Consider the following 72,089-nt stretch of genomic DNA (forward strand, 5'->3'; position numbering starts at 1 on the left):
AGATGGAATAAAAGGGGCTGGTATTGTTCAACCAATATAGTTGGCATGAGATCAAACTTGTCTCTAATATCATGAACAAAATAGTTTGAAAGTGACTAAAGTCATTACACAGTATAAAGACAGTGTACCTTTCATATATTCATATCTAAAAAACGATGTCCTTAAGATATAGAAGATGTATTCTAGCCCGTGCTGAAGTCTCAGGGAATCTACACCTATTTTCCTATTTTTTGTACAAAAATATAAAGAAATGAGGGGTGTAAGACTTTTGCACAGTACTGTATATTTGGCATCCCCTAACCAAAACTGAGACAGATAAAAATAAGAAAATCTTCAGTGCTAAATTTTTGGTGGCCTGAACTACTTAACAATGGTCAATGATTGTTCTAATTAATAAGAAATATGTTCTCACTTAATTCTGACAGGCTGTGTCAGGAATACTGAAATATGACTAAAATCCAAATCTACATTTGTTTTCTTTTGTCTATATAAATGTCTGAATGTGTGTATTACTGTGTTTGTGTGATTTTAGTGGGGTATGTTTGTGAGTCTGTTGTCATGATGGTCCCCTGATTGAACAGCTGTCACTACTGGCTGAGTATGTGTACCAGCCAGATGGGGAACACAGGGGTCAGTGGCACTGACACATTGCCACAAGATGAGCTCATTATAAGATCTATACACACACACACACACACACACACACAAACACAGACACCAATCCACTGCGTTATAATTATAAATAATTATAATGAATGTATAATTATTATTATAAATAATAATTTATATTTAATTGTGTTGTGGTTTGCAGTGTTTTGTGTTGTTTCACTTTAAATTTGTTTAAAAGGAAAAAGCTAAAAATGTAAATAGTTAAAAGTTGAAATGTAAATAGTTGGTTTTTGTATTTTATCATTTATTTATTATATTTTATATGGAGTGAATAAATAAAAGTATTGTGGCGTGTTGGGGGAGCAGCTAGTTCTCTCCCATCATGCCTTGGGACATGTGCTGCTGTTTAGATGTTCTTGTTTTATTCTTTATGATTACGTTACTTTTAACTGTCATCTTCAATGTTGTGTTTATACTACGGTACAAAGTCACTGACAGTTATTGTTTAATAGAAAGAATGCAGTACCATAAGTGAGTTCTGTTATGCTGTTATTGACACTTGGAGCACATTGTTGCATCAGTAAATGTTTAACAAAGAGCTCCCCCTATCAGCTTGGATTTGAACAGCAAATTCCAACTTTATGTAGAGCTTCTTTGCTAAGATTTCTCCCCATGCCACAGTATATTTATGGTGGCCCCTAGAGACAAACCATGTAAAAACTCCATAGTACGTACAAACTCTGAAGCATGTACAAACTCTAAAACGTGCAAAAACTCCATAACACATACAAACTACAAAACACGTACAAAACACAACGGAAGTGCTCCAGGATGCTAGGAGCAGTGTTGAGCTTTGTTACCTAGTGGCTACACAAGCCAGGAAGTACCAACGACCGGATTTGATGTGCGGTACTAACAGGTAAATGAAATTTGTTTATTAATTATTTGAATATATATGAGTGCTTGTGTATAAATACACAAACAGTACACATAAGCTTTCAATTGTGTAATTTAAGTGATCTAGGTAGCTCTGTTTTGGAAGTTCAGTTAACGCTAGAAATGTGTTTTGGAGTTTGTATGTGCTTTGGAATTTGTACGTGCTTTTTGGAGTTTGTACGTGTTTTTTGGAGTTTGTATGTGCTTTGTTTCTAGGGGCCACCGTATATATTTATATATAAACATATATAAATAAAACCACGTTTTTTTTTTTTTTACATTAGTAATTTCTTTTGTGCGTTATTTTATATTGTTGTTAATAATAAATTAATTAAAGTAACAACACAACCTGAAAATCCGGTTGGAAGCCGAAAGAGCCGGTTGGAAGCCGAAAGATCCGGCTCTTTTTAGTGAGCCGAGCCGAAAGAGCCGGTTCTCTAAAAAGAACTGGAATTCCCATCACTACATTCTACACATTTAACTCCAGGTCTTGTATGAGGTACTTTAGCCTGTTGTAGTAGCTGTACATCTGCAAGCTGCACTCTAGCAAAGAACCTCTTTTCGTCTGACTTAATGTCATGTCTGCTGTCAATGGTTGCTTCTGGTCTGGCTGCTGCTCTTTCTGTGTTGGGCATAGAAAGTCTGCAAGCTCCAAACTTTGAGTATGCTGTTTAACAACCTGCTACCAGCATATGTCAAAAATCTGTCCTGCCAGATTCAAAGGAGATATTCAAAATGCGTTCTCCCGTGTATATGTACATGTATCTGAATGACTGCCTGAGCATATGTACACATCCATGTAAAGACTGTTTGTTTAGTATTTGAATGTGCTTTTTGAGTTTATTTTTACTCCTATTTTTTGCTTACTTGTGTGCATCCATTTCTGCGTGAATGTGTTCACTGTTTGAGTATGAGCATTCATGATTCCATGGAAGATCTAACATGTGAAGTCTCTCATGTCCAGAGATGGGCAGTAATGCGTTACTGTAATCCGAATACTTTTTTCAAGTAACGAGTAAAGTAAGGGATTACCTTTGCAAAAACGGTAATTAGATTACCGTTACTTTCCCGTAGGAACGCTGCGTTACTAAAACCGTGATTTTTTGCAAGAATGTCTCATGACAGTGACGTAAGCGAGTGCGATGTTCGTGACAACAGCTGTGTGCAGATCAACAGTGGATCATATATCGAGTGCGGGAGAGAGTATGAGCGTGCAGCGTTTAAAGCGTGGAAGTACTGACCTTACTTTAAGTTTGATTCCATAAAAAGTTACAAAAACATTAGTGCCCATTGTGCGTGGGAAGAAAACTTCTTTTTACAGCGAAAAAAAACCCCCCTAAACTTCCAAGCAAGCACCGAGTGCGCTACAATGTAATGGGAAACTCACAGAGAAACTCGCGGATTCTTCCACTGACCGCTGCGGCACACCTGCACCAGGGTAAACCTCCACCTACCCTACTCCTGTTTTACAGGTGAAAATAGAGCAAAAGGACCACTAGTCTTTGACTTTATTTATTTTCTGCTGTGTTTTACTTGCATCTATTTGAAAGAGTGAGTGTTAACACACACAAAAAAAATTATTTTATGTGCTGGAATGTGCAGAAAATAAGTTTAAATGTTAAACAAATTTCTTCCAGTCAGAGAATGTTGCATATAATTAAATTTTTGCTTGATGCATGAAGTTAAAAGGTTAAAACTAATAAAACAAGTTTTAAAAAGAGACTTTTCCATTTGATTACTTTTTGTATGATGGATTATGTACAAAAAGTAGAATTGGGCTGAAAGATCTATCGCTTTATCACCTATTCAGGTTGTAAATCGTGTTTTTAAAAAGTAACTAAGTAACTAAGTAATTAATTACTTTTGAAAATAAGTAATCAGTAAAGTAACGGGATTACTTTTTGGGGGAAGTAATCAGTAATTAGTTACTGATTACTTTTTTCAAGTAACGTGACCAACACTGCTCATGTCAGCCATCAGACAGGATGTAGACCGGAATTCATAATCAACTATTAAATTAACTATTAAAAACTACTTAATTAAAAATAAAACTTTCCATGTTCATTAATTATAAATTAGCATGCTAGAAACATTTTAATCACATTCTGTCCAGAATGTACCCATTTTTTTCATTTCATTTTTAATTTATTTGCTAAAGGTGATTTTTCTTGCTTATTATTATTATTAAGGCAACATGGACACTTTTTCCTGTGGCAACAAATTTTACAAGTCTGTTGTGTTTATATATAACACTGGAGACGATGGCTCATTTTTAGGAACAATTTTAACGTTAGTGAAAACTGCTCACATTGCAAATTCACAACTCTGTTTAACTCTGGCCTGAAGGAGTAATCGCAACCATAGAAGCACATACATTCAGATTCAGTCTATATAAGTTTGTAAACACAGCATCTCCCCTTTTAAACGAAAAGCAATTCTCAGCTAACGTAAAGTGCAGATATTAATCAAACATTAAACAACATTTTCTTTTCTTTTAAGGGTGCCTACGCAACACATCCATTCATTTTTAGTTTTCTGGCAACTTAAGGAATGGTAATTGCAAAAATAAAGCATGGTGTCTGTGATGAACCACATGGATCAAAAGGCCAAGCATCTGTCTTTAATTTATCTTATCCAACTTTTAGTCTGGACCCCTATTTCAATAACTAAATCAGGTTTACCTTTGTTTTTGTTTATTTTTTTCTTTTGAAAATACCAAACACTTTGGCAGAAGTCATGACTGAAATTAAGCATAACTACTTTAAATCAAATTCACATTTTTGTTTCACAAACACATCCTTTGTCAGATTAGCATAACAGTGTCTGCTGCATTTGGAAGTTTACCTTCATCACCGACCTATTTCATGACATCGTCCGTGGTGGGGTTGCCTATCCCTTTGCAGAGTTGAACGTTTCTGTGTTAGGCTGATGTTTTCCTTTGCTGTATCAGCTCATGGTGCTTCTTTTGAGCTGTCTGGGCAGAGTGAAAGATGTGCTGCATTCCATCTCTTTCCATCACTGAGAAGGAAAGAACTCTGACCCATTTGCTGCCGTACCAACAATGGATTGTGCCTGAAGCACCTATAGTCACTTTAGTAGGTTTAGCACCTCTCCTGTTGTTTGTGTACAATGCACTTTTGTCCTGCATCTGTACCACTTCAGCTCTGATGCGGTCATACTGTCCATCTGTCGATGGAGGCAGGTTATCCAATTTAGTCTGCGTTGGGCTCCCTTGGAGGTGCTGGAAAGGGGACCCACCAGTTGTTGCATGGGGGGAAGCCTGATAGCCGTGAAGCAGTTCTGTAAGCTAACTACAGTTTTCCAGGGTTGCTGAGTAGCTTGTGCTGTCTGAATAGAGTCTCTCAGTACTTTGTTAATGTTCCACACCTCCGTTTCCCTGAGGATGGTACACACTTGTCCTGATGTGATTAATCTCACTTTCAGTCAGAAAATCAGCAAAGGGAGTGGATGTGAACTGTGGCCAACTATCGGTGGTAATGGTGCAGAGGTTTCCTTCATGGGCAAAAACAGAAGTCAGGAATGCAATCACACTTGCAGTTGTGGCATTTGGGGTGAATGTAACTTCAGGCCACTTACTAAAAAAGTCAGTAAGGGTGATAGCAAATCTGCAGTCATAGGTCCCATGTTCAAATGGACCAACAATGTCGACTGCATCATGTTGAAATGGACCTTCTGGAAAGGTTTGCATCGGGGGAGGTGAAACAGCAGCTGTTTTATCACAAGCCTGGCAGGTCATGCAGGCTGACAGGATTGAGTGGACAAGTTCATCCATGTGTGGCTACCAGTACAGTTTTCTAAGGCATTGTTTAGTGTGAACTATGCCTTGATGTCCTTGGTGTGCCAGGTGAACAACTTTTCCTCGCAGAAATTTAGGAAATATGAGCCGAGTGCCTCTAAATATCAGAGTTGACTCTGCTGCCAGTTCATTTTGCATGAGGAAGTAAGGTTTGACTTCATCTGGAAGGGACTTTTTCACTTTCACCCAGCCTGAAAGAATGGTCAGTCTCAAGTTTAGTTAGTTTGGGCAAATCCTCACATTCTGCTTTAAAATCAACAAGTGGGATTGCTGTTAAGAGAGGAAAGATTTCAGCTATCTCTGTGATTAAATGCTGTTCAGCATCTTCAGCTGTGTTAATGGTATGCAAGGGGAACACATGACAGGCAGTCTGCCATGACGTTCTGGCTTTTTGGACGATACTCCATGTCATGTTGTAAACACATCAATCTAGCTGAACAAGGTGCAATCCTCATGCCGGCTCTGTTCATCCCTTTAGTACTTAGCAGAGTGGTGAGAGCTTGATGATCTGTTCTGCGGGTAAACTGGTGTCCCCATACAAATATCCTCAATCTTTCAACCGCCCATACGCAGCCGAGGGCCCCTTTCTATATTGTCGAATGTTTCGTCTCAGACAGGGTGCGAGAACCAAAAGCAATGATTTGTAACCCATTGCCTGAATGTAGCTGTGTCAGAACAGCCATGTCCTTTGGTGCAGGAGCTTCAGAGATAGCAGTCAGGTGGGCTGGGCTAGGGTGCAAGCCCTCCTTTGACATGTCCCATGAACGGAATATGCATCTGCCCGAATGAATTTTTACTGGAATTGATCTGCAGACCAACATCCTTCAGATGCTGGAGAACAGCCTGTACGCATTCATTGTGTTCTTCTTTGGAATTCCCATACAGAGGATTCCCAGAGGATATATGGTGGAAACCACAAGAATTTAGAGCTGGAGCAGTAACCTTCATGGGGAAGAGGAGTAGAGGACAAGATCAAGGTAGCATAGATAGATGTAAGCCAAAAATCAGACCTGCAAAAGAAGAGACAGCTTTCCTAGCAGCCTCTTTGTGGTTTCCATTTGCCTGTGGGATTCCCAGGTATGTGTAGCTGTCCTTGATGTCTGCAATTTTGCCTTCTGGTAGTGTGATCCCCTCAGTTCTGACTACCTTGCATCTCTTTGTTATCATGCGACTACACTCTTCTCCAGTCCGAATGACATTACAGTGTCATTGCTGTATATCCTGGTGGTGTGGATCAGTGAATCGATGTCTCGTTCACTCTTGGCATACAGCTTGATGTCATCCATGTAGAGGAGGTGGCTGACAACTGCTCTATTCCATAGCCAGTCTTGTTAATGATCTTGTTAATGATCTATCTCTCTCTCTCTCTCTCTCTCTCTCTCTCTCTCTCTCCATATATATATATATATATATATATATATATATATATATATATATATATCCCATCCCAAAGACAAAACTCCCAAACACAAACTTAACAACATAGTATATGCAGTGCGTGGAATCCTCAGAACTATACATTGGAGAAACCAAACAGCCACTTCATAAATGCATGGCACAACATAGACAAGACGGGACTCAGCTGTCCATCTGCATCAATAGGACAAAGGTCACTCTTTCGAGGGTGCCAATGTTCACATTTTGGACAGAGAAGACAGATGGTTTGAAAGAGGAGTGAAAGAAGCCATCTATGCCTACTGTGAATGACATCTTTGAACAGAGGGTGTGGCTTATGACACCAACTGTCTGTCATCTATAATCCAGTTTTGAGATCCCTTCCTAGATGCCTTAACACCCATTCGCATCTTGGGTTATTTGATCTCAGTAAGTCACATGTTTGGGTGGGGCAAGGACTCAAAATGGGTTCACCTGAAACCTTGGCTGATTGTAACCCATATTCATTTTCACACCTTAGCTTGTGTGATTAGGCATAGGATCTATAGGGGGTCCACGAGGGACGCTCCCAGTGAGGCTTAAAAATCTCTCTACCAATTGCTCTTAGAAGTGAAGAAGCTTCTCACGTGAGAGATTAAACATCTTCAAGAAATTTAAAAAAGTCCAGACGCTTTTCTTTCCAAGCTCTTTAGACAAGCATAAGACTCACATCTTGAATTTATTGCTGCTGATGACTCGTAAGCAGACCACTAAGTGCTGTTAATGCTTTTAATAGGTGAAAATTAGGACAGGCAAGAACAAGTTATCTTTTAAGTAATATCAGTAAGATGTTTGCCACAAAAGCCTTATCCCGTGGGTACAGGTAATCCATTGCCAATGGCATTACCATTTTTTGCAGAGGAATGGTAGGGACATTGCTAAGATTTAAGTTGAGCCCTTATTTCCCTTGAGGTTATGCAAAGCATCCCAGTTATATTCACATCACACCCTTTAGCTGGAAGTAAATGCATAAGAATGTATAATTGAAAGGTGTTGATATGGAAACCAGTGAAGATGTACAAAAAAGCCATTGTGTTTGAGGAGTTCAAAAGAATATGTTAAAGAGCGATTACCAGATTAGATCGCTCATTAAGATGGGAATGTTTTACTGTGTGTGTGTGCTTTTAATGTCAAGTCAAGTCACTCAGCTTTTATATGATTTCACAGTAGCATTGCACCATGCTGGGATAATCTTATAAGAACATGAAGCTGCGTTTGTCTCTTCGATGAAGTCTGTATCCCAGTGTCTCCAGAAAATGACAGATTAAATATATTCTGCTTGCATCATGCCAGTGTTTTCATGGTTCTGTTGGGAGACAGCTGAGAGAAGAGGACCAAGGCAGTCAGTGCATGTTCAAATCCCTCTTCATTGAGTGAAAAAGAAAAATCCAGCTCTGGCCTCCAGTCATATACCAAATACACACACTCTCATAAACACACAGACACACACATAAAAGTGCTTTTTTCACAGCTGCTCTCATACACTCTGTGATTTTCTGCTAGTGTCACTGTGACCAGCTTTGTATTGGCAGTATCAGGAAATGAGTCTATTCTGGAGTGAAACACACACATAGATACATGCACATATAAACACAAACCTCTTCACAAGTGCAGAGGCACTAGGCTGTAGAGTTAATGAAGGGTTCAGGCATGCTTTTGCCGAAGCCTTGGCCCAAAGTTGCCCCTTTGGCATGGCATGAATAATGCATAAATGCACAGTGGGTGCCATCAAATAATAACAGACTACTCAGACGCACCCAAGCACACAGCCACCCACCTACCCCCGTACACACACAGATACAAACACACCCAGCCATGAACTCCCACCATGTGGGAGGAGAACCAGGAGTGCAAAATGCCAGAGTTGAATAATTCTGTGTCTGTGGGATTATTAAATCTCAAAGTGGGTGGGTGGGGCAATGCATGAAACCATATGAAGATCTGTCAACACAAACACCTCAGTCCAAGCGTGAACCCATTTCACAGACAAGAAAGATCTAGTAAGGACAGAATACAAACTTTCATATATAAGTACTCATGTTGAGGAAGAGAGAAAATAAAGAGAATGTGAAACAATATTTGATATACAGTAAATCACATTTCATTAGTTTTTTTGTAAACACTATAAAGATTTTTTTCTTAAAAGCGTTCCTTTTTCTCACTTTCTTGTTTTTTCTATTTTCCACCTGGTGCTTCTGGTGCCAGTAAATTTACAAATGCCATGCATCTGATGCATATTATGCATGATGCAGTTTCCCCAGCTTGTCCATTATGCCCATGGAAGAAAGAAGTTGATTGCCCAACGCTCTGATTTGTTGATGCGAAGGAGATGTAGAGTTAATATTTTATTATTGACCGCCATGTTCATTCATGTGTAATGATGTCATAAAGTGAAATGGAGTTTCACTCTTTATGTAGGCCTTCCTATCTCTCATTTTGTCATCATCTGTAAAATTTCACAATATAGCAGAAATGATGTGACTGAGTCTCTGACTGGGTATGTTAGCACTTTTGTTAATAATATCAACCCAACATACAACTCAGGAAGTTCCCCAACCATAATCACTGGATAAACAGTCAGTATGCCGCATGCTGTATACTTGCTCAATGAGGAAATGAGGAAAGCTATCAGTGCAGCGTAGGGGTGGTACAGAGAGAAGCTAGATGGCTTTTATTCTACATCTGACTTCAGGCAGACGTGGCAAGGCCTTCAGGAGATCACAGAATACAGAACTACCAACAGGTTCAAGAAGTCAAGTCTGTTAGGTGATCTCAACACCATCTACACCCAATTTGAGACCTCCAGCTATAGCGCAGAGAGGAGACGCACTTACACAACATAGATAAAGTGCTGAGGAAAATTAACCACTGAAGGGCAGCAGACCAGCAAACATCCTTGGGCGGGCTCTCAGAGTATGTGCTACCAAGCTGACTGATGTTCTCACCTATATCTTCAACCTTATTCTCAGCCAGGGGACCGTTTCATCTTGTTTCAAAAACTACAATCATCGTCTCTAACTGCCCACCAACATGTCTGAATGATTACAAGCCAGTAACACTCACTCCAATCATCATAGACTATTCTGAGAGAGTGGAGGTGGCCCACATTCCGATCAGCATATAAGAAACTCTGGACCCTCTGCTGTATGCCTCCTGATCCAATAGGTCCACCTCAGATGTTATTGCCACCATACTATGTTATTCGCTCTCTCACCCGGAGAATTAAAGATGCCTATGTCAGCATGCTGTTTGTTTACTATAGTTCAGCCTTTAGCATGGTTATTCCCCACAAGTTCATCCATAAACTGTCTACCCTCGGCCTGCACCCCACCCTCTGAGACTGGCTCCTAGACATTGACTACCAGGCCCCAGTTTGCCAAGATTGGTAACAGCTGTACTTTCTGTGCAGGGTGAGATAGTTTGGTATGCCACCTAAGATCCTCAGCAACTTCTACAGCTGCATGGTTGAGAGCATCTTGACCAGCTGCATCACCATGTGATACAGCAACGCTAATGCTACAGTGGTGAAGACTGCCCCCCCCCCCAAAAAAAAAATCATTAGGACTCCAATGTCCTCTTTGCAGAGCATCTACAATGGCAAAGACCAAAGGATAGCTACCTCCATCCTGAAGTGGCCTGCATACCCCCAACATGAACTGTTTACGCATCTATCCTCAATCTGGTGGTAGAGAAGTATATTTCATTCCAAATTGTACGAATATGTACATAATATATTGTAGCTCAGATTCTTTTATTTTATTTTTATAGTTATATTTTTTGCTCATCTTATATTTCATCTGTATTTATAATTTCCTGTTTTCATCCACCTATTTCATTTAGGGTTTTTTTTTTTTCATATGTAGTTGACAGCACTGCATATTTCTTTGCTGTGCATATGACAAAAAAACTTTGCAACTTTGTGAGTTGTTGCAGTATTCAAATGACTAGTATTATGGAATGCATTTTGTCTAAATGTTTTGGCACCATCAGGGCAGAAACTAATTGGCCTGAATTCATTCTACAACTTGTCAGTGACATTACAAATGCAGGCAGGATCATATAACAATCTCCAGCTACAAGAAGAACAAGCAATCCTACAACAGATGGCATGGCCTCCACAGAGCCAGAATCTTAACATCATGGAGTCAGTCTGCGATTACATGAAAAAGGAAGTAACTGAAACAGCCTAAATCCATAAAAATAAGCAGTAAGTTCTCCATGTACACCATAAAATGATCAATTTCAGTGCATACAAGAAACTATCTAGTGATCTTTGTGGAAAAAAAAAATATAGGCAAAAATATACGGTGCTTCTATGGTACAGCAAATGGATATCATATGGAAGTACTATACAAACAATTTAAATTAAGAAATTAATAAAGCTGGTGTTTAAAAAATGAAGAAAAGAGGTATAAACATCGATGAAAAGATAGAAGAAAAATCAAACAAGGGAGCAAAGGAAGAGTACAAAGGAACAAGAAAGCAGTTTGTTGGTCAGAAAGGGTTATCCATGGATGGATGGGCTGATGAAGTGATGGAAAGAATCCTGGTACCAGTAGCCAGAGAACCAGCCGCAGAGCCATGGGTGGGAGCAAGCCAAGCCCAGGAGCGCAAGCCCAGCCCTGGGTCAGTCTGCTCCAAACTCCCCCACTGATCTCCACCCAATTAGCATGGAGTTCCATCTGCTGCCTGGAGTGTCACACAAACACCCACACACACCCACAGACTGAATTCAACACAAAAATACAACTACTCTCCCACACAGACAGAGAAACATGCTGACATACACATATACACACAAAAACACTCCGCTTCCATTACCCATAACAATTGCTCAGTGACAAGATAAGTGATAGCCTCATCCAGCCTCCTGCCAATTATAGCCTAATGTGAAAGAGACTGATTCACTATCATGCTCACACTGTTTGGAGCCTGTTTGCAGCTCTGTGTGTGTGTGTGTGTGCGTGCATCATATGTTTGTGTGACTTTTAGAAAGCTTTCTGTATTTGCAATGGTGCAGTGTTGCAAACATCTGTGGCCAAGTCCAGACAGAAGGCTGCTCCTTTCAGTGCTGGCTGCAGGCTCTCTCTCTCTCTCTCTGGCTCTCTCTCTCTAAGCCCGTCAATCTTGCTTCTCGATCAATATTTAACAATATACCCCATACCGAGACACAAAGATGGGACATTAGGGGGTGGCAGAAAATAGTGGAAATGGTCAAAGTTTTAGGAAGGCGAGAACAACAGTTATATTTGTTACTGTTTATTCCTTCTGTGAAAGGCAGATTTGGGATATTCAGCTTTGACATCAACATACAGCTGAGGGACATCTGAAAAGAGACCCGAGGCCATTTGTCCTTAATTAGAAATTCAACTATGACATCTGCTGTATGCTTTTAGAAATTTGGGGCAAATAGGCACAGCAAAATCATACGACTTCCCTGTGGAACTGAGCCTGTAATTGAGCTGATCAATTCACACTGGATGATCAACATGCTTGGTGATCACCTTTCACTATTGATTTCCCTTCATAGTAATTTTAATCCCTCTTTAATGCAATATAATAGAAATGCATTCTTTAAGAAAAATATTCCAGCCCTTTTCATTGCAACACAAGCAACTGAAAATTCAGGCCTTTATGCAGCTTGGTTTTATTTAATATTACATCTGCAAGGCTATTGCATTGTATTATTGAGCATTGCTTGCAAGGGGAATGTAAGGGCATTTCATTGCAAAACTCACTCTAAACAAAGGATTTTAAACACACTACTCCTATAATTCACAACAAGTGATAACCAGAATACGAAAAGGAGAAGAAATGAGGAAAACTGCCAAATAAATTCTAAAAATGATCATTTGGAATCAGTGTAAAACATGGTGATATTTCCCTGTGAATGAAATGTGATATGCAGAAATTGTTGCTTCTCATTCAATCAAAAAACGATTTTGCTTAAAGCAATAGTTCAACATTTTGCAAAATACATTTGTCTGCTTTCTTGCCAAAAGTTAAATGAGAAGATTAATGCCGCACTCTGAATATTAAGCTACTGCCAGCTGCCAAACAGCTTAGCTTAGCATAAAGAAAGCAAATGGAGATGTAGCTTCCCTGGCTGTGTCCCAAAGAAAAAAATCCACCTAGCACAAATAAAACAACACTTGTTTCTTTTATCAGACAGTTTGGTTGTTTACCTTTTAGGCTATATCATAGCTGGGTTACTGGGAATTACATTCAATTGTTTGTTTCCATTAAAAATATTACAAAATGTTATACTGATTTTGTAAAGAGAAATTACATCTACATTTTTATAATGAGTAATGTACTGGGCAAAGAAGAAGAAGGTAATCAAATCAAAGGTTTCTTGGATAACTACAAAATCAAATAGAGGATACTTACCTACGCATGCACATGCACACACACACACACAAACACAAGAATGGGAATCGATAAGAATTTAGCAAAACCAATTCCTTATTAGTGTCACTTATCGATTTGATTCTCTTATCAATTCTCATTGGCTCTGCTTTGAGAGTCACCACCATCGCTAAGCAGCATTTCGACAACATTACATTTGTGCAAATTAATTGCTCATTGTTGTGTTACTTTTCAAAAAAAGTAATGCATTATGCATATTACACAAATGTTTTCTTAAAAGTAATGCAGTCCATTATTTAATTACTCCTAAGAGAAAGTTACTCATTACACTCCTCATTAGATTACTGTTTTCTTTGTAAAATGACCTGAAACCCATTGTCTCTTAATTACCATTTCACAAGTAAAATCTGTAGGCTACAGCCCCACACATCAACACAAATCCCTATTCTAATAAGGACACACATATATGATTTTTCTCTTTATATTTAGGTATGAACAGAAAGCCAACAGCACAAAGCAAAGATGAAAACCAGCACAAAGAGACTTTAAAGCAGTGATTCTACCTTTGAAACATGAACAGGTAGAAAGAGTTTGCAGCCTGACTGTTGATCACTGCTTTTGTTACTTGTTGAATTTTTGGGTCTGGCTGCTGGGCTATGGTTAACAGTCACTTAGCTTTAACATCGGTGTGGGTTCCTGGCACATAAACTGAAATCAGCTGACTGTAGAGAAAGTGCAGCCAATATGACAATATCCAAGGAATACAGGGAAGCGGCATTTTTTTGTAAGAAATTAAAATGTAATCACTAGTCTTTGAAAATGTAACTATAATCTAAAACTGTAAAAAACTAAATAAGTGAAACGTTCTTTCACTGCATCCTATCAGTGAGTCTTTCATCAGAAATGTAAAAGCATGGCTTGCTCTACTCATGCCATGCATGAAAAAGAGAACGGATACTGCTACACTGCAGCCCCCACTGAAGCAATAATGACCCTCCTGGGATTGAGGAAACTCCACCTGCTGATGCAACAGTCCAAAACATCCACTGGAGAATCTGTGTCAAATCATGTGCTGGTGACAAATTTGTCACATGCACAGGCTTGTGTGACAGGATGACTACATAAATTCTTCACTCAGTTCTGGAGACAGTGTATTAAGATTTTCAAATAGTATTTGAATACAATTTTCCGGCATGTGAACATTAAAAATGTAAAAAATAAATAAATAGGAAGAATTCTCTAAGGCAGATAAATCTCAGTGAGTATGTTTAGCATGGATACTTCAACAGACAAGTACCAAAATCTGTTGCATTCGTTTGAGGGTAAATTTGGCCTTTATACATCCTGTCAAATCACAGGATCATGTAACTGCCTGTAAAATAGGCATTGCAATGCATTTTATTGAACAAATTAAAGCTCTTGAGAAGATTCTTTCTAGACATCAACATCTTTCTTGCATGAGTTTGACAGAAGCTCACAGCAGTAACTCAACTAAGTGGAATGTATATACAAGTAAGAGCACACACTGACTGTGAATCAGAAAATGTTGTTTATTATTACAACAGGAACTTTTCCCGAATAATTTTACTTGTCTGGCTTCTCTAATCTTTCATTTTATGTATATGAAAGTAACCCTCTTGCCCTGAATGTCCTGACAAAGGAAACATTTTCCTCCTTGATCTTAATTGAAATATCTATTTCCATATTGAATAAGTTGAAAATAACCCTTGGCTTCAGGTATTCAGTGTGTCTCTTTCTCACTATGCCCCCAGATTCTGCTCCTACAAATATTTCAGTGTCCCATAAGCCTCAAATGTGATGTGTTATGTTTGCATTCTGCAGTAACCTTAATTAACCATAAACCATTAAAAAAGCAAGTTTATAAAGCTTTGTCAAACGCACTCACAGATAATCTTAATCTTAGTTAATATAATACATTCTTTATAGAGTATAAAATGTTTAATGTTAAAGATGATCTTATTAACTGAGAATACAGAATTTATATCTGGTTTTATAATTACATAGTGATGGGGTTTGTAGTTTCATGATGACCATCCTATAAATGTAATTTGTCCTCCTCTATGTCATATACTTATCTATAAATTTCTGTTTTACCACAGTAATTCTAAATAGAAAATGGATTGCTAAATGTTGTTTCTAAATGTTAATTAACAAATTTCAGAGCTATTCTAAGACAGCAAAACACTTCCCTATCTTAAATAAAATATGGCCTTGTGCAGCACATTCGCGGTATGTTCCTCTGGGGGGGACGTGAATGTCCCACCTTGTTTTTTAAGGTCAACTGCTGACATTTTCAATTTGCGCTGGGAAAGTTAAGCTCATAACAGAGTAATGACATGTTGAGACAACGCAGCAGCTGATGCTTAATGTCTTAATAATTCATGCAAGCTGAGGATTAAATGAAAATGCCTAGTTGCTGTTCTGAGACTGGATGGTTGGATGAGTGAATAGATTGGAGACACAGGACACTGCAACTGTGCTCTTTTTATTTGGTCTTTGTCATGCTATCATAGCTTCCCTTGAAAAAATAGAACATGTTTGTCTGTGGAAAATTGACATTTTGTTTCCATTTCCAACAAATTTGCAGTGGGAAATTGTACTATTGTGTTTATTTCAGTACTGTGCATGTTTCGGTGGAAACTATGCGAGGGATTTAAAGCAAGTTCAGTGCCCAACAGCAGTAAAGTGGTAAAGGCTACTGTCCCTGGAGTCACACGTGTTGCCTCTCCTGGCTTTACATCAGATCCTACTACAGTGTGTTTTCCCTGCCTCTGTTTTCCAGCTTCTCAAATTAATGAAATGCAGAAATACTTCTCTTTATGTGAAGCCCATTCGTTTCTAAAAGTCAATGGTTGGCACTGGCTGGGAATCTGATACAAGTCTGTAGTGTTGTGTGCATTGCTTCCAGCCTCTCACCCAAACTGCAGCTCTTCAAACCACTTCTCTTTTCCATCCCATTCATGACTGCTGCTCATTGCTGACAAAAATACACTGCCAGTGGTTACTAATGTAATATGACCCTAATTCAATCTTGAAAACATACTACACACTGTGTAAGTTTATGTGTAGATCAGTGTGTGTTACAACACACTGAACCTTGAACCTTGGTTTTAAATTTTCCCCTCAGGGGTAGGGATGGGTATCGTTTAGGTTTTATCCAATACCAGTACCAAACCGGTACTTTTGAAACGGTCACGGTGCTTAAATGGTGCTCAAACCGGTGCTTAAAGAAAGGAGAACACAAACTTTGTCCAAAAACCTCTTATGTTTAGCTGTTTTTTTTGTAAAAAGATAGCCAGGGTGAAGGGAGTATCTGCCATCAAACAAGAAGACAGTCGGATGTAACTATGACGGTGTTTGCTAGTTCACCTTACATGCATTAATGTAATAACGTGGTTAGCGTACTCAACGTAAATTACACACAAACAACATTAAGCTACTCACGCAGAGAAGAACGGCTGCTGCTGCTGCCATCATCATCCATCATCATTTTAGCTACATTGGCAGGGCTAGGGGCCAGGACTCTACTCTTCGGGTTCTTGGGGGATGTTGCTAACTCCGGGTCCGATAACAGGCACCACACCCGCAGTAGGTATGGTGCATTTCTCGGCTTTTAAAAAAACGCTATGCGTCGCCAGGTGTTTCATCAGATTCGAGGTGTTACCTCCTTTGCACGGTATCACCTTAAAGCACTTGTTGCAGGCGGCTGAGTTTGCATCTTTTTCTGTGAAGTACAGCCAGACTTTTGACCGTTTCGCCTTGGGCATTTGTAATCTGTAGCTCTGCTCTAAATGAATGTACATACCTGGGCCCGCCTACTATCCTTGCAAAGGTAAAATGATTGGCTAGAATCCAAAGTTTATGACATATCAGGAAAAAAAAAGCACCAAAATAAAGCACTGAAATGTGCGCTGCTTTTCGGTCTGGTTACTACCGTTTATGTAAGAACCGGTGCCATTATAGCACCGGATACCGGTACCCATCCCTACTCGGGCTTAAGTAAACGCAGAGTGTGGGGAAGGTTATCCGTCATAACTTTCTGAAAATGTAGCTCAAGTCAGTTGATGGAGCAAAAATCATTTACAATTGTGTGTTTTCTTACTTTTCCCTACAAAGATGTAATTTGGCTATATTGGCACTTTTTTTTTACATAGGTATCTGTGTTGAGAGGCACATTTTGGGGGTTTTAAGCCTGTATCAAGTTTTCAACTCATTCGTATAACTGCCTTATTATTTTAAAGTTATCTGGATTGGCTTGCTAATGGTAGTGGGATGGGAAGTTTTAATGATGTCTTTCTTATCGATTCTGTTTCGATATCCAATTATACACATACAAATGTTGACAAAGGTCTTTTAGGTACCAGACTTAATCTTAACTTTAATAAGCAGTGTGATCAATTTTGGCAAAATATTTATTTTAAAAAAATAAATAATAATAAAACTCATCATATCATTAAATGAATGAACTAGCATACAAAACTAACAACTCATTCACAAATAAAACACTATTTTTATATGAGCTGGGAAGGAACTGATGGAGTCTTTTTGATTAGCTCTAACCAAGTATTTAATGTTAACTGTGGTCAGGTTTCACATCCTAAAAGTCAGGACACACAAAAAAAAAAGAGTGTTGACTAGGGATGGGTATTGATAAGATTTTCATGATTCCGATTCCATTTTCAATTCTGTTTAACGATTCGATTCTTTATCGATTCTTTTTAAAAAAGGAGAACACTAAGGTCGATTAGCTTAGAACTTTGATTTATATCTTCTCTTTGAACAAGATAGAAATTTAGGAGTAACATCGTCATCGTGTGTTTTGTGAGCAAATGCTTTTGCATATTCGTAGTGTTTCTTCCCTTAAATGAAATATCTACTTTGCAAGTATTGCAAGTTGCCCTGTTGTCATCCGTTCTCGTAAAGTATAATCAAACTTTTGTGCGTTTGAGCCGCCATGTTTCCTGCCAGGTAATTGGTCTGTATTTGTATAGCGCTTTACACTATACACAATCATCCACCCATTCACACACACATTCACACACTGGTGATGGCAAGCTACATTGTAGCCACAGCCACCCTGGGGCGCACTGACAGAGGCGAGGCAGCTGGACACTGGCGCCACCGGGCCCTCTGACCACCACCAGTAGGCAACGGGTGAAGTGTCTTGCCCAAGGACACAACGACCGAGACTGTCTGAGCCGGGGCTCGAACCGGCAACCTTCCGATTACAAGACGAACGCCAGGTAAATGACGCTCTGCAACGTGGTGATGTCATTCGGGGCGACTGGAATTGATAAGGGAATCGTTTGCATAAATGGCAAACGATTCCAAGGAATTGAAACCGTGGGAACCGGTTCTCAACAAGAACCGGGTTTCGATAGCCATCCCTAGTAACTTTGTAACCATCAACTTTGTAACTTTACTGTTTAATTGGGTTACGCTTGGCATCTCCATTTCTATGTCTGCATTAAGATGCAGGATAATTCTAAAAACATAAACAAGACTTGTGTACATTAAAATATCTTAGTTCCTCTGCCAACTTGGAGAAGCAACCTGCAGATTGCCAAAAACAAGCACTGTCCCATGACAAAATGCTGCAGATGACTGAATACATAATTTTAACCAGTGGCAGTTGATGATTATTAATTTTTTTTTAAACATAGAGAGGCACAACCTCTGTTCAAAACTCAATGTTCTTTAATGTTTGATATATAAAACTTATGAGTGGCTAATTTCACAATTTAAATGTTTGTTTTGATTCATCAATTTATCTATATCATTTGTCTAAGCCAGTGTCACAGGAGCACCAGTCCAAGATCTTCCTTTTTAGCCCCACTACTTGTTCAATTTATAAATTTAAATTTTATAAATTATTATTTTTCTAAAGAATAAGAAATGTCTCAAATCCTGAGCCTACAAGGATAATATAACTCGTTAGCTGGCTGAACTAACGGGTTTTCTATTTCTATTTTTATGAATACCGCTCAAGGCACAGAGCACATGGAAGTGTCAGAATTTCAGTTGTGTGTCAACATCATAATTATAATATTTACTAATAAACACGGACAGATTTGGTTTGGCAAAGAAACAGCAGAGACCTTTAGATTCCTACAGATTCCTAGAAATATCCCCAGTGACCAATTAGAAACTTAGCAAACATTGCATGTTGCATTAGCAGAAAAATGAAAACCTGCCTCCTAAGGCAGTGCTGTCCTTTTATTAATAATTTTAGCAATTAATCAAAGGGCAAACAGTAAACAAGGGAGGAGTTAAAGATATTGACAAATTAGATTTAACTTGAACTTGTGGGGCTCCATATTATTTTCACTTAATTTATTTTTAATGTAATAAGCAATACACACACACACACATGTATATATATATATGTATATATATATATATATATATATACACACACACACACACACACACACATACATATATATATATATATATATATATATATATACACATACACACTTACACATTTTTTTCAGTCATTACCGGTATTAAGCTCAATCCTAACCCTTCCCTCACCTTATATTTTGAAGAAAGGCTGGGAAAAAGAAAAACTAATTTTAATGTGTGATGTTTAGAATTATTTATGTGATACCATGAATCTGATTCAGAAAAGGGTCATTCTACATCAGACCTTCCCAAAGTGTGGGGCCAGAGCCATTGCAGGGGGGGGTGCGGTACGAAAAGGGGGGGGTGAACAAAACGCTTGGACACTGCTAGCACAGGGCGCCCACAGAAACGCAAAGCAGGAGATGAAGCATAGATGAATATGTTTCCAAATCAACTTCATTCTAAGCCAAAGACTAGAAAATATGGTGAAGCATATCTTCCCTTTGGTTTCACCTGCACAAGTGCCAAGGTAGGTCTCCCCTGCAGAATTGGTTTTCCCTGTGTCGGGAGCACGTGCTGGGCTGTTCAAATCACAGACAAACAGTATCCCACGGTTGTTTGTGTTTTAAAACCCATTGTGCACAGAGAGGCATTTTTTGAAAAATGCATTGATAGCAATGTTGAATATTATTACACATGAAAAAAAAAACAACTACAGTAAAATAATTATACGTGAAGCCTCTGCCTTTTCTAAATGGAGGGACAGTAACTGCGTGTGTATATGTAAGCGTGTAAAAACTGAAGATAGTAAGATTAACAGTAACAGTATATATACATTCGTCTCTATCTGCCATTCTGCATTTCATCTCATGTAAACGTGGTGCACAGCGTGACGTGACAAAAGGCACATACCTTTGACGTTGCGTGAGGAACTCTGTATTCCTCGTCCACACGTAAACTGGAAAAAAATTAGTTTTTAAAAATCTCGTTTTCGGTGATAGGAAACGCCGTTTACGTGTGGACGAAACAGCTGCGTTTTCAAAAATACCCGTGTAGGTGTGGACGTAGCATAAAAGAGTTAGTAGTTTATTTTCTTACTACCTGTCTTTTAATGCAGATTTGCTTAATTGTTTACTAAATGCTTGAGGTGTGAAAGAAACCGCAATGGAGCAAAATATGGGTGTGTGTGGTTGGAGGATGTGTGCGTGCGCGCGTGCACGTGCGAGAAGGGGGGGGGGGCGCAAACAAAGGGGGGCCTAGCAAAAAAAGATTGGGAACCACTGTTCTACATAATCCACACTTTTATTTTAAGGATTTTAAGAATACTCTTGTACTATTACTTAAGTCATTTTGACTTTTTGTCATGATTTTGCTGTGTGGCAGGCAGGATTAGGACCCCAATGCAGGACTCAGTACACATGGGGATGAACTCAAAAAGGCAGCTTTATTTGCTGTAAAACACTAGAATACTTCTAAACAAAACCTAAACTGGAAACTAAGACCAGGGAACAGGAAACTAGGAGTTACAAGGGAACTCGGAGCACAGGAAAACCACACAGCTAGGAGGGACAACGAGACAACAAGCAGGGGATGGCAGGGAACTAAAATACACATCGGAGAAATCAGGGACCCAGGACCATGACACTTTTACCTAAAAAAGAAGTTTAATTTCTTGTTTTCCATCCTTTTTTATGCTTAAAAAAAGCTCTTGTGCATATAATAGATGTAATGGTTATCTGTAGTGATTGTCGGGTTTGTCATGAAATTTTGGGTTAACTTTTATGAAATAATCAAATTTCCAGGCAATATTTTAAATGACTGTTGATACTTATTACATGCACTCTCATGCTGCTTATCTTTATTATAATATGATTTAAGGGATAGGATGTTTAAGAAAATGCTCATGGCTTACCACATAGTGTGGTAAGCCAAACTACTTTGAATGCCAACAGCATGAAAGACCATGAGACTACAACAGAAAGCCTAATGTTAATAAAACATTTGTCAGCCTTGATCTGTATCGCTCATTTTGAGAAGAATAGTACCCTTGGTACCAATGTTCCCTCTAATTTTTCATGTGTCTGAGCGAACACACAAATTTACATTTATGTTAGACTACTTTTAATTAACTGCTTAAGGCCACTTACATTGAAAAATTTAAAAAATCTTGTTCATAACCTGTGTAGTATGTTAACACTATTGGAAGTAAAAATAACTTAAAGTCAAATTTTTATTTTTATTTTTATAAAGCTCTGACTTGTATTATGAGTCTGTGGTCTGGCAGAGAGTCCTCTAACTCTCTGTCTGCAAAATACAGTATATAATGACTCCGCTGACCCAGGTGAATAGCCATACATTCACCTGGGGCAGCGAGCTTAAAATAAGAGGAGATGGTTCCAGGAACAACAGTAGAGGTGGGAATCACCATACATCTCACGATACGATATTATCACAATACTTAACGCACGATACAATATTATTGCAATTTTTTAAAAATATTTTGCGATATTCAGATTCTGTACATAAAGGTAAACTTTATCAATATTCATTTTATCTAATATCAAAGTCTCACACTCAGTCTTTCTCTCATTTCAGTTTTATTGTTGACAAACTGAACGGTTTGTATTACAGTCTAGTCCAACTTAACTGAATGCAACCATCTGGTACAATTATAGCTATTCTGAACTATGCAATTTATGAAAACTATGCAGCCCATTCAGCAACTGAAGAATTTGAAAGTAAATTAAAACAAAATATAATTTTACATTAAATAAAAAAGTTTTAAACTTAATTAAAATAAAACATGTCTTAAATTAAAATAAGTAAACTATCATGTTTATTGCTGCCATAAAAAAAGTTAAACACATTTGGACAGTGAAGGAATGTCAGGATTCTTGCTCAGAAAAAGGAGCTGATCAACATGCTCTGAAGTCAGAGTTCCAGTCCACAAAAACTTTGTTTGTAACAAAATATCGATTTCTGCTGTCCCTGTATCGATACATTATTAGCAAACAAAATATCACGATACTACACAGTATCGATTTTTCCCCCCACCCCTAAACAACAGGACACATCGCTTTGTCTTTGTGTCTTTAACTGAAGACCGTTTTTTCCTCTTTTAATTTGTAAGACTGTGAACATACAGTAAAAAAATACGTAAGCATCAGTATTGACATATTTTGTAACCAAAAACAGAAGTTAGCAACATAGCTTTTCTTATGCTTTACATTCAACATAAACATCTTTCCTTGTGCGTTCAAATTACCTTTTAAGTAACAGGAAAGTAACAAATCTTACAGAAAATAAAGCTACACATTGTTTACTTACAGATTATGGCTCAACAAACTCCCCAACGTTGTAAACTGGGCTTAAAGTTGTGCAGCTTGTTTTCTGCTCCATGCATTTTCTCACACTGCCTGCGTGAACTTTGCCTGCTGCTTACAACACATCACCAAAGGGGGCAGTGTAGTGCACACAAAATAACTAAAGAAGAAGCCACAAACTGAAGGAGAAACCTGAAAAATGCGCCAGCCAAAGAAACCCAATAAAGCAACAACAGAGGGGCAGAATAATGACCAATGGTGGGCAATTAATTATATAGTTACTTCTTCAAAAAAGTCACTGAGTTTTGCAAACAACAAAGTTTTTTGCAGCAGTTTACAATACAAAACTATTGACTACACTATACACTAACTACATAAAATTTGCGCTAAACGTCGCAAATCTCTCACATCTCAAAACAGTCCTAAAACTTCCCCCTTCCTAAACAACTGTTGCCATATCATTTTTTGATTGGTCGACATTTTTCTACCAATAGGAAAGGCTGGGGTTTTTTTGGTTTTGGCTTTGCTCACAGGTGGAGAGCGCATTCAAGCGTTTTCCTTATAAAACGCCGTTTTTACCGTTTCTTCGGGCAATAAATATAAACAATGATAGTAAATGGTAAATGGCCTGTATTTGTATAGCGCTTTACTAGTCCCTAAGGACCCCAAAGCGCTTTACACATCCAGTCACCCACCCATTCACGCACACATTCACACACTGGTGAAGTATTCAGGAAGAAAACCAAACATTGCATATATTTTTTATCATAATTCTGGTTTTACGTAGCCTATCAACACAATTTAAAAACTGGTATAAAGTCCACACTTTTTCCGTCAATTGTTCCGTCTGTCCTGCTCACATCTCCAATGGTTGTACACGTTGTCGTTAACGTGGCATCACTCCACATCAGCCACGCCGCTTTGCTAGCTAAAACACCGGTGTTGGCACATAAGGACGCTGTCATAGCCTGTCAACGACATTGATTAGCTGCGTATATACGAATGTGAATCGTGTGATTGGCTGGACTATGGGATAAGGTGGCATCGTTCTAATCCCATACAGGAACAGCCAGGCACTTACTGACTAACACTGCAAAACTGAATTGTTAAAGTTTTAATTTTAATTTCAATTCAGGTTTGATTTTTTGTTTTTGTGCGCAATGCAGATTTTCTGTGCGCAGAGACCGTGCCAGCAATGCGCAATTGCGCACGTGCGCAGCTTAGAGGGACCATTGCTTGGTACCCATCCTTATCCTCAAACTCATAGTGGCATTAGAGGAAAAATCGGAGCCTCAGCAGCCTAGGGTTCAGCCATGAGTCCATCAGTAGTAGTTAAAATATTCCATTCTAAATATAACAAACTGGTGGAGTGACATTCTTATTGCTACAAACATGTCACAAGTATGGATAAAAATGCAATTTTGTCTATTAGTACTCCTAAAAGCGATAATCTCACAGAGCATGCTTAATAATATTTTTTAAAATTTTTAAACAAGGAAATATTTGCAAATTGGCATAAAAGGAAAAAAAATCATAGAGAGTGGGCAGTGAAAGTGTTTCTTTAGTTTGTGTGTGTTTTATTTGTGTGTGTGTGTGTGTGTGTGTGTGTGTGTGTGTGTGTGTGTGTGTGTGTGTGTGTGCAGCAGAGCAGTCATAAAAATCTAATTTGACAGCTGAGCATATAAGCAAAAGATTGTGGAAGGCCTGTAATCCCAGAGAGGAAACCCAACTTTTCAATAATTAACAACATTTAAAAACATGGTTACCAGCCTTCACTTTGATTTCATCAGCTAAAGTAGTTGTGGCTAGTTAGCATATATGTAGAATATATGCATCACTTCCTATGTTTTTTTCTCAATTTCTAGACTTTTTACATTTTCTTCTGCATTGCAATGTGTTTGCATGCATGTGTGGTTTTGCTTTTTTCTATTTTGCCTCAAAACTTGCATAACCTACATCAGGCAGGACAAGGGTGATTAAACTTGTGTAAAAATGATGATGCTACCTATAATGCAGTGGTAACATATGAGCCTTTCCTCCTGGCCAATGTTTGACAAGCTAACATGCACGCTTTGATCTCCAGGGTGATAGAGTGCATCGGTGTGTGTATAACCTGCCGTTGTGTAGCAGATCCATGCCCCTCCAAGTCTGCCTTGAATATGGAATGACTGCTGAATATTTCACATTCTACTTCTGACATGCCCCCCCACATCTCATAAATCATTGTTTATGGATCATTTAGTTACTGCCTGCTCTATGTGCTTCTGCATGTGTAACAAAAGCATTTCATCAGGGAGGAACTTGTGCTGTTTGCTCAGTGGCATCAGATACACAGACGTCTTGCAAGAATGCAAAGCTGATCAAGGACAAAAGCACAGTGATATGATTTGTAACACTTTCTACTTATCATAAAAAATATGTGTCTTTTAAGGATCAATAAACCACCAAGTGTTGCGGCTTTGGAGAACTATTCTAAACTCAAAGGCATCTAATCACAGGCAATACACTCTAGCAAACACCCTTAGATTGCTAAGCAACACATATACTGTTAGTCTGGCAGCCTTATTTGGTGTGTGTGCATGTGTGTGTGTGAGAGAGAGGATGTTTATCTCCATGCGGATCACGAGGCCGTTCTGTTTAGTGAGCTGTCAGACATTTGGCCAGGGTCAGAACCCAAGGGACTGAGCTGGAGGAGGTGGGGTGCTGGATAGTGTGGTGGGAGGAGAGCAGGAGAGAGGGGTGAGAGGTCTGGAGGGACACTGGTGAACTGTACAGACAGACAGTGTGAGAGGACTTACAATGGCCTTCGGCAATACGGAAAAAACACAGTCAGAGAGCGAGTGGAAGAAAGTGCAAAACGGAACCTTTAAAGAAACCCAAACCCTGGAAGCAGAGAGCTGCTAATACCAAGGAGAACTTGTTTCCCAGCAGTATACTGAAGTAGGCTGGTGCTGTCTGTATGCAAGGCCCCAGGTCAGATCTCTGAGCTCCAATCATGTTTTTGTTAAAGAGCAGCTGCATGATAAATTATTTGTTTGCACTGTATAATCACAATCTACATTTCTGTTGGAAGATAATTGATTGAAACAATGATATATATACACATATACATATATATATATATATATATATATATATATATATATACATATTATAAAAATTCCCCACTCGCCCCTGTGGGCGGTCTTTATCCTTCAAGCTGGAGCCACTCGCCTAGCTTGGGAGTCACTGCACCTAGTGCTCCGATTACCACTGGGACCACCGTCACCTTCACCCTCCACATCTTCTCGAGCTCTTCTCTGAGCCCTTGGTATTTCTCGAGCTTCTCGTGTTCCTTCTTCCTGATGTTGCTGTCATTCGGAACCGCTACATCGATCACTACGGCCGTCTTCTCATGTTTGTCTACCACCACTATGTCCGGTTGGTTAGCCACCACCATTTTGTCCGTCTGTATCTGGAAGTCCCACAGGATCTTAGCTCGGTCATTCTCCATCACCCTTGGGGGCATCTCCCATTTTGACCTTGGGACTTCCAGGTTATACTCGGCACAGATGTTCCTGTACACTATGCCGGCCTCTTGGTTATGGCGTTCCATGTATGCCTTGCCTGCTAGCATCTTGCACCCTGCTGTTATGTGCTGGATTGTCTCTGGGGCATCTTTATACAGCCTGCACCTGGGGTCTTGGCTGGTGTGATAGACCCCAGCCTCAATGGATCTTGTGCTCAGTGCTTGTTCCTGTGCTGCCATGATTAGTGCTTCCGTGCTGTCTTTCAGTCCAGTTTTGTCCAGCCACTGGTAGGATTTCTGGATATCAGCCACCTCCTCTATCTGCTGGTGGTACATACCGTGCAGGGGCCTGTCCTTCCATGATGGTTCCTCGCCTTCCTCCACTTTCTTGGGTTTCTGCTGCCTGAGGTATTCACTGAGCACGCTGTCAGTTGGGGCCATCTTTGTGATGTATTCGTGGATGTTCCTTGTCTCATCCTGGACTGTGGTGCTGACACTCACCAGTCCCCGGCCCCCTTCCTTCCGCTTAGCGTACAGCCTCAGGGTGCTGGACTTGGGGTGAAACCCTCCATGCATGGTAAGGAGCTTTCTTGTCTTGATGTCAGTGGCTTCTATCTCCTCCTTTGGCCAGCCCATTACCCCAGCAGGGTACCTGATCACGGGAAGGGCGTAGGTGTTGATAGCCCGGATCTTGTTCTTACCGTTCAGCTGACTCCTCAGGACTTGCCTGACCCTTTGCAGGTACTTGGTGGTTGCAGCTTTCCTAGCGGCCTCTTCATGGTTCCCATTCGCCTGCAGGATCCCCAGGTACTTGTAACTGTCCTCTATGTCTGCAATGTTGCCTTCTGGTAGTTTGATCCCCTCTGTTCTGACTACCTTCCCTCTCTTTGTTACCATCCGACTACACTTCTCCAGCCCGAACGACATTCCGATGTCATTGCTGTATATCCTGGTGGTGTGGATCAGTGAATCGATGTCTCGTTCACTCTTGGCATACAGCTTGATGTCATCCATGTAGAGGAGGTGGCTGACAACTGCTCCATTCCGTAGTCGCTATCCGTAGCCAGTCTTGTCAATTATCTCACTGAGGGGGTTAAGGCCTATGCAGAACAGCAGTGGGGACATAGCATCTCCTTGGTAGATCCTACACTTGATGGTGACTTGTACTATGGGCTTGAGGTTTGCCTCCAGTGTTGTCCGCCACATCCCCATTGAGTTCCTGATGAAGGCTCTCAGGGTCCTGTTGATCTTATATAGTTCCAGAGTTTTAATAGTTTTGCAATTTTCATTAGTTTTTATTTCTTATTTAGTTTTGACTTCAGATTTTCAATTTTATATCAGTTTTAATTAGTTTTTACCAATTGTTTGCTAGTTTAGTTTAGTTTTTATTTTTTTGAAAATCCTTAGTTTCAGTTTAGTTTTGATTAGTTTCAGTTATAGTTTTAGTTGTGTTCGCAATAATTAAGTGTAACAAAATCCCAGTTTCATCATATCAGTCATTCTCTTCTGCTTATCCTTGGGTATGTTGCTATTCCAGCTACCATACCCTGCACCCTGAACAGGTCGCCTGTCTGTCGCAGGGCTAACACGCAGAGACAGACAACTCACATTCCCACCTATGGGTTCTTTAAATAAATAAATAAATAAATAAATAAAAGGCAGATGAACAACCATTGATACCAGGCAACTATAAAATGTATATCTTGGCCCCAATGACACTATTAACTCTTGCAGCACCGGGTGTTCGTAATTTTGGTTCAAGTGAATTGATAAACTTTTTGAAGGCAATTGACTCACATAGTTATGTAGATATCCCAGTCCTGTTGTCTCGGGATGCATCACGCTGCCTTGCCTGGGGTTAGCTTCTGTTTCTGGGGATGAGGGTTGAGTGTGCTCCCTTACCTTCTCAAGGTAAGCTAGGTTAGCCTTCTTGTGTGAGCTTTTCAAGTGCACTTTAAGGTTTGTGGGATTTTTTTCCCTTTAGAAATGTCCCTCATGATTTGTCTCTTTCCACTACAAGACACTTGCTTTATCCAAAACACAGTCATATTCAAAGTAATCCCAAATTGGACTCTGGCGCTTTCTCCCGACTTTTCCTGACATGATTCTGCGCGTGGACGGAGCAGCAACACAGACGACTCAACTAACGTACTGGCCACCTGCTGGCATAATTAGACAGCAAGAAAAAAAATCTGGAAACTAAACTTCATTTTCACCCTTGACTATTGTATGACACACACACACATCAACGAAAACTAAACACATTTTTGCTATAAATTCAGTTAATTTTAGTTAGTTTTGTGAACACTCATTACAGTTTTAGTTAGTTTTCCTTTTTTTTGTTTTTATTTTTATTTCCGTTAACGAAAATGTTTTTTCACTTCTAGTTTTCGTTATTTCGTTAGTTTTCGTTAACGATAATAACCTTGTATAGTTCTAGGCATTCAAGGATTGTAGCTGTGATTTCCGTTTACTCTGAAGTCTATTTCATAACCCCACCCACACCCACCCGCTGCTATAGAACAAGCTGTTGTTATAAGTGTTAAAAAACAGCACACTTGATAACTATTGCCCCACTTTGCGTCTTTTACATGTAGCTGCAGAAACTTTCATTTCACAAACCTAATAACACTGAGCTCAAATTGATTTGTTTCTGCCAGTTAACACAATACACTGGCTCGCCAAAAACTGTGCTGCATTAATAAGTTAACAAGACATTTAGGACTTTGAAGTAAGATTGACTGTGGCAAACAGCTAACACATTGGTAACACATTTCCATAAAGTAAATGTACTGAAGCGAATCACTTACATGTATCTTTAGTGACTGTCAGAGAAGCAGAGAAAAACAGTCAGGTGTGACATGTATGGAAAAAATACAGGCATCTACAGGAGCTGTTCTGGCATGAAAACCCACCTTATGAAGCTTGTGGTGCACAGTTTTTATCCTGATGTTAATGCCATAGAAGATTTGTAACTCTGCATTTATTGAGTCAGCAGAGATTTGGCAGCTTTCTAGCCCTGTAACTTTGCAGTAAATAGTGTGCCACTTAGTGGGTGAGTTGATGTGGTTCATAAACACTTCCATTTTTGAAATAATGATGAGCTGATCTTGAAATGTATAAAAGGGGAAAAAAATAATAATGAAATACTAATAACAGTGGAATCTTATTACAGCACCGCATTCAAATACAACAAGCTCTTTAGCATGACTCATTATTTCACAAACGTTTGTAAAGACAGACTGCACAGTTAGGTGCTTTTTACATACCTGTGGCAACAGGAATGAAGATGTGTGGTCCAAAACATTTGTTCATATTGAATATTAACACTGATATTGTTTTTTCTTACATAAGCCCACTCTTGTGTTTTGAAAAACACATTTCCTGGGTCATTGCTAGACTGACAAATGATCTACACCAACACAAACCCCACTTTTGATTTTGAAAAGCTACTGCTGGGATTTACTAAAGAGGTACAATGTCAATTTTGTGACTGGAAGAGCATTTTTGCAGCTGCCCTTAAATGGGGTTACCTTTTAAAAGATTTGGGTGTTGCACTTTCACTTTTATTTCACTTGTTTACTTTACTTGTAGAATTTTTCATTTGTTTTTTACTTATGCTCACTGATTGGATTTAGGCATTAAAACACATTTGGTTAGATTTAGGCAAGAACTAATTAGATTTAGTACCTAAATTTAATAAGACAGATTTAGGTACTAAAATACTAAAGTACCAGGGCACAGATTCACCTTTAATAGAACAGCATTGGAATGGGCTGACTCAATGGTGCATTGAACTGCACCTTTTTAGCTTGGTGCAGCCACTGGTTTAACCTAACAATGTGACAATGTAAAGTTACAAAACATTGTTCCAGTGCATTCTCCTCCCCCACTGACATGTCACATCTTGCATGGCAATGAGGTCATAACCCCTATTGCAAACTTTAACTATGCTGGCAGAGAGGCTTTAACCTGAAAGGTGTAGTTACCCTTAGAGACCTTACTCCTTCATATGAACTTCCTCAACAAGTCTTGGTTCTTCTTCAAAACAACTTTCTCTTCGACCCAAACTTTTGTTTAATTTATCCCATGAAACCCAACTCTCTGTCCCTTATTTGCCCTCTCAGAAAAAAAAAACTGGGTGTCGGTGGAAGGTACCGATGGGAGAATGTAGTAGGAAGGGAGGGGTGAGTAGCTTTGTGTTTCTGTCGTGCTTTTGTGTCTAGGCCAGACTGGGGCCCATGTGAGCATTAGAAATGGATATTGAAAAACAATACATAAATATTGTCCTCTGTCAGCAAGATTAGAAAAGCAATATCCCATCACTGGGTTGCATGCACAGCTGCTGGAGACAGAGAAAAAAAGATAGTGGTGGGGAGAGGGAAAGGAAGAGAAGGGGGGAGATGGAGAAACAAAATGCACGTAAATGACTGCAGGTGCTAAAGTGCTGAAAGAGAGGGTGAATAATACAAAGAGATAGAGAAAATAGAGACATAAATAAGCAATAGCTGCATATTTTTTTCCAAACTCAGATAAATACATTTACTTTGTGAAACAGGAATTTGGTGGGTTTTTCTTAGGGTTTTTTTTTGTTTTGTTTTGCTTTTTTTGTTTTTTTGGAAGGATGTTCAGTACTGTTTTTTGGTTAAAGGAATTCTTTTATCTGTCCATTCCATATCTGTCCAGGGGGCATGTGTCTAAAGGGAAACCACCGAATGCAAGTGAATTTATATCATCTATCAATAAAACATTAGCTGTTCAAAAGTTCTCCTGGGACATATTGGCAAGTGAGCTAAACAAATGGAAATTTAGAATTGCATGAGGGTGCCATGCATGAAGTTATAGTGTATGTATGTGTGCAAAAACGTGAGCAGGAGTGTGTTGATTTGTATTTGCAACTGTTTACTATTTGACATTTCCATTTAATTTCTTGTTGGGCTGAGGTGAAATGACAATCAGTGCCAAAGATTGCATTTGTAGCAGTGAATAATTAGGAAATGGTGGCTGGCAGTCAGAGTCTCAGATGTTATTCCTTTATCATCGGGTCTGTGGAGACCCCACTTGTATAAAAACAATTACAACAATATAAAATTTACAAAAAAAAAATCAGTGGTTAGTGGAACTTACCCATATGGAAAAGAAATAGTAAAAACTTATATGACTTAACTCATGAAAGTGGCCACTTTCATGAGTAAATCATATAAGGCTTACATGATTTACTCATGAAAGTGGCCACTTTCTCATTACTTTCATATATTGTTTTAGTAAGTAGTTTCATTATATAATTTTCCAAGGGATCTTATATCTGTTTTTACTCTTGTATGCTTTTCATACAAGTTTCACACAAGACAGATACAAACTTTATAAGATTTATATATATCTTTTCCATATGGGTACAGTGCAGCTTTTAGGTTTCAAACTGTTTTCCCCCTACGTTTGTCTCTGTAGAATGTCAATGAGAGGGTACATCCCATTTAAGTTCATCTGAGGCACACAGCTTTGGCTTTGGGTACAGCAGCCCCAACAACCTGCTCCTTAAACTTTTTTTTCACAAAGTGCAGCTAATCACAAAACAGATAAAGGTAGAAGGAAGAGAGCTAAAACAGCTTGTCTCCGTCAGTGAGGGGGTGCACCAAGGTTCAATATAAGATAAATAACAATTATTATGAAATGAATATGTTTAAATTCAACAATGAAGGTCTGTAATCACTCTGGCAGCTTTCCCAGGTGTTCAGTTTGCTAGTCTTTTCTTTACATTACTGCTACTTTCCCATGCAGTCAATCTCAATACTGACATCATTACTCTAATCCAAACATCTACATTCATGCCTTCTTTGAGCCAATCAGCCTCCACTCTGCATGGTTTAAATCTGCATTCTCTGTCACTTTCCCTTTCAGATTCTCATTTGTGCATCCCACCTCCTCCCCATCTTCACCTCACCCACGTCACTCAAAGCCTCAATCTTCATCTTCACCACCACCAGTGTCTAGACTCCGGGGGGTCCTGTCCTAAATCCTGTCACTGCTGAGATTTGATTCTGCCATGATGGATCATTGGAGTCCAATCACCAAATACATTTCTGTCTCAATAAATTATGTTCAGTTATTACAAACAATATCTTCTTTTCAACTGTGGATTTAAAAACAAACAAACAATAAAAAAAATTAGAAGTATAAAGATCACCTTCCAGCAGTAGCAGGATTCACAGTAAACCTACTAACACACAAAATAGCTTGATTGTTTATTCGTTTTTATATTAGCTTTAAAGGAATAATTGGTGGGTGCATGTGCTGTAAGCAACAGATCCAAGACTCAATTCATCTGGGCACCATTGGGTCCATTCACTCTCTTCTTCACCGTCTCTGTCCAAAAATCAAAAATCAAAAAATCAAAGGCAAACTGCCAGAAAATAATTTTTAAAAAAGCTTTCAACACTCACTACCTTTTTTTTGTTTAGCATTTGGAGACTATGCTTTCTGGAAATCGTCAAGTTGCACTTAATGGGCTCAAAGTGGAACACAAAACCGGAGGTGGGTAGTTATGGCGTTATTTTTGTGCCACTATTCTGAGCGCACGTAAAAAAAAATTGAGCGCACGTAAAAAAGGTTTGCAGGTGCAAGTGTTGTATTTTGAGGAGAAATTTATTTTGAGCAAAGAAAAGCTGAATTTGAGTGAACAAAATTCATTGCTGCGTGCAAAAAATGCATTTCAGTGTTTGCTATTATCCATACACACACACACAATAGCAGCCCCTCTCGCTCAGTTTTTGCATTTGCGCTCGCTCGCAATGTGTTGCTCGCGCTCTCAACATTTCTGCCCGTGCGCGCTCAACTCTTTCTCTACACCGTTATATTTGTGCCACAAAACCAGCCAATCACAGACTTGGATGCAAAAAAATCTGATTGGCTGTTCTGGTCTCCAATCAGCTCGAAATGACGAAATGCAATATCCCAGAATCCATTTCGTCCAAAACTCAAACGAGGCAGTGGCGGAGGAACACAGAGTGGCGGAGTTTGAAATATTACTCTTTCTGGGTCACAAAATAAACTTTTAAGATATTTTCATGCGAGAATGGTGCTGTGTAAACTTCAAATACCTGCTCGATTTATCAAGACATCAAATATTTGCATAAGTGCTCTAACGTTTTCGGAGATGCCTGTTACCGTGCTATTGTGTGTGTGTATGGATACACACACACACACAATAGCACCCCCCCCCCCACAGACCTTTTGAATGTCTCCCTAGTAGGCTACGGCCACAACACCTCACTCTTGGAGCACTTTTTTGCCACATGTATCGCAAACTACGTCTCAGCTGTTTGTGGAGGTAAAATACGTCCACACAATTACGCTCAGCCATTGTTGTGAGTGCGCACGCCAAGGTGCTGCCAGACATTTATACAGCCGTATTTCGCACATGACTATGAAAGGCGGAAGAGGAAGTAGTTCCTTTGAATGTAGACAATCCGAATGTTATAGTTTCTTTCCACTGTGTTCCTGTTAATGATAAACTACAAATTTACTCTAAATTACTAAAATATTGATATTTTAATGTGAGAATCGATTCTAGAACATAAATGATTGGTATCGGAGGAATTGATATTTCAGGATCGATCCGCACATCACTAGTGGACACACAGAAAGAAGAAACATGAAAACATGGCAGAGGCAATTGTCTACGCTAGAGCTGTAGAGGATGAACACTCTTGGCCTCATATACAAAGAATGTTTCGCATAAAAGCAGTACAAAAGAACAGCTATGTCTTCAGTGTCGGTGTCTTCAGTGAGAGCCAAAACAAAGGAACTTTTCAGTGTGAAAAAACTCGGCTTGTGTAACCTGAAGAAACGGTAAGTTTTCTCTAAATATCTTTTTAGCTGTTGTTAGCTGGATGTCAGTCTTATGTTACAGCAGCTGTGTCGAGCTCGAGGGGTTAGGGTAGGGTTAGGGTTAGGCGCATATTTTCGGCGCTACGTTGTAGTGAGATAAGTTTGTGGGTGTTTTGTGCAGCTTCGGCTGTCCTTTTAACTGCTCGCTGGTTAGCTAGCGTGAGCTATACGCTAACAGCTAGCCTGGTTAATGACGCTAGAGTTCAACGCGCATGCAAACAGGTCGTCTCTACTGCTTTAACTGTTAAAACAGAAGGCAATACTGCGGGTGACAGGGTTTATTATGTGAAAAAGCAGCTTGTTTAGTTTAAACAGTCTGCATTAAGCTGTGCAAACACTGTGCGATTTTTTTCAGTCGCGTTTTCAGCTCCTGCTCAAACTGTACAATTAAATCGCAGGGGTTAGAAGTTCATAGGTCACGATGCAGGGTCTCGGCCTGATGCTCTGATGCGACCTACATGCTCTAACTGTGCGTCCATAACATGAAGCTTATCATACAAAATCTGTCTTACAGACACACACACACCACCATCAACTTTGCTAAATTACTAATGGAAAACATTGACCAGGCAGCTGCAATTGAGCAGCAGTGTCCATCCAATTCTTTTCATGGTTATTGTAGTCATCACAATTTTGTGAGGCCACATTGAAAAGCCTCTTATACGGAAGCGTAGTACGGAAGCATAGAGCTGCCACCCAGGCAAAAGAAAAATAGAAAAGTATATTGTTCTAACAATATAGCTTTCACGTTTGAACAATATAATATCACGTTATTACAATATACATAATTATCACGTTTGTACAATATAAATATTATATAGGCTACAGTCACGCTTCCATCACTGTCTTTCTCGTCTTTTCCCAGAGAAACAGCCAAACAGAAGGATCCATTGGCTAGCACTGCTTAGCCTTGCATGCATTCTTATTTTAAACCTAATCTGGAATTCATTGTAAACTGTTTGTGTGGGATATGAATGACAGAATTTAGTTTTTCTACAAGAGTTAGTAAAAAACATCTCCAGTGTGATCAAATCTTCTTGCCAAACATCTGCAGCTTGGCAGTGTATACAGCACTATAATGACCAGACCTAATTCTTTTGAAAGCCATACATCTTTCCACAGGTCTCAACTTCATCAGACATCACCTAGACTCAGAGCTGGATGAGACCAGCACAAACAGCAGCCTTACCGACTAAGATGATGGATCCATGGGGTCAGGAAAGCCAGAATCAGTTGAGCTGGAGAGGTACCTTTCATGTCCATTCACTGGAGGTGTGGATCTATTGCATGGCGTTCCTCAAATCAATACAGCTCTTCATGCATCTGGAGCTTGTGAAGGACTTCTTAGTCATGCAGGACTCCTGTTCACTGCTAAACAGTTACAGCTTCACAGAAAGAACCTTGAGAGCAAACTGCTGCTGAAGCTTAACCATCACTTCACCGAGTGAAGAAATGGCACATTTTTGCTAAATATGCAGAAATAGATGCACACCCATACAATTTATGTTAAACTGAGCTGCCTTGTATATACATATGTTGAAGTTGCCTCGTTCTAATGTTTTCTCTGCGGCTGTTGTGCCATTTGGAGCAAAGATGAATATAAAGTTTACAGCATATCTTGTCACTGGAAATTGTTTGCACTGTTTATATGTTTATATTATTTACTGTAGGTATTGGTGAAAAAAGCTTTATGTTGTGAAAAACTGAAATCTGGAAATTTTTGTTTTGTTGATCTTTTTACATATATTCCTGTTGAAAATGCTAAAAATTTGTATATTTATTTATTTTTGTTTGTGTGATAGCATTTATTTAAAAAAAAAAATCAGACATTTCAAACAGTTACTTGAGTAGTCTTTTCACCAAGTACTTTTTTACTCTTACTTGAATAACATTTTTGAAGACTACTTTTCACTTTTACTTGAGTAATAATATTTTAAAGTAATGCTACTCTTACTTGAGTACAATTTTTGGATACTCGACCCACCTCTGCACAAAACTCATGTTTTTCAGCGTCTGGTTTCTAAACCTTTTGCTTTCACCTTCCAGCAGTCCGGAAGTAAACAACATTTAGCTTCCAAATGATTTCTTTCCAGCAGGCAGGCTAAAGGGTTACAGCCCCTTGCTGTACTGCCACAAGCTATCTACAATGAGTTTGATAACCTGATTCAACCACATTTATCAGTTCCAAACAGAAGTAAAAAATTCACTGCTTAATAATAGACTGGGAGTCGTTTTGTTACGTGAAAGTATCTCTGAAGAGATTGTAGCCAGATCAAGCTACACAATATTTTTGTATAAAGAGATGGTCACTCTATTTGATGAGGTGGCTCCAGAGTCATAAATTCTTCCTGTAACTTGGCAGAAAGACTACATGTTGGGCCCTGACCAATTGTAGCTTGTAATTTTTTACAACGAGCATGACATATATGATGAGAAAGAAGGAACCGGGGCCAACTTCATTGTTCACCTGGCAGCAGAGGAAACATTACTTCTCTTTGCCTTCGCCAAGTTTACAGTTATGCACACTTACTGTTCCAAGGACATAATGTCATGTGGAACTCATTAATAGAAAATCTTTAACACTGACTAATGTAATGAAACCTACCTCAAGTAAGTGTTAATTGTCAGTCACTGAATCACTACCTTTTACCAGTAGCAGTTCTTATTTTGTTTAAAGCTATAATTTATTGATTTCACAATTTTCCTTTTTTTTAAATCAACATAATAAGTGGATGCAAAATTGATATTGTCTTTTAAGTTTAATCTGCCTGTTAGGTGGGACATAACAAAACAGTTTCTGGGTCCAAGCGCCTGCTTCATTCACTGAGGCTGTTGTCTTTTCAACATGTTGTAATATTTTGTGTTTTGTTTAATGGAAACAAGCCCCTAAAATAATTAATGGTCATTTTTAGCATCTATGGCTTTGTATTCGCACTATCCATGTGCAGTATGTCTTTAAACTTGGGTTCTTAAAACCTCACGTTGTACATTGGCTCGTAGTACAGAAGCTAAATTTCTGAATGCTTAAGAAAAGAATCATTCTAAGGCCAACAAATGGTTGAAGTTAAGGGTCATGTCATTTCATGCGATTGGATTATCCACCCACTTCTGTTAATGTTTTTGGTTTTTATGGATGCCTGTATGGAATACTTGTGACTCTTTGCCTGCTACATGTTTTTTTTTTTTATGTTCATTGGCTAATTTTTGTGTGTAGTAACAGCCCTAAGCATGATTTAGGAAATGGTGGTAATGTCTTTTAACACATATAAATGGTATTCCAGGAATCACTATCAGAAAGTATTTACAGAACACTGTTATAAAAATAATAATTTTCTTTGTATTTTCCTGATCTATATAACAAAGTTTAAGTGAGGGATTTTTGCTATTCTCATTTTAGTGCTTGTTTAGCTGCTCTCCTGAAACTCTTAATGATTGTGAAATAAGAGCATTCTACAGACAAGCACCAACCCCCATCTCCGCCTATCTGTAAAGCTTCCTTAGCGAATTTCATCGATGTGTTTTGTCTTTAAATAAAATGAATCACAAAATACTTGACTGATTCTTAGATTACTGTTAAAATTCAGTTTTTAAATATAGGCAGCACAGAGTATGTTACCAAAAGTTGTTAATACATCTGCAATCTTTGTGACATTTGTTTAATTTATAACAGTCACTTAAAACTTATAACTGTCACTTAAAAATATGCAGAAGTAATTTCTACTTGATAGAATGATCTGACATTCAGAAGATGGTCCACTCAGTCAGAGAAACAGTTTTCAGTGCAGAGCAAAATCCATGAAATCATCAGGTTTTTGGTCACATTTCTATAAAAAAATATGGTTCCAATGAAGTAATGAAGTACAAAGTCTTCTACAAGGAAGCGTGTACACTCATGGCTCTGTAACAACTTGAATGGACATCAAAAATATGTTTTGTTTTGTTTTTTTTGTCTTGGGGTAACTGCTAGAGCATGAGTCATCCTCAAAACAAATTGAAGGTTTCAACAGACAAAACAAAAACTGAATATTAAGTAGGAAAACCTTAAATTCATGAAAAACACATAGTACCCATCTAATGTCCTGTTTTCCAGCAGGCACCATGAGGATGCCTCTGTTTGCTCAGTCCTGTCCCACATTTCCAAAGACATCATCCCAGCCCCCATAAAACTAACCCCGAACAGCTAATAAGTTACACACCAATATACATCTACCAAGTTAACACTGGTGCAATACACTTTAATTTGTATGCCTGCAAGGTTAAAACAGAGCTTGAAAAAACATTTCCCATCTAAGGTACGAGGACAGGACTGAAATGATTTAAAAAGCAGTCAATGTCCAATGAACAACTTTGAAATACCTCCATAAAGCCTGGAGAGCACTTAATAAAAGAAAAACTGAGTGAAATCTGGCCTCTCTGATGCAAAAAAATATAGCAAAATTTTGAGCACATTTTAAGAGGTTAAAGAAATCCAAAGAAGAAATCAAAATATTTTGCAACTTAACTGAAAAAAATGAAGGACATGCTCATAATTCAAACAGAGGTCAGAAGATGTAACAACCCACCAAACAACGGGCTAAATGAAAAATTAAGTTTTACCAGTCTCCAAAATAACCTTCACTTCTGGTTTGGGATCTATCAGGAAGATTGTGTGCAAGAATATAAATTTTCTGTATTTAATTTTCGTTTATATTGTATTTATTAGATTGGATTGAAATGGATGTTGTACTAGAAATATTTTTTTGGTCAGTTTTTTTTTAAGAAATCTCTTGGCAACACTCTGCAAATCAGTCAAGGGGGGGGGTGTTTACAGTGGATAGCAAATATGCCCCAGGAGAAGGAGGGGGGAATCCCAGTAGCTGTCTGTTAGCTGTCAGCTAATAGTCAGGTGGATGATCTCTGGCTGAAAGTGGCAATTGTGAGTGGCTGTATCTGTATGTACCCGAACCACCACAGGGGGTTTGTACAACTGGTCTTCATGTGCGTTGTGGACTAGAAGATGGTGCTATTAAGGGTATCCCATACGGGTGGGTGCTCAGACTTGTTATAGGTAATATAGGTCCCTGTATAGCCCTAGTGAAAGTATAGTTTTCCTTTGAATTGTTTCTAGTGGACAGTCAATGTCTCCAGGCTGATCTTTGTCATATATTCTCATCATAATTTTTATGGTAAATGGCCTGTATTTGTATAGCGCTTTTACTAGTCCCCCCTAGGGACCCCAAAGCGCTTTACACACCCAGTCATCCACCCATTCACACACACATTCACACACTGGTGGAGGCAAGCTACAGTTGTAGCCACAGCTGCCCTGGGGCAGACTGACATGGATGCTCTTTCTAGGCAAAACCAATAGCAGAAGGTTTTTGGTTCTATTAACTCCAGCTCACACCGTGACTGTCTCCAGCTAAACATAAAGTAGCAGAGATGAGACCTCTGAAGGTCATGACTGTCACTCTCATGGTAACATGAGGGGTTACAATACAGTGCAATGCAGAACTAATATGTACTCTCCTGTCTGACAGTTTGGTTCCAACATAAAAAAGATCTACTTGAATTATGCTTACCTGCTTTCTGAACTTCATAAGTTTTATCCTTGCTGTCTTGTTAAACTAAAAAATTTGAAAACTTGCATTTGGTCTCGTGGGTTCTGTTTTTGAGTCCTCTCATCCTGGTAATTATGCCAGGCAAGGTCTTCCATTACAAATTGATGGGGACAGTGTAGAATCTAGGAGACTGGGGCAGCTGCTCTCTGGACAAATCAAAGACAGCTCATGTGAAGCGTAGAATTTATCCAGTGAAGGGCTGCTTTATTACAAACATTTCTACCACACAAGCCTGAAATCTACACCTAAAATGTGTAAAAAGTGTAGGATAACACAAAATATTATGTACTACCATTTCCTGGGCAAACTACCTGTTAAATGACGTTACTGTTTCTCTGCCACTTGTGTAACCCATTTCTTTGGCTCTCGGAGGAGGCGGACGCACTTTTCTCCTCTCCCTTATCTTTCCTGCTAGTTCTTATGTCCTTGTCTAGTCTCGTGTCTTTTTTGTATTACTTTCCCTGGAACACTCTCTCACAGTCTGTGTCTAAAACCTAAAAGAGAATTATGGATTTGATCAACTGGTCTCTGAATGCTATTGACACCCTTTAACGAGAAGTCTGGGCTCGGGAGAACCCGAGTGCCCTGGAGGGACTTTCCCTGCCGGATACACGATGGACAGGTGGCAGAGGATCGTGTGCCTGGCGGGACTGTCGATCGAGGACGCTGATGATATCTACCTATTCGGAACCATGATAACAGGGTTCTTGCTGATCGGAGCTGGCTTGGCCCTGGCTTATCGGAGAATTAAGAGAGCGGAACCGGCTGTTCAAACCCCCACAAGGCTGCCCGCTGGGATTGGAACGACAGGTGCGACTTCTCAGAAAGGGCTCACTGAAGGCAGCATGGTTAAGAGCTTGGAGGCGCTTACGACTGCAGTGAATGCTCAGAATAACACCTTTGAGCGTATGTATGTTGGATTGCATCAGGAAAGAATCAACTCAGAACAACATCTCTGGGCGGAGCTGGATTACACCTCGGATCAGTTGGCTGCGGTCGTGAGGTCTCAGAATCTGCTATGTGAGCAAAAAGAGTGACAAGACCACAGAATCGACGGCTAATAACATCACGGAGAAGCTCGCAGCTATTAATGGGAGACTGAGAGACCAGTGTCGGAGTGTTAAAAAACAGCTTGAAATTCTCAATTACCATCATAACCCGGCTACCCCTTCGAACAACAACTCCCTGATAACGACTGTGTTGAGTCTGTCCCTTCCCATTCCCTACAAGGCCACCTGGGTTGGCTGGAAGACTGTTTACTTAGCCTGGCAGGGCGAAGGACACTGTCTCAGCTGAGCTATGGACACGCACACACATACATATACTGATACTGATAAGCACTCACTGACGCATCACCCTCCCTACCCCGGATCCAACGCCACCTCCAACGCTTACCTCCCCCATGATGTGGACATCGGGTCAGCTGGAGGCGCAGTCGAAAGATTGTAGCGGTCCCAGATCAGATGTACACACTGGAACTCTTTCCCATGTTGCTTGTCTGTGTTTATTGTGTTATGGTGTGTTGATACCTGTGCATTCCTGTATTATCCTTTTGTGTTGCACATTTCAATGTTTTTTTTCCTCGCTACCTGGCCTGACCTGTCTCCCCAATGTGATGTTTGTATTGTATGTACGGTCGGCAAGGTCTGACATCTCGGTTGTGGGCAAAAGACCTGCAACTGACAAATAAAGGCTATCTCATCATCTCATCTCATCAATTTTGCACATTTGTTTTTATGCACACCATGGAGCTAAAGCTAGTTATTACTTGGGATCTTGTTTCTACAATACCCCCAATTAAAGTCAGTGACACCTAAATTATTTATTCTAAGATTCAGACGTAAATTTAACACAGACAGACATTTTGACAGACATTTCAATCAATCAGTCAATCAATCAATCAAATTTCTTTATAAGCACATTTAAAAACAGCACAAGGTTAACCAAAGTGCTGTACAAAGTAAAAAGTAAAAAATTAAGTCTAAAAGTATTTATATATAATATATACATATATATAAAATTAAACCAAGGCATTTCATGAATGGATCTTAAATTCATGAATGGATCTAAAAAAAATTTGAGAGGCAGAGTAAAAATGAAAAAGAAAATGCATTTACAAATTGTATATGCATGTTCCTTGATGTAAAATTGTTAAGACTTTGAATTTCGCATAATTTAAAGTACATATCATTATAAGATTTCAAGAAATCTCTGTCCACAGGGGACTAGGCTGCAGTCAATATTGAAATGCCATCATCTTTTGGCCCTCAAACAGCAGTGCATTAAAAACAGACATGACTCTGTCATGGAAATCACTGCATGGTTTCAGGAACACTTCCAGAAATCACTGTGTATGAACACAGTCTCCTGTGCCATCCACAAATACAGACTAAAGCTCTCTAATGCAAAGAAGAAGCCTTATGCGAAAATGATCCAGAAACATTGCCATCTTCTCTGGCCCAAAGCCCATTAAAAATGGACTGAGGCAATGTGGAAAACTGTTCTGTGGTCAAATTAATTGAAATTTTAAATACTTTTTCAGAAACACGGGCACTGCATCCTCATTACAAAAGAGGAGAAGGACTTTCCAGCTAGTTATTGGTGCTCAGTTCATAATCTGCATCTGTGAGGGTTTTTTGTTCACTAGTACAAAGTAAAGCCTGGGAAAGGTACAATCAATGCTGAAAGGTATATACAGATTTTAGAGCAAGAAATTCTGCTATTGCATTTTGTTTAGAGTTACATTTTAAACAACATCCCAGAGTTTGATGAACATTTGCAACTCTTTGGGTAAAAGGGCTGTATTATTTTACTTGGAAGCACAAGTGGTCTGTTTGTTCTTCATGTAAACTGAAAGAAACAAATCATATCGTGTTACGTGATGTCCCATTTTGGTGTGAATCCCCGCTGTGTCTTTAACTGGGAACAGAGTGTGAGTTTGGTGGATATGCACTTGTATGGAATAAAAATCTCACTAGTATTTACTTCTGATGCTTCATTATCCAATCATAGCTTCCCCTTGATCTGACAAGCTCTCTTCCTACCTTTCATCCCCTTTTCCTCCACCCTTTAATCACTCCATCTCCCAAAATTCTCTGCTATTTGGAAGATGAACACTCATTCACATGCTGTGCCATTTCTCGTTTTTCTCTTTCAAACTTATCTTTGATTTGGTATGCGCTAAGTAGTTTCATCTGATTCACTCAGCAGATGCAAGCTAACTCATTTTTGTTCTTTTCGCGCTAGGTATATGTGTGTGTGTGTGTGTGTGTGTGTGTGTGTGTGTGTGTGTGTGTGTGTGTGTACATATATATATATATATATATATATATATATATATATATATATATACATATATATATATATATATAAAACAGCATAGTGGGCTACTGTTGGGGTTCTGGGGTTGTCATGGTGAGGTCTTTTAACGTTCATCTGCTGGAGGCAAGGCCTGAGGCATTTGGAAGGCCACTGCTGGACCGTGGCACTGAGAGTGACAGGAAAATGACCAGCAATAACACACATGCACACATAGTCAGAAAGTGGGCAGAACGTAAAAACTGACGACGTAGATAAAAGATTATTTTCTGTTTCTTCACCATTGCTCCTATTTTTAATGATAATAATATCCAAGCCTGCAAATCCTCATAAATAGGAGTCAGCACTTGAGTAGTATATATATATATATATACACATATGTATACACGTGTGTGTGTGTGTGTGTGTGTGTGTGTGTGTGTGTGTGTGTGTGTGTGTGTGTGTGTGTGTGTGTGTGTGTGTGTGTGTCTACAGTTGGATGAGTGACTGACTACAGAGGTATGACAGCCAAGCATATGGCAGCACAGTTATGGATTTTAGCTTGAGGGATGCTGTAGGGTTTGACGAATCAGTGTGTTCCTCTCTTTCTTTTTTCTCTTCCTTCTCTCATCTCTGCCACCTCTTCTCTGTGACTTCAGTCACATTTTTGAATCAAAACTCCACTTTAACCCCACAGACGACAGCATTTGATAACACCAGATGCCCTTCAGTCAGTGTTTCCCTGTAAAAGTTCATCAAGGTTGCTTCTGATTTGGGTGAAAAAGTTGACACTGAGCAAAGTTTCTCCTCGAGGCCCTGGTTACAGTTGATGAAATTACTTGTAAAGTTTTATTTACTTTTTACTAACAGTGGCAAACATTTATTATGAAAGAGGATATGCTTTGCTCAAACATGCTTCAGAGAATATTTCAGAAAGAAAAAACACAAAATGTTCAACTTTAAACTCTGCAAACAGAAAGACAAGAAACATGAAGCCACAAATACAGAAAAAAATTCTGTGTTGCTGTTTTGTATTTTACATCTGCTTTTTGCCTATCAAATGCAACAAGGTGGCCAAAAAATAACACAACCCACGTTGTAAGACATCTCTTAAACAAAAGCCCTCTAAACTAGGTGTGTTTCTGGCTGTCAGAACTGAAGGTTATGGAAAATAAAAATGCACATATTCAGCCTCTGTGCTTTTGGGAGCTCTTTCTGTTTCCATCCATGGAGCAATTTGAGTATAGAGGAAAGAACAAAACAGGTAAACACATGTCACTCAGTTTCTGCAAGCTTCAGTGGGGACTGGTGCGTTGAGAGTGAGTCAACATTTGGGTTTTTTTCTTATTTTGCCCTGTTTTTTGTTTGCCTTGGCTGTCTGTTTTTGTCAGCATAGATATATGTGATTTTGTAAAATTAAAATAAACAAACAGACAAAAACACAGTGAAAGACAAAGGCTAAAATTTTAAATATTCGTATGTAAAATGAATATCCCCTGGTCATTAAAAGCATGTGTGATACACATGTGCCATGCTTTGTTGTATATTTAACTTTACACTTTTTATGTGAGTATGAACAACATATTTGCCCCTGTGCCACCAAACAATGTGTTTAATCTGAAAAGCTGCTGTTTTTTATGGTGAACAGTAATGGTCTAACAGATGAAAAAAAAGACAGTCTTGACAGACTAACAGGTTGAAATGACAATACCTCTGAAGCAAGCTGTCACTCAGATGACCAGAAAAGTGGTGACAGCTCTAGAAGAAAAGTATTAAGCCATCCGCTTTCCTGCGAGCTTGCAGTTGTCAGGAGTAGTGTCGTGGATGAGAGAAGGAGGACCCAAACGCTGGACTCACAGGCAGGTAGGTGAAGGTGGATGTTTATTGCCGAAGGAGTGAACAAACAGTACAGAGGTAGGAAATGGCTGGCTGGGTGGGTGGGTGAGTGAGTGAGTGAGTGAGCAAAGGGCTGGCTGGCTGGTTGACGAACTGAACATACACACGACATTAACATCAATGACACGACAGTGAACGAGTAGAAACAGAGGGCTTAAATACACAGACTGATGAGGATGATAATGAGAGACCGGTGAGTACACAGCTGAACATAATCTGGCTAATGACACAAGACGAGCTGACACAGGAAAAGCAGGAAGTGAACACATGGAAGTGGCAAAATAAACTGAACATGAACAAAACTGAAAACACTGGGTCACCGACCCAGGAACCCTGACAGCAGTGAAATCAGTGAGGTATAATGTGAGTCTTGGATGGTGGTAGAGAAAAGAAAGGGTGGGGAATGAGTGGAGATTTACTCCTGTTTTTGTCCCTTAAAGGGTTGTCAGAATCTTTAAAATATGCTTTTTGTTAGTTCCTCAGTCGACATATATGCAAATCTGGTCCTCTCTTAATCTTAGTAAGTGATGTGTTCTCCTAGCTTACAGGAACTATTGTAAAGAAAATACATTGCTAATGCTTAAAAAAGCCATCAAAGAAATGTGTTGCTTCGGGAAAGCTTACTTTGAGGCTTCGGCTACTTATTTATTTCTGCTTGCTGTCAGGTTCTAAAGATAATTAGCTGGCATGGAGTCCAGCTTTAGAATCAGCTAATCACATAAATCCATCAACTTTTGGCTGAGGTTCATTTACAAACATGAAGCTCTGGTTTGTTTTGTAGGACAGCACGAAGCTGTTTCCTTTCTAAAATATATAATTGCATGTAATTGGGTATGATAATTAAACAAAGGGTCAATTTGGTATATCCCTGGTTGAAAAGCCTTCAAATTTCCACATAGCAATTGGATTATCTGCATGAGTTTGCGTTTTGGAGCATCGTTGGTGCATTTTTACTTTAATAAATGACCCCTCTACATCCACACTAGAAACTTTTTCCATTAAGCAGAGGGATTTGAAAATAGGAGAAGCAGAATCATAAGAAACATTTCATTCACTATTGTCTGAAAGGGTTCTTAAAATAATTCAGTACAATCATTGTACGAATTTTTGTAAAGCAGTCTGTACTGTGGAGCAAAATAATGAATTCCTTTTTACCATTATCCATCTTCCACAATTGATTTTACACCATGTAAAAGCCTGTCTTCACTTCACTGTCTTAAATTTTTGCAGTGTTCTGATGGCAGTGAGAATTATACCGTATCTGTGTTCCAACTTGAAAGCACCAGGCCATTACACAAAACGATCTATTGTGGCTACCATGGTTAACTCATGCACATCTGATAACATGTGAGGTAAAATGTCCACACATGTGTGTTTCTGTACATTGCTTCTGTTTTTCCAACAGTTTAATGCTTACATTCAAGAGTTCACAAATTACATTTTAATTAATCTACATCTGAGTGCAGTGTAATATGATAGTAAATAAAGTATTGTATTTTGATTAAATGTAGTGGAAGTGTTACCCTTTAAGAAAATAATTATACTCTTTGTAAAGTTAACTAACATCTAGGAATATCAACATAGAAAAAGTGCATCTCTTTAAATGCAAACAAAAGAGATCAAAAGTCAAAGAGAAATTCTATCAGTTTTGAGCAATATATGAAATATGACGACTGTGGCCACTTCTTTTTGGGCTGCTACTTATCAACCAAATGTAATACAGTTTTCAAATACTGGGTCAACCTAACAATTAAAAGATGGAATGCAATTCATACACACTACAAAGAAATCTGGTTCCATTAAAATTGAGTCATTTTCTTTTATTATTTTGGGGGGGATTTAGGAATGGGCTTGATATTGGATTCATACCAAGGAGAATGAACATACAATATACAACAATATACAGTTTAGAATTCAGTACAATGGCTTATTGAATGGGCTAACACTCCCCATATGGTGCGAATCCAACTGAGGTGCACAAATAACTATGGCACATAAAAGATCCTGTCACCAGACAATTGACAATGTGCTTGTGTTTGAAATAACACATAATGTGTTAATTTTGTCTTTTTCGGCTGTTTATAGGATTTTAACAAATCTTTTCTGAGAGTGTTAATTTTTTTTTTTTTTTTTAAAGATGCGTAACAGTCCTTTTACATTGAAATTGGCTATAAAGCATTGGTATGCTTTATAGCCATATCTTTATAGCCATATCGGTATCTTGGGTCAACCCTCATTTCTTTTGATTTTGCCTCCAACAAGCCACACCTTCATGACTGACAGGGACTAGAAAGAGAGAGCCTATTTCTCCTGTATTGGCTTCCCTTCATTGGCTTCCTGTTAAATCCAGAATTGAATTCAAAACCCTGCTCCTCACATCATGGTCTTAAATAATCAGGCCCCATCTTATCTTAATGACCTTATAGTACCATATCACCCCATTAGAGCACTTTGCTCTCGCACTGCAGGCTTACTTGTTGTTCCTAGAGTATTTAAAAGTAGAATGGGAGGGAGAGCCGTCAGTTTTCAGGCCCCTCTTCTATGGAACCAGCTTCCAGTTTGGATTCGGGAGACAGACACTATCTCTACTTTTAAGATCAGGCTTAAAACTTTCCTTTTTGCTAAAGCATATAGTTAGGGACTGGACCAGGTGACCCTGAATCCTCCCTTAGTTATGCTGCAATAGGCATAGGCTGCTGGGGGACTCCCATGATGCATTGAGTTTTTCCTTTTCAGTCACCTTTCTCACTCAGTATGTGTTAATAGACCTCCCTGTACTACTTGTTAGTAATCACTGTCTCTTTTCCGCAGCATATTTTCTATCCTGTCTTCCTTCTCTCACCCCCAACGGGTTGCAGCAGATGGCTTGATGAGCTTGGTTCTGCCGGAGGTTTCTTCCTGTTAAAAGGAGTTTTTCCTTCCTACTGTCGCCAAAGTGCTTGCTCATAGGGGTCATTTGATTGTTGAGTTTTCTCTGTATGTATTATTGTAGGGTCTACCTTACAATATAAAGCGCTTTGAGGTGACTGTTGTTGTGATTTGGTGCTATGTAAATAAAATTGAATTGAAATTGAATTGAATTCATTTAATTTTCCAAAGTGGCCTCAAGTTCTCCACATTTTCTCAAGTTTTTCTGACATTTGCTGTTTTTCAATCAGTCCTTGTATCTAAATATTTTGAGAGGAATGTTTTTTTTGCTTGTGAAGCTACTTAAAACTGACCTACGAATCATTCAAGCATAAAAAAGGCAACTAACTCAAGGGATGAACCATCAATAGATTTTTGTTTCATCAAGATAGCAATTTATCTTCAACAGAAGAAACATCCAGACGCTACAGCAAAAATATGAACAGTAGTGAGCTGTAAGAAAATTATGATTCAACCCTGGAAGAAGAGAGCAGTATAACTAAACGAGATGATCCCCAACCTCCTGCAACAGCAAATGTAGCTAATGAGCTGACGATGAAGATTGTGGCCAACCAAGGGCAAAACTCCACGGCACACTGACAATAACCCAGATACTTAGAGCACACCATCCCAACTACCAGTATCACTGAAACTGAAATTGTCAAACAAAACCTAGCAGCATGTGGGTATAACATGGAGAACGGAGCTAGAGAAAGCGCCCGATAGAGAAGAAGTCTAGATACCAAAATCATGGAAATGTGGAAGGATGTCAATCAGCTAACAGAGGTGCAGAGGGCCATCACGACAGACAGGCTCTGGATGGATAAGAGGAACATTAAAATGTCCATAACTTAGGTTCTAGAAATTCTCAAACAAACATTAGTACATTAAAACACTGCCTTCAGTTCTCCTGACCTGAAGGCAGTGTTGCGGGCCTTCAGGAGGAGACGAACATCCCGGTTCATCCAAGGCTTTTGGTTGAGGTACATGGTGATCCGTTTCTGGGTGGTGACACTGAAAACACTTTTCTGCCTTATTCACGCGAACAATTAGTCCGACTGATGCGTTTGAAGCGCGAAGTAAAATATGCGCTTCATTTTATATGGTGCATTTTGTGCATTCGTGCTTATCGCATCTGCCGCTCAATTTGGAAAAATCTGACTCCAGCGTCAAGTCACGCCACGACAACCAATCAGGTGACGGGTGTCAGTGATGCTGTGACTGAGTGAATGGAGTCACAGCATCAGCAGGACATGGATACTGATAAACACCGTGGCTCATCACCCCAAGCTACATGACACCAGCTGTTTTCTATACAGAAACAGGAATAAAATAATAAACATTATAAAGAAATTAAACTATTTAGACAGGAAAGCTATTAAGAGGTTTGTGGGTGGCTCTTTTTTTTTTTTCTTTGCCTGTCCCATTTGGTTCTTTAGCCGTCAGAATTGTTGTCTGAAGACCAACAAGGATACCCAATGGATTTACTTTGCCAAATGGATCATCACGGCCTTGCCGTATTGGTCCATTTGATCGACCTTTGTTGTTATTATTTATTTTATTTTCAGTTGTTACAGATGGGACAGACATGACTGAGGGATAGGAAAGGGAGAAAGAAAGATGAAGGAAAAGAAAAACAGAAGGGAAGAGGGACAGTGAGAAAGGGCACTCAAAAACAGAAAGAAGAGAAAAAAAATCTCCTGGATCACCTTTTGAGAGAAAAAGAAGAGAAAACAAGCAAAAAAAAAAAAAACAGAGCAATATACTAAGCACAACACCATCACGTTAATCTAGCTAAGTGTAAACAGCAGTAAATACTAAATATTGAATGTTGTTGTGTAGCAAGCAGGACCGACAGCGCACAATGTGCTTGGAAATAGCAGCCAATAAAGGTGTAGTTTATGTCTATGAACAGTGAACACCCGTATGTACACCTGTGTGGATCAGCGCACTTGTATTCAAAAGATTTCCCCATGCTAGAGGATGTAGAGAGCCATAGCCCTGTCCCCCAGGGCATGAAGCAGAGGAGATCCAGGCTCCAGACATCCAGAGGCCCCAGAGTGCGAGAGCCCAAGGAGGACCACCGGAGGGGCATCCGTGCCACCCTCCTGGGAAGAGCTGAGGAGAGCCCCAGATGAGGGGTCACCCAGTAGCCACGGAGCAGAGGCCAGAGGGGGTTGCAGTGGCGTGCCCGCCGGCTCTGCCGGCAGCCAGCTGTGTCAGAGTGACCTGAGACCCAGGCCCAGAGGCCCGAGGGCCCCCTTTGCCCCAGAAGAGGCCTGACTGAGCAACAGGCACCAGGCCCCGCCAAGTAGTTACCGGGAGTGAATTGGTACATACCTGAGCGCCCAGCCCCGGACACCAAGAACCACCAACGCACCGACCCCCGAGGGCATCAGTTACTGGCAGGGAGTGTGGAGAGGGGAGATAGACCTTTGGAGGGCCTGGGAGTTCCCAGAGAGGTGGAGTGTAAGACCCGACCTGACATATAGACACAGACAAACAGGTACACACAGACACAAACATGCATTCCCACCCTTATGCACGGATATACAAATATTCAGCACTCACCCAACGTAGGGATAGACATACATGGACACTGTACACACAATCACACTCCCCAAACAAACTCTATACCCCAGGTCCAGGTACCCTCGCCCCTGGAAGGGGAAACGGCACCAAGACCCAGGAGATGTTACCCTTTCCCCCGGGGTGGAGGCAAGCAGACCGCCCCAGGCTCCGCAGCAGCAGGAAGGCCAGCAGAGATGGCCAGCGAGGCCATTGGGGGCCATCGGGGACATCTGGTTGCCTGAACTGTGGTAGGACAAAACTGTGCAAACCATTCATCGATCGTGGATTGAACTCACACCAATAAACTACCAGATCACCAAACAGGCCTGAACTGGATTCTATTGACACTTTAAAAGACCCAGGTCTGACATTCCTTTCTTTTATTTTATTTTGGGTATCTGTGCGCACACACATAATTTTGGTTGTTATTGTTAAATGCAATACAGTGCACAAATTTCAAATACAGTTGAACCATTGCTTCACATCATTTGTGGTTGTGTTTTCATTGTGGTTACCCATCCTCTAGGCTCCTGCCATTCCTGAAGTCTTCTTATTTGCCCATTGTTTATATATTTTGTTACATACTGGTTACATCCACCTCTGACAGAAAGTGTGACTTGCTGTGCTTCTCAAAGCAGGCATATAAGGTTTAGCCCATTCCACATGTGCCTGATGTTTGAGCCAATGTAGCAGGACTCCACCTTTTCCCTATACTGTCCCTTAGCTGCATTTATTGCTCTTCTGACAGTGTACCAGGCTACAGCAATGGATGGCACAACATTATCGGATCAGATCCACATTTATGGATATATCCAGTAATGGATAAAAAGTTAAAAAAAAACTTCACAGTCTTTAGTGTACAGGGTGGGCCATTTATATGCATACACCGTAATAACATGGGAATGGTTGGTGATATTAAAGTCCTGTTTGTGGCACATTAGTATATGTGAGGGGGCAAACTCCTCAAGATGGGTGGTGACCATGGTGGCCATTAAGAAGTCGGCCATCTTGGATACAACTTTTGTTTTTTCAATAGGAAGAGGGCCATGTGACACATCAAACTTATTGGTAATGTCACAAGAAAAACAATGGTGTGTTTGGTTTCAACGTAACTTTATTCTTTCATGAGTTATTTACAAGTTTCTCTTTGTTCACAGCCATTGACATGTCGAAGAGGTTAACACGTGAGGAGCGGATCGAAATTGTGTTGATATCTGGTAAACGCAGTAACCGGGTCATTGCAGCAGATTTCAATGCAAGTTGGGCAAATAGCACCCTTGCAAACTCCAGCTACTGCAGCATCTCAACGAGGATGACCCAGATCGGCGCACAGAATTTGCAGAATGGGTAAAACAAAAATTGGAACAGGACCCTCAGTTCACGCAGAAGATTTTGTTCAGTGATGAGGCAAACTTTTATGTGAATGGTGAGGTTAACAAACAAAACCACTCCTATTGATCTGACACTAACCCACATTGGATGGATCCCTCCAAGACTGTTGGAACAACAAAAGTGATGGTTTGGTGTGGTATGTGGGGTACAACGATAGTGGGTCCATTCTTCATCAATGGAAACCTCAAGGCCACTGGATATTTGAAATTGCTACATGATGATGTGTTTCCCTCTTTATGCACTGAAGCTGGCACGTTCCCTGAGTTTTTCCAGCAAGATGGTGCACCACGACATTATGGGTGCCAGGTCCGAGCATTCCTAGATGAACAGTTTCCTGGAAAGTGGATTGGTCGTCATGGGCCATTTGAATGGCCCCCAAGATCTCCCGATCTGACCCCCTTAGACTTTTATCTTTGGGGTCATCTGAAGGCAATTGTCTATGGTGTGAAGATATGAGATGTGCAGCACCTGAAACTACGGATACTGGATGCCTGTGCTGGCATTTCTCCTGCAGTGTTGCTATCAGTGTGTGAAGAGTGGGAGAAGAGATTGACAATCCAACACAATGGGCAGCACATTGAACACATTTTATAAGTGGTCAGAAACTTGTAAATAACTCATGAAAGAATAAAGTTACGTTGAAACCAAGCACACCATTGTTTTTGATCCAGGATGTTATGGCAATGCATTGTAAAGTTTATGTGGTGGTAGTACTTTGGCAGAACCTTCTTCAGGTTGAAGTCACCAGCCACGATAAAAGCTGCTTCCAGGTGCTTCCTCCGGGTCGATAACATCATTCAGTTTGTCTAGCACCCACATGATGTTGGTGTGGGGTGGAATATAAGCAGCAGTCCAGAACGATCTGCATCTGATCATGATGTATTCAAGATCAGAAGAGCACCCCAAACTAAACTACGTGTACATCCACACACCACCTTCTGTTAGCCATTATGTAGACCTCACCTCCATTCTGCTTACTCGACTCCTTTGTCCAGTCCTGGAGGTGAACAGAGAGGTCACAGTAGCCAAGTCAGGGACTGAGAGATCCATCCATGTGTCAGTAAAAAAAAAAAAAAAATTACAAACCTTAATATACCAACGGAAAGTCATCCTGGCCTTTAGTTCATCCACTTTGTTTTCCAAAGTTTGGACATTAGCTAGAAGACTGATGAAAAGTGAGGAATGGTGTTGTCTGGCATCAATGTAGCATCAATATGGAGACAGAGGCAATATGTTCCAACTGACATTCAGCCCATCAACCATCTTTGACAGCTTTATGGTCTCTGACTGTGAGGTTGCTGTTCTGGAATTTGATATCACCCCAAAATAGAAGTGTGTTCAGGCTAATGGTTTTGCTGGTGCACACAGTGTATTTTAACGTACTAATGTTGTGTGATTTTAAAACTTAATTTTGTGTTTATTTTTGAAGACATTATTAGCTTCTCTATTTCACTGTCTGGCTCCACATTGTTGCCCTAATCCATAAAAAAATGTCTAATAATAGTGTGATTACTATTCGATTAATACAAAAGTGAGCCATATATATTTTTCTATATTTTTGTTTTCATATTTATAAATACAACTTTATAAATGATACAACTGTCTAGGTTTACTCCGATATTTGGAAATAACAACTTTCTTCCTGGTAGGGCGGATGCAGGTTTTAAATTTTGGTTCGATCAAGGTATAAGAAAAGTGTCTGATATATTTAGGAATAATACTCTTATGTCTTTTGAACAACTTAGAAGTACTTTTTCTATTCCTGTCAAACATTTTTTTTAAATTTCTTCAATTAAGAAATTTTATCTTAACCACACAAGGTAACAGGTTAGAAATCCCCACCTACTCCTCTCTAGAGAACACAGTTATAAAGCATCTAAATGGGAGAGGCCAAGTTTCTGCATTGTACAAATTATTTATGGAAAATTCCAAAGAATCAACACAGTCTATTTTAGAGGCTTGGAGGAATGATTTGCAAATGAACATATCTGATGATGAGTGGTATAAATCATGCTCCTTGGCCCAGAGTCAGACAATTAATGTGCAATCTCAGCTACTTCAATATAAATGGTTAACAAGACAATATATTACTCCATCAAAAATGCATCATTTTAACTCAAACATCCCAGACACCTGTATTAAGTGTGGAGTGGACAGGGGCACTTTATTTCACTGTATATGGGAGTGTCCACATGTGAAAATCTTTTGGGAAAAGGTAATAAATCTATTGAGTCAAATCATTGGTGATGTGATTCCACTTCATCCTAAAATATGTATTTTAAATATATACCCGAATAATTTTGTACCTGCTGCAAACAATAGAGCTCTGTTAATGATTGGACTTTTGGAAGCCAAGCGCTGTATTGCTATGTGTTGGAAAAATCAAAAAATATGTGGACTATCTCAATGGCTTAATGGACTGACATCTATACTATCTATGGAGAAAATAACTTATACATTAAGGAATAAACTGGACAAGTTTTGGGCGATATGGTCTAAATTCTACAACTTTCTGGAGAGCTGCAACGTATACACTGTGGACTTAACAGCCTGAACATCTAACTTGATTTGTATATCTGTCCTTCCCTTTTGTTATGGTTTGCTTCGTTTTTGTTTCTATTATTATGTTGTTTCTACGGAAGAGGATTAGGGCCACTGGAAAAAAAAAAAAACAATTCTGACTTTAATCTCAGAATTCTGAGAAAAAAGTCAGAATTCTGAGAAAAAAGTCAGAATTCTGAGATTAAAGTCAGAATTCTGACTTTTTTCTCAGAATTCTGACTTTTTTTTCAGAATTCTGAGATTAAAGTCAGAATTCTGACTTTGTTTTTTTCCAGTGGCCCTAATCCTCTTCCGTATGTTTCTGTTGTTGTTGTGGTTTTGTTTTGATTTATTTGTTTTATTTTATTTTTACTTTATTATTTGTTATTTATTATTTTATTTATTTTATTTTATTATTATTATTATTATTATTATTTATTTATTTTATTTTTTTGCTCACGGTGCATCGTGTAAATCAGAATCAGAATCAGAATACTTTATTAATCCCGAGGGAAATTAGGGTTACAGCAGGCAGCACGCTAATGGCGCATGCGCACTTACAAAGGAACCTTCTGACCAACTTTACACAAACATCACATTGGGGAGACATGTCAGAAAGGTAGGCTGATAGGAAAAAAAAACAACGAAAATACACTACATGAGGTAAGAGGAGGAGAAAAAAAACTCCACTCAGACTGAGCTCCTAGTGAGAGAACAGTTTGATAACAGAAAAAACACCTCAGCACAAAAGCACATGACTATCATTACACCATAGAAACACAAGAAAACCGGTTAAAACCAATAAATAAACGTTTAAAAAAATAAATAAATAAATACAACTTGCTTATTTGTATGTCTGGATAGGTGCATGTTCCTGCCAGTCTCGTGCTTTCTGGCTGTCTGTCGCCACATTGACACACTACTCAGTGCTAGAACTCCCATGAGTTTACATTCAGTCATACTGTCTCCAGGAGCCCTGTGAAGTGTTGTCAACTGAAGGACATGTTCATAATACAGCTATAAACCGACCTTGTAGGTCAAAAAGAAATATCCAACACCAGTTATTCAGGAAGTATAATAATTGATTAATTGGCTAAGAATGTACATGCTTTTCAGTCTAAAAAAATCGCCTCTCCAACTTAACACAAATGAGGAAGCACTCACACAAATACATGCATAGACATTGACGCACTTACTCTCAGATTCAATATGTAATGCCATCACACACACACACACACACGCACACCCACACACACACACACACACACACACACACACACACACACACACAGGTAAAAGTTGTACTTTCCTTTCCTGTGCACTCCTACCTGCTTGTCTGAGTCTTGAGAGGGATTCTTTAATGAGAGAGCAGTGCGGGCGCTCATGAAATCATTTAAATTTCAAATGCATGAGGTGATTATGCTAGTGAATTAGCCCAGTGACTTATTGTGGAATAATTTAGCTCAGTCAGGCAGAATGGAGACAGCTAATGTCTATGGAGACCTCACAAAGACAGGGCTAGGGTGGGGCTTTGTGGGTTTACGGGTGGAAGGGTTAGTGGGAGGCAAAAAAATGAAAACTGAAAACAGAGAAGAGATGGAGTAAGACAGAACAGCAGGGGTGGTTACTGTGTACACACACCCTACAAAAGACATGGACAGATGAAGAGAAGGAAAGCCCAAAGACAGTGAGGCATAAATCCAGAAGTATGAATAGATATTAGAGCAAGAGAGAATGGAAGAGGAAAGTGATAAACACAGGGAGAGGAGAAATCAATAGATAGGAGGCATGGAGATGGTAATTGCCTGACAGACATGAATGGAAAGAAGAGCTGAAGAGGGTGAGCATGCAGGTGCAGAACAGTAGCAGAAAAGAAAGAAAGAGAGGCTGTGAAGGCAGTTAGATGACAGAGAAAAAACTTTGGGTAAGCGGGATGAGGATATCTGCTATGAAATTTTGAGACAGTTAAATGCTGAGAATCTGGTAAAAAGGGAGACAAGTGGGAGGAATAACATAGATGAATACTGTTTCTTCTATCACAACAGTTTTGTTGTTGTTTTTTTTGCATCTTTTAAAAAATATATATTTTTGTAGATTTTTCTTATCTATCATCATATTATTTGCATTTCTGTCTTACTCATTTCCTCTTTTCTTTCGCTCATCACTTTCTTGTGTATTTTAATTGGTTTTATGTCCTGTCTTTGTTTCTGCTGATTTTGATTGTCTGCCTCATTTTCACTCCACCTGCCTCTTAGCTCTATTGTATTTGTAAGCCTGTTTTTCCCATTACGTTTTTCATTTTCTTGAATTTGTTTTGAACTTTTCCCGGTTTTCCCTAATATCTTGTTTTCCTACCTAATTGTAAGTTCATATAAAGTTATTTTGCTTTACTTCACCTTCCAGCTTCAAAAGGTTTTAGCTTAAACAACATAACATTAAAATTCAACAAAACAGATGTATTGTAAATTTTATGAGGATGAGCCCAGATTATGCATATGACTCCATCTATGCATCTTCTTCAGCTGGCCAGTGTGGTGATGCAATAGTTAATACTATCACCTTACAGCAACACAGTCTTTTCAATGTACTGGCTGGCCGAGGCCCTGGTCTGTGGAATTTGTATGTTCTCCCCATGTCTGTATGGCTTCCTCCCACAGTCAAAATACTTGAATGTAAGGTTACTGGGTGATTCTAAACTGGTCATATGTGTGAATGTAAGACTGAGTGATTGTCAGTCTCTACAACCCTTTTACCTACCCGGATCGACTTGATGCAACTAGAAGCGGTACGACTCAGCTCGACTCGTTTTCCATTACAATCAAGTACTGCCAATGCCCAACTAGGGTAGTTGCATATAATACTTATATTATTAATTAGTATCTATCAACTTGATTTTTATGTTTTTACATTTGCAGGCAGCTTCAACAGACACAAGGTAAGCCTAGAACAGTCCCAGAAAAGGTTTTCTGATGAGCATGGAAAGCTAATTATAGTACAATTCCATAAATATGGGCACTTCCTACAACTGGGGTTGTCAAGAAATTGATTTCCAGACGCTAATCAATACTAAAAATTGCTATCAGATTAGATACACAACTCATTTGTGACAGTATTGATATAAACAGTGCCATCTTTGAATCCTCCAGCTGGTACATAACTTCCTATAGCACCATTGTAGACACGCAGGGACACAGCCTTACTAGCAGCTGTGTGCTTGGATATCATGTCTAAGTTGTTGATGTCCACAACACTGAAGAGGAATTTCCAAAAGTATATAGAGGATAAATCATCATGCATATTAACTTGGCTGGTGCACATGTTAATGTTAGCCGCTAAATTATTAGCAATTACTCAGTAGCAGCAAACACAGCCTCAGAGACTCACAAGATAATGTACTCCTAATGCTGGTACTGGCTTGGGACCAACAACAGCATTAGTAATTGGTAGCACATAAAATCTTTGCCAAATCAAACATGCAGATCCATCCACTTTGTTAACACCTGTAGAAATAAAGGTGCATCTGATGGCAATCTTATCCAATAGTTACATTAGGTGTCTAATATCGTAACGGCTATAATTAATAATAAAATGACAATGCTAATGTGGAATGTAGACATGTTATCAGTCCTGCAAGTCTGTGATGTTATAATGGATGGCCTAAATTTAAAAGGCTAAAACAATTATTTGTCTAAAATTTGTTATTTTCTTCTTCCCTCCATCACAAATCACACTGATAGTTGTGTTGACCCACTGCATCATGCCTGCAAACTCTTCTTCACCTCCTCTGTCCACTGTCCGTTGCTTTGGGTGGTTGACCCCAGGTATTAAAAAATCATCTAGCTTCACTATTTATGCTTGTGATGTTCACCTTTCCACCTTTCTCCCTCTTATTCACATAGAAGGTTTCTGTCTTGTCTCAACTGGCTTTTATTCCTCTTTTCTCCAGTGCATAGCTCCACCTCTCCAGTCTCTCTTCATATTGTTCCCTACTCTCTCTACAGATTACAATGTTTTCTGCAAGCATCACAATCAACAATAAAGAAATAAATCCTAATAAATTCTTCCTTGACCTCATCTGTCAGTTCATCCATCACAAAAAAGAGGTTTAGGGGTAATTCTTGATGTAATCTCAGCCCCACCTAGAACCTATCTATAATTTCTATTGCACACCTCACCACTGTCTAATTGTCTGCATACATTAGGGGTGGGGAAAAAAATCGATACTGTGTAGTATTGTGATATTTTGTTTGCTAATAATGTATCGATACAGGGACAGCAGAAATCGATATTTTGTTACAAAAAAAGTTTTTGTGGACTGGAACATGCTCTGACTTCAGAGCATGTTGATCAGCTCCTTTTTCTGAGCAAGAATCCTGACATTCCTTCACTGTCCAAATGTGTTTAACTTGTTTTTTGGCAGCAATAAACATGACAGTTTACTTATTTTAACTTAAGACATGTTTTATTTTAATTAAGTTTAAAACTTTTTTATTTAATGTAAAATTATATTTTGTTTTAATTTACTTTCAAATTCTTCAGTTGCTGAATGGGCTGCATAGTTTTCATAAATTGCATAGTTCAGAATAGCTATAATTGTACCAGATGGTTGCATTCAGTTAAGTTGGACTAGACTGTAATACAAACCGTTCAGTTTGTCAACAATAAAACTGACTGAAATGAGAGAAAGACTGAGTGTGAGACTTTGATATTAGATAAAATGAATATTGATAAAGTTTACCTTTATGTACAGAATCTGAATATCGCAAAATATTTTTAAAAATTGCAATAATATCGTATCGTGCGTTAAGTATCGTGATAATATCGTATCGTGGGATGTATGGTGATTCCCACCTCTAGTATACATGTCCTGCACCAACCTCGCATACTGCCACTTCTGACTTCCTCATAGAGTACTACCGTTCATCTCTTGGCACCCTGTCAAATGCTTTCTCTAGCTCCACAAAGACATTGTGCGACTCCCTCTGACCTTCACTATACTATATACTCCTCCATCAACACAAATGCCATATGCCACAAAGCAAATCACATCTGTAGTTGTCCAGCCTGGACTTCTCCAGTGGTCTGGTAACTCTTCCCTACTACCCAGAGTCTGTGTCACTTCTTCCTAAACTCAAAATTCTTCCTTCTTCAACATCCCCCACTTAATGCTTTCCTCTGTTTTACACTCACTTGCTCTTCTTAATGTCCAAAGTCAAACCTATGTGCACCTTTCTCCACTCTTATAAGTCTCCCTTTGTACCTCCCAATTCATAAAAAATGTCTTCACCACAACCATTTCAACCCTTTTTGCAAATTCCCCACCATCTGTTATCCTGCATTTCGCCTAATCATGCGACCCAACTCTTCCTCGTCACTTCTGTTCCCTGCACCTACATGCCCACTGAAGTCTGCTGCAATCACTAATCTTTCCTCTGGGAACACTCTCCACCCCTAATTCTGTCTAAGAAGTGATATGGTTCTATTAAGTCCCAGACTGAAACTAAAAAAAAGTCTTTCAGCACTTAGACCAACTCTACAAGAAAACCAAAGAAAATGTCAAGCCAAATCCCAAGAAACAATACATTACCTCAGAATACCTAAAAATGTTGTCTTTATTGTTTTTTGGCAACCCCTAAAAGAATCATAAAATATTTTTCATATGTACATCTTAAAATTATGTTAATAATTACACCTGTGATATCCAATATGTTATTGAATGTCAAGTATTTTCCTTGAGTACTGAGTATTGTGATAACCCTACTCACAAGTGATTGGCTGCATATGTCAAGAACTGGGGGTTGGTGTGCGGTGTGTACCCGAAAGCAGACTCATTACACGTGTAAACTATTTAGAAGGTTTTATTTTAAAAAAGGCAAACTCAAACTAGAACATCCCATATGGAAAAGATATATATAAATCTTATAAAGTTTGTGTCTGTCTAGTATGAAACTTGTATGAAAAGCATACAAGAGTGAAAACAGATATAAGATCCCTTGAAAAATCATCTAAATGAAACTTGTATGTGGATACTTACTAAAACAATATATGAAAGTAATGAGAAAGTGGCCACTTTCATGAGTAAATCATATAAGCCTTATATGATTCACTATATGAAGTAGGCCACACCTTATTCAAGTCTTTTTTTATAAGTTTTTACTATTTCTTTTCCATATGGGATGGCTTGAAACTGAAAACATAAACAGGAGACCCGGAGCCAAGGAAGGTCAAGGATGGAGAAACGTTCGAACATGGGGGACACAAGGAGAGCAACGGAACGGGAAACTGTAACAGAGGAAGACAAGCAGGAAGACGAGAGAATGGCTAGAAGTGAGTAGGTATTGCAGTGGGGTGTGCTTACTTGTGGATGGAGACCAATTAGCCTTGGAGGGCGTGGCCGTGGGAGTGTCTTGTAGGGGGTCAGCATGGTGAGAGGAGATGGTCCAGTTCTAGGAAGTCCAGACAGCAAATCCAAGAGAGTCACGACAGGCAGGAGGGAAGGCAAGTGAGCTCAGTGAGTATGAAACCTTCCGTTTGTAGTTGACTGTAGTAGTTGAACTGAATAGGACCAGCGCTGAAGAGTAGCACAACAGGGGGTGAATCTGATGGAACTGCAAACAGGGAGGCAACGTTAAACATGGGAAAGACAAGCATGAAGCTTAACACAAGGAGGCAGAGTTACCACCAATGGTAGCAGGACAAACTGGTGAGAGTGGCAGGCGGTGCTGGTTTAAAAACCCTCCTGCTTATTTCCCTGGAATGAGCAGTAGGTGAGGTGCTAGAAACTCCATCCCAGAGGATGGAAATCTGGAACTCCTCTCACAAACAGGAAACCACCTAGACACTCTAACGGCACAAGATTTTTGGATGACCCATCTGTGGATCCCAGTGCTAAGGATGTGGAATCCATTAGAACTCCAATTGCCTGACCAGAAAGCACTAAAATGCTGTGTAGCACTGATGACAACTGTACTCAGATGATCATTTGTTATGGACTTGTTACCATAAGCAACCATTTGTATTACACACATTAATATAATATTGATTTTGTATGCCTACAAAAGAAAAACTGTATTCATGCTTGACTTGTCAGTGCAAGGACATTCACACTGTGAACGAGTTTCAAAGAACTGTAAACAATACACAGTCTCTATGAGAGTTAAGAACCACAAAAATACAACTCACCTTCCTCTCTCCACTGTACTGTGTTTAACCCCCCACTCCACACACATAACACACACACACACACACACACCCACACACACTATAGAGTATATTATGTTCAGCTGTCAAGGCAATTATTTGTGATTAATCATTTGATTGATGTGGCAAACATGTTTCTGCTTACGACCAAATAATGGATCAATCAGGGACAGGAGAGAGATCATTTAGAAACACAGGAGAAGCCATAAATTATCTGTGATTGCCTTACACATGATTAATGTTCTAGTCTACATTGCCCTAATGTGATTCATCAGTGTTTTATATGTAATTGGTGTATATGGAGAGGGATAAATTCCATAGGTGCAGCTGGAAATAAAACATCCCAAAAGTGATTGCATGTGGGGTTGTCGTATGAAGAGTGTGTCTTTAATAGCAGCTTTGAATTTAATAAGCTTGTCATGCATATAGACAACATATACCTGTATGTTTTACCTGAGGAAGTTACAGTATCTAGTTAAATTCTATCTTTAGGCACTTACTGTACTGTTACTACCAATTAGTCATAAAAACACATTTTTCCAGTTTTACAAGCACAAAATAGTATTATTGCACCAACAAGGTGATATTCACAAGGCTATTAGCTGAACAAGGCTTTACAGCTAAAAACTTGGTGTGGAGTATGTCTAGACATGGTGTGCAATATGTCCTTAAAAATCTGTGTAAACTGGACAAGTGGAAGACACAGGAAGAACTGGTAGGCCTAAAACAGCTATCCATACTAGATGAAAAGAATCTTAATGTCATGCCCTTAAGAAATAGGGAAAAATCCAGCAATGAGCTAACACAGGATCTGAGAGATTGATCTGGCCATCTTATTTAATGTTTTAATTTATTTTACTACTTTCTACATTATCGATACATACCGAAGACATCAAGATATATGGAATTATGTAGCAAAGAAAAAAAAACTGATAAATAACTCCAAATATGTCTTATATTTTAGATTCCTCCAAGTTGCCACCCTTTCCTTTCTTGGCAGCACTGCAAACCACTGGTTCATGATGTAGTCACATGAAATGATTTACACTTCACAGGTGTGCCATATCAGGGTTCATTTGTGGAATTCTTAATGGGGATGGGACCAGTTCAATTCCACCATCAGGCCGGGGTCTTTCTGTGTGGAGTTTGCATGTTCTCCCCGTGTTTGTGTGGGTTCTCTCCGGGTACTCCGGCTTCCTCCCACCGTCCAAAGACATGCAGCTTGTGGGGATAGGTTAATTGGATAATCCAAATTGCCACTAGGTGTGAATGTGCGAGTGAATGTGAGTGTGAATGGTTGTCTGTCCCTATGTGTTAGCCCTGCGACAGACTGGCGACCTGTCCAGGGTGTACCCTGCCTTTCGCCCTATGACAGCAGGGATAGGCTCCAGCACCCCCCGCGACCCTGAAAAGGATAAGCGGAAGCGAATGGATGGATGGATGGTCACTCAGTCCAGAAAATTGCTACAACTTTGAATGTAATTTGAGTGCAGCGCTAAAAATCATCGAGCGCTATGACGAAACCAGCTCACATGAGGACCGCCCCAGGAAAAGAAGACCAAGAGTCACCTCTGCTGCTGAGGATAAATTTATCCGAGTCGCCAGCCTCAGAAATCACAAGTTAACAGCATCTCAGATTAGAGCCCAGATAAATGCCAGAGTTCCAGCAGCAGACACATCTCTACATCAACTGTTCAGTGGAGATTGCACAAATCAGGCCTATATGGTCAAATAGCTGCTATGAAACCACTACTAAAGAAACAGAACAAGCAGAAGAGATTTATTTGGGACAAGAATCACAAGGAATGGACATTAGACCAGTGGAAATCTATGCTTTGGTCTGATGGGTCCACATTTGAGATCTTTGGTTCCACCCGTCGTGTCTTTGTGTGACACAGAAAGGATGAATGGATGCATGATTCCCACCATGAAACATGGAGGATGGAGCATGTGATGGTGTGAGGATGTTTTGCTTGTGATTGTGTGTGGGTGCTTTGCTGGTGACACTGTTAGGGATTTATTCAAAACTGAAGGCACACTGAACCAGCATCCTCCAGCGACATGCCATCTCATCTGGTTTGCATTTATTCATTTATTTTTCAACAGGAAACTGATCCCAAACAAACTTCCAGGCTGTGTTGGGTTATTTGACCAAGAAGGAGAGTGATGGTGTGCTGCACCAGATGGTCTGGCCTCCACAGTCACCTGACCTAAACCCAATTGATATGGTTTGGGATGAATGGACCACAGAGTGAAGGCACAAGTCCCAAAGAGTACTCAGCATCTCTGGGAACTCCTTCAAGACTCCTTCATGTTGGAAAACCACTTCAGGTGACTACCTCGTGAAGCTCATCAAAGGAATGCGAAGAGTGTGCAAAGCAATAATCAAAGCAAAGGGTGGCTATTTTGAAGAATCTAAAATAGAAAACATGTTTTAAGTTATTTCACACTTTTTTGTTTACTACATAATGCCACAGGTGTACCATATTGGAAACTGAATAGAAAATCAGTATCAGTGGCAACGGATCTGTGAAATAAAGAATCTAAATTTGAACAGTTTGGTTCAAATCAATGTCAAGGTCAGGAAAGACAACGGTGAGTATATTTAACCATCTGTGCCACACAATAGGCTCTGTCATTGTTTTGGGCTGAATCTCAGCCAGTGGTGTTGAATATCTTGTCAAATTGATGGAATTATACTGAAAAGTACAATAAAATTGTGACCCATAATGTAATACCCTCTGAAAATCACTTGACTGACAACAGCTTTGTTTTTTAACATGACAGAAACACGCTGCCAGTGCAGCATAGCTGGATAGAAAAAATACACAATGGAACACTATCAGTCATGAAGTGGCCTCTTCTGAGCCTGGACTTCAACATTACCAAAGCAGTGTCTCATCTTGAACTTCTAAAGAAGAGCTTTGGAAATCCTTTAAGAAGCCTGGACAACTATTCCTAAAGGTAACTTCAAGAAATTATATGAAAGCTTGCCTAAGACAGTTCAGGCTGTGCTGAAGAATAAAGGTAGTCAAACTTTAAACTTTAAAACCTGTTGGAATTATACAAACTCTGTTTTGGCCTTTAAGTCTGTATTTCCATATATGTTTGCATGTGTTTCAATAAATCGATGCACTTTCCTACAAAACAATATAAAGAAAATTAAGGCGTGCTCAAGACTTTTGCAGAGTACTGTGTGCAATGAGCCTAACTTTGTATGATAAAACTGTTACTCACACATACCCATATATCAACCCAGCATTATGGCATAGTGTAATAGACGTGCCGGTTCACCCCACATAGCAATATTGATATGGCCCTGATCTGGCCCACACAATGTGCTTACACATGGCCCACATACCGCAAAGAATGACAGCCCTTTGGTTTGCCAGAAGTAATCCACACATGGGCCAGCACAAGGCCAGCTGGAGACACACTGGTGGTCCTGTGCTGGCCCATGTGTGGATTACCCCTGGCAAACCTGATCTGGGCCACCAAAGGGCAGTCATTCTATGCGGTATGTGGGCCATGTATAAGTTGTGTGCAGCCACGGGCCAGTTGCAGACACACTGCTGGCCCTGTGCTGGCCCAGAACAGTTTCAGCTCTGGCCCCAGATGTCAGCCTAATGTGTACCTTAATCAAGCCATGTAATAACAACATGCACCAATACATAATAGTGCAAAAGTAACATGACGAAAGTCTGTTCAGACAGTGAATGGATTGATTCGTATGTAGTGCTTTTCTACTCTGGCGGATTACTCAAAGTGCTCTATACAACATACCACATTCACCTAATCACACACTTCCTCTAAACTGAGTGCTTCCTAACTACATTCATACTCTCGACTAGGGATGGGTATCGTTTAGGTTTTATCCAATACCAGTACCAAACCGGTACTTTTGAAACGGTCGCGGTGCTTAAATGGTGCTCAAACCGGTGCTTAAAGAAAGGTGAACACAAACTTTGTCCAAAAACCTCTTATGTTTAGCTGTTTTTCTGTAAAAAGATAACAATGTTAGCCTTTTCTGCAGCTATATTGCATATGGTATCACTCTTGGCTGGAAGCAATGCTTAAACAATGGAAAAAACACAAACTTTGTCCAAAGACCTCTCATTTTTAGCTGTTTTCCACTTTTTCTTTGGTCATTTTAGCCTTTTTGGCCAGGGTGAAGAGAGTATCTGCCATCAAACAAGAAGACAGCTGCATGTAACTACAACGGTGTTTGCTAGTTCACCTTACATGCATTAATGTAATAACGTGGTTAGCGTACTCAACGTAAATTACACAAGAACAATATTAAGCTACTCACGCAGAGAAGAACGGCTGCTGCTGCCATCATCATCCGTCATCATTTCTGCTACACTGGCAGGGCTAGGGGCCAGGACTCTCCTCTTTGGGTTCTTGGGGGATGTTGCTAACTCCGGGTCCAATAACAGGCACCACACCCGTAGTAGGTACGGTGCATTTCTCGGCTTTAAAAAAAACCCGCTATGCGTCCCCAGTTATTTCATCAGATTCAAGGTGTTACCTCCTTTGCACAGTATCACCTTAAAGCACTTGTTGCAGGCTGCTGAGTTTGCATCTTTTGCTGTGAAGTACAGCCAGACTTTTGACCGCCTTGGGCATTTGTAATCTGTAGCTCTGCTCTAAAAGAACGTACGTACCTGGGCCTGCCTACTATCCTTGGAAACGTAAAATGTTTGGCTAGAATCTGAAGTGTTTCACATCTAAGGAAAAAAAAGCACCAAAATGTGCGCTGTTTTCGGTCTGGTTACTACCGTGTATGTCAGAACCGGTGCCATAATGGCACCGGATACCGGTACCCATCCCTACTCTCGACATGCAGACTGGAGGAGACAGGGATCGAACCACTAACTTTCCAATCAGTAGGTGATCTGCTCTACCTGGTGAGCTACAGCCACCCGGTGGCAAAAATGAGTAAACCGTCACTAGTTTGGATACAGTGTGCACTCACAAACCTGTCAAACCTGCATTTCAAACGTTGGCTACCATAGCAGTATAGTACTGCAACATGGCATTTGGGTCTTCTAAATAAAATGGGAAAATAGGAACATAAATAGTGCCATCATTGCCAGACCTGGCCCACATCTGGTTGACATACACCCTGCCATGACGCCAGTCAGTCAGAAGTGCCAGCTTGATGCCAAATCCAGGTCAAACCTTGTTTTCTATGGGCCTGGGCCACATAAACCAAACCACAATTGAGCCACATATGGCATGCCATCACATAGACAGTGCCATCTATGCCAGGCCTGGCCCATATCTGGATGACATACGTCTCTTGTCATGCCACAAGTCAGCCAGCTGTGCCGGCTTGATACCAGATCCGGGCCAGACCTGCTTGCTATGTGGGACTGTGTACATTTCGTACTTTTCCTCTCCAAGGCGTGAAATAGATGCGCATGCAGTAAGTTGTAATAAGCTGCAGAACCAGCAGAGGAAGATAATTTATTTCAAGCCAATATCAGAATAAACATGGTAACATGTTTAAACAGATATTGCTGACACATTTACATGTAAATACATATTAGCCACCTACAGTGGGGCAAAAAAGTATTTAGTCAGCCACCGATTGTGCAAGTTCCCCCACTTAAAATGATGACAGAGGTCAGTAATTTGCACCAGAGGTACACGTCAACTGTGAGAGACAGAATGTGAAAAAAAAATCCATGAATTCACATGGTAGGATTTGTAAAGAATTTATTCGTAAATTAGGGTGGAAAATAAGTATTTGGTCACCTCAAACATGGAAAATCTCTGGCTCTCACAGACCTGTAACGTCTTCTGTAAGAAGCTTTTCTGTCCCCCACTCGTTACCTGTATGAATGGCACCTGTTTGAACTCATCATCTGTATAAAAGACACCTGTCCACAGCCTCAAACAGTCAGACTCCAAACGCCGCCATGGCCAAGACCAAAGAGCTTTCGAAGGACACCAGGAAAAGTATTGTAGACCTGCACCAGACTGGGAAGAGTGAATCTACAATAGGCAAGCAGCTTGGTGTGAAAAAATCAACTGTGGGAGCAATCATCAGAAAATGGAAGACATACAAGACCACTGATAATCTCCCTCGATCTGGGGCTCCATGCAAGATCTCATCCCGTGGGGTCAAAATGATCATGAGAACGGTGAGCAAAGATCCCAGAACCACACGGGGGGACCTGGTGAATGACCTGCAGAGAGCTGGGACCAAAGTAACAAAGGTCACCATCAGTAACACACTACAACGGCAGGGAATCAAATCCCGCAGTGCCAGATGTGTTCCGCTGCTGAAGCCAGTGCATGTCCAGGCCCGTCTGAAGTTTGCCAGAGAGCACATGGATGATACAGCAGAGGATTGGGAGAATGTCATGTGGTCAGATGAAACCAAAGTAGAACTTTTTGGTATAAACTCAACTCGTCGTGTTTGGAGGAAGAAGGATACTGAGTTGCATCCCAAGAACACCATACCTACTGTGAAGCATGGGGGTGGAAACATCATGCTATGGGGCTGTTTTTCTGCCAAGGGGACAGGACGACTGATCCGTGTTAAGGACAGAATGAATGGGGCCATGTATCGTGAGATTTTGAGCCAAAACCTCCTTCCATCAGTGAGAACTTTGAAGATGAAACGAGGCTGGGTCTTCCAACATGACAATGATCCAAAACACACCGCCCGGGCAACAAAGGAGTGGCTCCGTAAGAAGCATTTGAAAGTCCTGGAGTGGCCTAGCCAGTCTCCAGACCTCAACCCCATAGAAAATCTGTGGCGGGAGGTTGAAAGTCCGTGTTGCTCGGCGACAGCCCCAAAACATCACTGCTCTCGAGAAGATCTGCATGGAGGAATGGGCCAAAATACCAGCTACTGTGTGTGCAAACCTGGTAAAGACCTATAGTAAACGTTTGACCTCTGTTATTGCCAACAAAGGTTATGTTACAAAGTATTGAGTTGTATTTTTGTTATTGACCAAATACTTATTTTCCACCCTGATTTACGAATAAATTCTTTACAAATCCTACCATGTGGATTCATGGATTTTTTTTTCACATTCTGTCTCTCACAGTTGAAGTGTACCTCTGGTGCAAATTACTGACCTCTGTCATCATTTTAAGTGGGGGAACTTGCACAATCGGTGGCTGACTAAATACTTTTTTGCCCCACTGTAGCTTAGTTTCTAGCGTTGGAAGACCCAGGGATGTAATTCATACCTACCCCTGCTGGTACTGCAACTTCTGCATGCATGTCCATTTTACATTTTTGAGAGGCAAAGCATGAAATGGATACGGTGGACACTTTGCCAATGACATTGGGTTGCATATATCGATCCCTAAAAAGGATCCTAAAATTTCATTTGCAAAGCTTTTTTTTTTTTTTTTTTAATAAATAACTGCTTTGAAAATGGCAAAATCTGTGTATTAAATTTGAAAAAGTATTGTAAAAATAATGCTTATTAGAATGAATTTAAACTTTTTTGGTCTTGTTTTTAGGACTGAAGATAAAGGATGTCCTATTTTCTTTTTTACACTTTATGCCTGAATAACATTTTCTTTTTCAATTAAACTAATTTTTATTCATTTTGGAATCAACCACATGCTCATCTAGTTGCAGTCCTCATCTAGCAGTAAGCATGAAGATAATTCAAATTCATGGAAGAAAATTGCCAAAAGAAAAAAAAAATTCATTGGGGTCATCACTGGGAAAATTGTGCATATTTGTATGTATTGCTGTCATTGCTGCAATATCTAACATCACACACAAAGGCAAGTTCCCCTTAATTCACACACTGTTGGTTTAACGGGTACAACAAGTTACGGGTACATATTTGCATAACTTTTTAGGGTATATGTACAAGTACCGGTAATTACAAGTACGAAACATGTACTGTGCTTCATAAACGAGTAACAAATGTAGTACATAACAATAACCTACAGCCACCAGAAAAATAGATTCGGCCTACCTTTTAGGCTCAGGTGCAGTGACACGGCTTTAACAAAAAGAAACCGGTTGTTAAGTGATGACGTGACGAATCCTACTTCCGGGCCTAAAGTAGTCTGCGTTTAATATGGCTTTTGTGTTGTTAACATGTTTAATGTTTTGTATTTTTTTCTATTTAATCTCAAAAAGCTCCTAAAACAGTCAGTGATCACTGTTGACCTCCCTCAGCTTTTATTACCGCTAATCATTTATTTAAGCTCAGTTTTTAAAACCTTAGGATGTAACTACAGCCCAGCCCATGCAGCAGTATATGAATGACTAACCTCGTATTGTAGATGGATTATCTCAGTTGTTCTCCTGGCTGAAGTTTGGTCCTTTTACAGCATCCTGCCATGCAATTACATTTGTTCCTGACCACCGAGAACACTCACGTTAACGTTTATCGAGTGGAAAAAAGTTAGCTTGTTTATATTATGCTAACATAGCTGTGTCGCTAGCGGTCACGTAGCACATCATTATATACCAGCTAGCCAAACTTCAGTAACCCTACAAACGTCACTGCTGTTTAGTTTTCTGTCTTCATTTATGTTGTAAGTGATAACAGAGCTGTACATTTTAATTTGTTTCCAAAACCCCGCAGTCAGGACATGCTATATTGTATTTAGATAGAAGCTAGCGAGCTAACTTCCTGCTAACTTCTAACTCCGTTAAATGTCATAAATTCCGTTTTCATGGATGCCTGGATGTTAAACTCAATTGTTACACCTGGTAGAGCAGAACGCTGATCATTTTATTAAAGATGAAAGACTTTAGACAGTTTTTCAACTCTCAGTAATGCCATAGTGATCGTTTGATATATGGACCTGCAGCGGAGTTTAGGCCCAGACACGGCTAGTGACGTCAGACTTAACGATCGGAAAGTCAGTCATTCACCACCATCTTTCTCTTCTTCCTGCGCACTAAAACCACCAAAGTCCTCTTCTCCAGTGTCGGAAACGAACAGGCTCAGGATGGCTACGTCATCCAGTCTCCGCTTCTCTCCTGTGTTGTCACTTTCAAAACCAAAGAAATCCTCGTTGTCAGTGTCGGAGTTGAACACCCTCAGAAGGGCCGTGGCGGTGTCCTCCTCTCCATCATGCAGTAGTCCAGCCTTTTGAAATCCGTTGGTGATCATGGATGTTTTCACACTTTTCCACGCTGTCAGAATCCACTGGTGGAGTTGAGCATAACTTGATTTTTGCAAGTTTATCGCCGCTCGTCATCCACGCCTCCCGCTGAACGCGTAGCGCTACTTTGAAGTTTGTTTTTCACGCTACTTCGTACGGCACTACGTTGCCTGGCGGACGGACATGTGACCAACATACCACTCTTGAACTCCGATACTCTGTGTCTGATCACATGCCCTTCCGCCAGGCAACGTAGTGCCGTACAACAGCGGAACAAACAAAACAAATCGTCTTACGATATCACAAAAATCATGGACAATCCATAGAAAAGCCGCACCTGACTAAAAGCCACAGGGTTCAAAGCTGGTGCAAAAAGTAGCAGCTTATAGCCTGACAATTACGGTACTCTATTTTCCGAGAGGGTGTCACTGGTGAAAAGCCCACATAAGATGATCACCAAAGTATTCAATTAAATCTACAAAAGGTGTTGTTGTCTTTTAGTTCATACTTTTTGTTCCACAGCTTTAATATAAGCTATAATATCTTTATATGAATACTACATGTCTATTGACATGTACAACAATTAAGCATTGCCTGCACAAATGATCTGAAATAGCAAGTTCTACTGATAGCCCAACACAGCTTTATCATATCTGATACATTTATTTCTGATTACATCTAAGTAGTGATGTAAAGGGTGGCACCACACAGTGTTTTAAGACATACAGTTTTCATACCTACAACAATGAAAACTGGATCTACTGAAGCAACTGAAATTGCAGCATTACCTATATACTGTGGCTATTTAGAGATAACGGATAAGTGTTGGAAAATGCTATGTGAACTGTACACTCTGGCAGCTTTTACGAACAGAAACACTGTCTTACTTGCTCAACTTTCCATAGATAAATAAAGACTAAAAAACCAAAACTTTAATTTGAGCTTCTTCTTTTTTTCATGAAATCTTGCTCACTGATCACGAATGCGATAAGTATTAATGGAGAATGATTATCACCATTTTCATCTCTTTGGAATTGAGACAGAGGGAATGACAGTTAATTGCAGGGTACTGCATCTGAAAATCTGCAATATCTGCCATAAAAAGGAGTTTTAGTGCATGCTCATATTAGAGACTTGACATTTTGAAAGCGGGTAGTCATGGTTATGTGCTGCTGTTATGTTATATCACCCCACATCTCAGCATCCCTTGTATTGTAAAAGAGGTAGCAGGGTTTAGGCATGGAAATGAGGCTTAAGCTATGATGCAAAATGCCTCATCTCTCCCCTATCCCTGCTCTCTATGCATGGCTGTGGATACAACAGATCTC

Source organism: Simochromis diagramma, unplaced genomic scaffold (assembly GCF_900408965.1).
Source record: "Simochromis diagramma unplaced genomic scaffold, fSimDia1.1 OVJJ01000487.1, whole genome shotgun sequence".
In the NCBI taxonomy this organism is placed as follows: Eukaryota; Metazoa; Chordata; class Actinopteri; order Cichliformes; family Cichlidae; genus Simochromis; species Simochromis diagramma.